This window comes from Seriola aureovittata, chromosome 23, assembly GCF_021018895.1.
Source record: "Seriola aureovittata isolate HTS-2021-v1 ecotype China chromosome 23, ASM2101889v1, whole genome shotgun sequence".
NCBI classification, from domain to species: Eukaryota; Metazoa; Chordata; class Actinopteri; order Carangiformes; family Carangidae; genus Seriola; species Seriola aureovittata.
The window spans coordinates 6295716-6367804 of record NC_079386.1 but is presented as its reverse complement, the minus strand read 5'-3'; the positions used below and the strand labels follow the sequence as shown (position 1 = coordinate 6367804).

Sequence of the window (72089 nt, the reverse complement as noted above, 5' to 3'; positions counted from 1 at the left end):
AATTAATATTTTACTCTCTTTAAACAAAATGAAGCAGGAAGTGATGCACCACCCACCTTCAGCTAGTTTCTTGCAGAAACCAGCAAAGTGTGACTTCCGGAAGTTTCTGTAGAGGTGCGGCAGCATGCCCATCAGATCTGACACCTGGGGTGAATGCCAGGTTTGTGAATGTGCTTCCCTCAGCGCCTCCCTACTCTAACTTGATTTTATATTATTTCATAAATGGAAACATTTTTTAATAAGAGCAGTAAAGTGATTGATTCAGTGACTTCTGTTGCAATCTGACCTGGAAGTATTCCTCCATGGCTTTTCTGACATGGGTGATGTCATGAGGGGGAGTGACCAGGTTGTCTTTGGCATCAAACACCGTCTTCACCGCCAAATGAGCGATCCAGAACCCTGAAAGACACAACACCAATAAAACTGTACATTCTCCAATTTTAAATGCGCAGTGTGTCTGTGTTTGCGTGTTGCCATGGTTACCTGATCCTTCGTCACCCATCATGTGACCCCAGCCTCCACAGCCGATGTGTGAGCCATCAGGATTGACTAACTTGCAGTTAGAGCCGGTCCCTGATATCACTACTACACCTCCTACAAAGGAAAAAAACAAGATGGTCTGAGCTGAGCCGATTTATATCACATGAAAATAACGATGACTGCCTGGATCTCATTAAGCCATAAATGATATCACTTTTCTACAGCCACACCTTAAGAGGGTAAAATATCAACCCTTGCCCTGTTGTGACATGGTTAGGTCATGGTTTCTACTGTATCTTTCAAATGTAAATTTACATCTACAGTAAAATTAGGTGCTAAACAAAACCTGATGTACATATTTACATGGTAAAATTTGTTGAAAATAAAAATATGAGACTGAGATTCAATTTTGTGTAAACACAGCTAACACACACGTCTTTAGCACTTTTTAGTTGAAGTTTTGTGCTGTGGCTTAATTACAATATAAAGCCACAACAGAAAATGGCTAGTTACCATGATCGCTGGCGGTTGCCACGGCGCCAATGGCATCAGTAGTGATGAAGTAGTGCTGGCTGAGACTGGGGAAGCGTTCCTTCATGAGAGCGATAATTCCGTCAATGGCATCCTTTTGCTCCCCTCCACTCAGAGACATACCCTACACACACACACACACACATACACACACACACACACACAGAAAATCAATGTTTATTTCTTTATAAATTACTTTCATTAGAGGTCAATAAAAGCATTTGTGTGTCACGAGTGCAGCTGACCAGTGAGTATAGTGGTGTGTTTGGATCCAGTCCTGCCTCCACCTTGGCTTTCTGGACCATGTCATTGATGGTTTCAATGCATTTATCCACCCCCACCAACTGTATACACACAGACACACACAAAAAATCTTTATGCAATCGGTTTAGTTTATGGGCATTTGAATTGACTACTACCTACTTCTGCTCACCCAGTGGTTGGAGGATGGTCCCTCTGTCTCTGCCAGGACCTTCCCATCTCCTGACACTAAAATGGCCTTGGAGTGGCTCCCTCCACTAGAGACGGGGGGGCAGAGGACAGAGGGGATGAGAAAAACAGAAATCCATGCATCCTGTTCATACCATGGAGGCAATAAGAAAACGTGAAGGAAAACAGATATACATTTGCTGTGATATATAAACTCATATGTGAGAGAACAAGGACACAGAAACTCTTTGTTTTGAAGTGCAAAGAAAAAAGCTTTAAAAAGACAAAATTTCACATCTACATGAAAGAAATGCTGCTAAGTTTATAGTATAGTGATCACGAGACACACAGGCGCACATAACAAAAAGAAGCTTCCTGGTGTCCCAGTCAGAGGGCTGTCAAAGAATCAAACTCCACTACTGGCTCAGCTAATACTCTACATTTCTGTATGGCAACCGCGAGAATACGAATAAAAGCATGCAGCATGCACTAGCATTAACTTATAACTAAACTGAAACAAATGTGAGAAAGTTTTATAGTATATTTTAACTCATTATCACCCTTCTACTCCGCCGAACACTGATGCCATGTCTCGGTTCCTGTTTAGGTCCAGTCAGTCCGGTCAGTGCGAAAACATCGCGAGAACACGCAAATTAGGTTTCCACCTGCAATGCAGACTGATAACCAGTAGATGGCAGTCGTGTTTTGATTTGTATTTTCCTCACGGGTGCAGATATGTTGAAATCACATACAATCTGATGCATCAGCAGAAGTGGTCACAAACGAAAAAGATTAGGAACCACAATTTAATCTTCACAATGTATTCTATTAGTGTATCATATGTTTTTGAATGAAAATATTAAACCTAATAGTAACCAGTAGCTACAGGAGTCAAAGAAAATGTAGAGTAATAAGCATAATTTTCTTTTGAAATGCAGTGTAGTGTAGAAGAAGACTGCAGTCAAAAATGGACATACTCAAGTAAAGTACAAGTAACACTAAACTGCACAAGTGAACAGTACTTGAGTAAATGCACCAAGTTACTTTCCACAATTGTATGTTAGTCACCAATGTTTTTTTATGATGCTATCATGTGACAAAAATTAATAACAGGACAAGAACAGACATTTTTAGTGTTGTGGCCAATTACAAACCCATTGTGAGTCTTGTCTCATTGTCTAAAAATCCATACTCACTGTCAAGGACAACGCTGTTAGAGATCTAGCACCATCGGGTTCTGGGCTGAAAACAGGAACAACATTTTTAAGTGAACTGCCAGCAGGAGGCATCTGCAACACATTAATTTGGGGGCCAGCTTCTCTTGCCAACACAGGCTGCTTACAAAATACTATCATTCCTTGGCAACTCAAAAGTATTTTTGTAGTTGAAGTGGGCCTATATAGAACTACAAATAGTGAGTTCACAGAAATCTGTTGACATAAAGAATTATAACACTCTTCTACGAAGTTTTGAGTCCTGCTGTAAAGACCTACAGTTTATTTAGACTACCAATATACTGTAATCATCACCTGTTGTTCCGTCCATATATTAAGCATATATTTTACTAAAGTGCGTGTGTCAGAGGTGAAACCATCAGAGAAGTTATACAAGAGTGAGGAGGTGGGAGGAGAGGAGCGGTTCGGTGCGCTCACCACGCGCTGCTCACTTCTCCTGCAGCGACTGAGCTGCATCAAGCTCCGTACAGTTACTACAATAACAGATGTACTCATATCAAAATAAAAGTACATAATAGGCCACATTATATCAATATCTTTCTTTTACAACATATCCATCCTTAATTTGATGTTATGTATTTTTACTTTAGAACACTGAAAAGTAAAAGAAATATGATTTCCTGATAATTTACCTTCCAATAGGCATTTTAGGGTGTCTTTTTAGATCAATACCACCCTAACCCTCAAATTTAATCCCACTGAGCCTGGACCTTTATCAGGGGAGGGCCTCTATTTGGGATTTGGGGTTGCCTACTATGCACAGTTGGTTATTTGGGCATCTGCAAGGCTGGATGTCCAACAAGGCAACATGGGGAACTGGCCCAGGGCCTCAGACCCTCAAGGGCCCCAAAGGTTTCAGGTTTTTGTGGTAATTTGATTAACTGTAAATAGGTTTGGCAATACATTTTACACTTTATCTGCTAAAAGTACAATGTAAACTGAAATGGCAGGGGCTTTAAGGTACCTGTGAGTTAAAATATAACTAATACAACAAAATAATTATGTCTATTAATTACTAATACTAACATGTAATGCAAAGACTGTGTCTAAAACAGATATCATTAAAGACACACAGTTAAGTTTTTTTTCCACTGGGGCACCATGGGTTAAGTTGGCCTTCACTAATTCTATTAATATATATTCTCTAACTTTAATTTAGTGTCCATGTCATTATTCTTACCAGTTAGAGTAAGTACACACATGTGAAGCACTGCTGAGCTTTGCACCTAAACTGATATTGGTTAATGAGGCCTTTATTGTGGAAAGCTGTAACCGGAAGCTTCATGTTATGTATGAATTGTGACTTTGCACCGGTCCAGCCCTACAGGAGGAGTGAGAAGCGACAGATAGGCGTCCCGCCGACTACATTTAGACATTATTTAACTTTGTCGGGACCACCCAGCCGCTGTTTGGACCTGTTTTATTTCCACCATGACACCGTTAACTGTCCGCCATCGTCACCGTGAACGCATTTTAACGGCTGGGGAGCGGAAGTGAGAGAAGGGGAAGTTGTTTGGGGATAGAGGAAAAATAAACCCCTCAAAGAAGAGATTTTCTTCTGTCAAGTTCAAACCAAATTTCGCCTTTCTGGAGGACGGGGGACCCTGGAGTGTTTGTGGGCATGGACACCCACGTCAAGGAGGGACAACTTTATGTGCAGCATCAAAAGTTTGGAAAGGTAAGTCCAGGGAAAAAAACTGATATTTTGGTGTTACGGTTGTGGCGTTGACAGAAATGACCCTTACAAAAAATAACTGTAGTCAGTGACTCCATAATAAATGTTTTGTGGATGCTATAGTTATAAAAGTAAAACTATAAGACATCATAGAATTATAACAGCAATTTCTTAAACCAGTAGTATACGAGGAACTGAAATATTCCACGAAGCTCTGTAAGGTCAATAAAAACTAGTTAAAATAGGTCTCAGACATACAAAAGCTCTCTGTAGGAGAATTAGAGAACTACTACAGGAAACTATCTACAGCAAGTACATAAAGTCATTTAAAAGTCACTGATGTCCATCATAAACTGTTTAAATCCTTGTAGTAAAGTGTAAAAGTGATGTACAAGGTGGCAGAATTAAAGCATATCATCAGTAACATTATAGAAATGTTTAAGTACCATATGAGACAAATTAAACATGTTAATGTCAGTTTAGGTAAAGATACAAATCCCCATAATAGTATTATCCGTAGGTATTTTATGAAATGTTTTATTCAGAGAGATGGAAGTGTCACATTAAGTGTTGAAAACATATTGAAGTCACGAACAATCTCCTACTCCCAGTTGTAAGCCAGAGAAGAGCATTTAACGTCACTCACAACAATTAAATAGAGCACATATTGGTGCAATTACAGACCAGTCACTATGCCAAGTGTCTTCAAAGGAAAACTTAATGTAGATGTAGATGTAATGAGAGGAAGTTATCGGAGTGTTTCACTGATCTGCCCTTGTTTTGATGTGGTGGTTTGGAGTAAACCTGTAGTGCTTCTGTATGTGTGTGTGTGTGTGTGTGTGTGTGTGTGTGTGTGTGTGTGTGTTAGTGAGTGTGCATGTGAATGTGCTCATGAGCTGGTAAAACCCTGGTGAGCTGGTAAACTTCAGTATATGTAAAAAAAAATTCAAAACCAAAGTGGACTAAAGCGTTTTTTGAGAGTAAATGGTTTGAGAGTGATTGTTGATTGTGTGTGTGCGTGTGTGTGTGTGAGCTAGTGACACTTCACTTCATCAGAGTAGCTAACAGAGCTGCATGATGAAAGCTGTAATATTTTTATCACTGTTGCAAGATGACTTTCCATAACAAACACAACAAAAGGCTGCAAAATCAGACCAGCAGAGACTCGTAGAGCTGGAAAGTTGAGACAGATCTTTCACATAGGTGACAGACATGTTTCCACTTCATCTCAGCTGCATATGCTACTTTTCATCATTGCAAACGCTGTCAACAAGCCACCTTTATGTCATCTCTGACTCTATGTGATCACTCATTTGAGTGTATTTATCACATGGGCAGGACTGGACACTGGTAGATGACAGTGATAACACCTGTGTGTGTGTTTTATGTCAGTCCTTAGCCTCCATGCAACCTTGCCTTTAGTTTCAGAGCACTGCGCAATAAGAACTCATTTACTCCTTCAGATTTGTAAAGGGGGTCTTTGTCTCTCCGCCTCTATCTGGTCATATGACATCGACCAACAAAACTTTCTGGCCCTACTTCCTGCCCTGAAATCACCACTCCACAATAGATATTCATACTCCCAAAACCCACTTTCAATGCCTTTTATAAACTGTTTACAATAGAAAAAGAACAAACAAAACCTCCACATTTGTAAAAATAACGTTATCTTTGCACAAGGGAAATAAAGGCGCCCAGACGTGGATGAAAACATATCAGAGTAGAAAATGAATAGAACAGGAAGCTGAGTGTTGGCTGATCTGTAGTGTTGAAACTGGTGTGAGGTTAGCATGGTGAATTATGCAATCGTTAGCGCTGTCAGTGGACATACACATTCACACATTAAACTCGTTCCCATGTGCATGTTCGGAAAATGTGACTCAAGAGCGCAGCAGCAACATCCGACCAAGGATTCTGTTTCTGTTTGTAGCTGCTGTTTTACAACATGTCAAGTACTGGCCATTACAGAGTTATTACAACAGGCTGTGAAGAAGTAAACCACCAAGCTGCATCTGTGTCTACAGTCCATACAAGAAGTTATTAAACTATCTCTATGAGAGCTGACATGATTAATAAATTAAATTTAGTTTAAATTTAGTTCATCATCAATTGTGTTAACTTTTTTTTTTATGCCCCTGTTTGGACGCTCTCAGCCCAGTTTGGGAAACACTGTATGAGGTGATTGACATAAAAATCAACTGACAACAATTTGAAAAATGATTAAAACTGTCCAGCATTTCTATGTTCCAGCTTCTACAATGTGCAGATTTGCAGTATTTTATCTCATATCACTATAAACTGAATCCCTTTGTTTTTTAAAGTCAGTTAAAAAAAAAGCAAGAATTTAGGAGATGATGGTGATAATGAGCAGAGTGGTAACAGGAAATGAAGAGAGAGGTGAGAGATCTCAGACCTTTAGGCAACCAGTGCAACCCAAACATCCACAGTAGCCATTAGATGCAGCCGTAGCCTGTATCTGCACTAAGTAATCACACTATAATCACAGTTTGCACACTAATATATTCATTGCAAATAGTCATTAATTAAAAAATAGATTAAAGTCTATGCAGCAGAGAGAGACATCCTGACTGCCTCTTGTATGGGTCAAAAAGCACTGGATCCCACATTTCCCATAATGCAACTCCACATCGTCTTCGGTCAGACTAAATGTCCACTTCTCTCAAACTCCACGCGTTAATTTTCTATCGCAGGTTTTCTGTTGAAAATGAAAATGAAAATGACGACAACCCTGATGATGCCGTCTTAAAAACACAGTCAGAGCCGTGTTAGACGTCATAAACCTGCTCGAACAGGCTGTGAGCGATTCTCCTCGTCACACGTAAACTGAACTTCATGTGCCAAACTGGTGAGGTGCCCCTTTAATCTGAGAAAGTTGAAAAGTTAGAAGCAGTTTCACCAAGGTGTCCCAGACTCCTCTCAAACACTCCTGCAGGACACAGACCAAAACATATTTGCTTCCTCCTGCGATTTTTGACGCACACTACATTTCAAAGGTATTCACAACATCCGAAAGCATGACTGTCTCAATCGCAATCACATCTGAACATTGTTGATGTGTAAAGCATGACAAATATTTGGGCTGATGTGGATGCTGGGCTGCTTTCTAAACTGCAGTGGAGATGTTTAAGAAAACATTAGACGTGGTGATATACTGTGATAAAGCTAGAAGAAAGAGTCCTACACTTTCTGCTGGTGTAATTAGTTTTGACATCTGCAGCTACCGTTTGATTTCATCTTGTGGCTAAAACATGTGCAGCAGAGAGATTGTGCGAGATTTAGAGCAAAAACATCTGTCTGTATGTGCATGTGCGTGCCTGCCACACATATTCAGATGCAAGATGCTTGAACCTGCAGTTTACAGTTCACCTGCACCCTGCAGAAACAAAAAGCCTCTAGCCAGGTGTTGATGTTTTCACTGGCTCTGTGTGGGGAAGGTACTGCAGACGATCCCTCATCAGCACTTAAGACACCTTCAGCCGGGACTTAACCAGACGGGGTGTGTCAGGATAAAGTAGTATTACACTCCCTGAGGCTGCTAGATTTACACCACAGTGTTTCATGTCTAAATTAATAATTGCCTAATGGATTAATGGGATTGGGTGTCAGAGCTTCTTTTCTTTTCATCTCTTCAAAACAGACAGTGTCTCAGATGCTAAGTCATATTTCTGAGAAAAGAACTACCATGTCATTTGTAATATGAAGAACTCACTATTTATGAAGAAGATACTACATAGGAAAGTGTCTAATTCTCTATATATACTCTGCAGTCGATGTGTTTCCAGGAAGAATGGTATATTGGATATTATACTACTATAATATTATACTATTACTATAATAACAAGCATTCATTTTCAGTTGTAGTGTTGTGTCCATAGCCACTTATTATTGACCTTTTCCCCTCATGTGAGTCACTAGTTAATCTAACTTTGCACATTACTTTATTCACAATAATTGCCATCTCCTTGTAATTGCACTAATATGTGATCCGTTAAGACGACATAGTCGCTGTGGTCTGAATACATGGGTAAAGTTTCTGTGGTGTTGGTGATATAATTCCAGAGAAACAAAGAAAAAGAAGTCAACTGGAGAATTGAAGCTGTAACAGAGGCGGTTTTACAGTAAGACTAGTGGTGCACACAGAGAACAATCGATCCTATTGTGAGCATGTCTTTATAGACCATAGGGTGATTTTCTGCTGTTGCGTGATCAACGGATAATGAAGCATTTAATATTTTCACAAGCGAGTCTGTCTGATCTCAGTGCAGGGTTGGTCCCTCTCCTCTAAGTCAGTGCAGACATTAGAACATTTCAATACTGTTGGTTATCATTTAGATTCTATTGATTGTGTTTCCTATACTGCTTATCATTTCCTGTTCTTATCAAGCCTGATTTCCATTTTCCATTATTCAAGCGAGAAAAGAAACAAACATATGTTTTTTTTTTTTACTCAAGTTGGACATGACTTTCTCCATTGCAATTATTTTTAGACAGTGGTTACATTTTGCTGTATGATGACTTGACAAGCTTACCCACATCTATGAGTGCTAGCTGTTGTGAGCAGTACTGTGAACACTACACAGTACGTGTTGACTATTTGCATGTGGAAATGCAGATAACTATGATGTGCGTGAATTAATCCTTCAAACTCAAAGATAACTAAGATGCATTACAATCTATATTTTTAACATAAAGGACAGTAGATCAAGCTCTTTAGTTCAATGAGAACAACTTTCTCTAGCCTTTGTTCCAGGTAGAGCTGAAATGAGTTGATCAACAGAAAACGAGTTGGCAACAAATTTGATGATGATTAATGGTAACTAATCACTGGTTCCTGCTTCTCAGATGTTAATGCTTGTTGTTCACTCCTCTAAACCGAGTATCTGTGGGGTTTCAGACTGTTGGTTAAACAAAATAAACTTTTTCAATATGATAAAATGATCGGGAAATCAATCAAAATCAAATCATCAGTAATCACATATTAGTTGTTTTTAACTGTGTGTGCAGTTTGGGTTAAACTCAGAATGTAACACAGGTTCCAGTCTCATGGACATCATCATCCCTCCGCACTCACTGTATGTGCAACACCTGCACAATAGTACTTTGATTGTATAAAAAATGTGGCATATTTTTAAAGATGATAATCTCAAATTAAGTTAAATGAAGTGGATTTTTCTTTTGATAGACTTGGTAAATTTAAGCCTCATTACTGTAGTTTCAAAGTTGTTTCATTCATATTTAAGCTCAGTCTCAGTTTTGGTTAATTGGTTTCAGTTAGTCAAAAAAAAGTCTAAAAACTACTAAGTGTACATTTTACTTTACTCCACTCTACTACTAGCTTTCTACTGCTGTCCTCGCTGGGAGTCCTGACATGTTTGAAAGTTTTATTTTGTAGACACAGCAGAGGATGGAGGTTAGAGCAGCAGAGCTCTGGTCAAAGCAGCCGTCTACCTCTCTCTCTCTCTCTCTCTCTTTCACACGCCCACTTTTCTCCCTCATTCCTTCTCTCCTCCGCTTAAATACACATTACACACACATACACGGTCATACAGATTCCCTCTGTTTTCCTTTAACACACACTAATGAGAACAGACATGCTCGGATACACATGCACGCACGCACGCACGCACGCACGCACAGATAATCACACATATTACTCCTGCATGTGTCATTGAGGTTTGTCTGTGGCCAGTGGGAACATGGTTGAGTGGTTTAGTTAAATAGCATCATGACAGAGAGGATTCTGTGTTTGAGCAGTGACGATGAATGTGGATAAGTGTGTCCATCCGTCAGACATGCTGCATTCAAACACATAGATACATATTGCTATAATATTATAATATTTAAGTTACAGGTACTATCATGACTTAAGTCCTTACAACAGCAGCCTCCTGCTGCAGTGTCATGGTGCATGTGTTGTGTCAATGCACGGTTACGTATTTGAGCAAACGCATGAACTCGAAGGGAGGAGTCAAATTCTATGGTAATTTAATCTTATTCTGAAATACGTAACAATATCTCAAAATAACACGACGAGAATAGATTGCAAAATGAAAATGTGATGTAAATGCATAAACAAATGAACATGCTGACAATCGTATGAAAAGCAAAACAACTTTGAAGACATGACAGAATCAGTATCGCCATTTTTGTTTGTAGAAAATGAATTCAGAAGAAAGTCAAACCACCACTATGTCACCGTCAGTGTTGAAAGGCAGGAAGAGCAAATGCAGCTAGCCTGAAGGCCTGTAATGTTTTTTCAAAACCCTACTGGATGATGCAAGACGGACGTCATTTTCTTGTATTTGCATTCCTTCGGCATTATATAAAACTTCCAAGTATATAAAAAAATATGCATGGGAGCCATAGTGTGTTACACTTGCTCAAGGGCACTCAAGTCCGATGTCAATGCCTTTAATGTCTGACACTAGACAAATTAGATTACATTAACTTTATTAAACCCACAACTGGGAAATTCATTTGTGGGACACTTAGAGTAAGTCACTAAGAAGCTGTTAAAAAAAAAAAAAAAAAAACTCATAATGAATGTAAAGCAATGTTGAACTGTCTGTCATTCTTTTAGCTTTTTTGCTTTCCTTAATAATGTCTTTTTTTTAGATGCACATATAGTCCAATATGACAGCGACACTGAAGGCTGTGTATTGTTTTAGCAGTGAAAAGGAGAAACACAAGCGCACACACATGCACTTGTATCATTGCCGACTGAACAGGCAGGACATCAGTGAGGAAGTTTCTCTCCCTCTCTTGTCATGATCCTTTTTGCATAATTTCCACTCTGTATTAGTGTATGATAACAGTCTTTTGCCTTATATGGAGCAGCAGGTTCACATGCAGGAACACACACACACACACACACACACACACACACACACACACACACACACACACACACACGTAAGGACCATATTGCAACAGGGGTTAGTGCTTTACACCCTGTAAGTGTACACTGCACAATTACGTTACTCTGTTGACTGAATAGAGTCTGCATGTATGCGTGCATGCACTTGTGCACAGCAACAGATGGTCCAGAACGGACCATGGGAATATTAAAAACAATCCAAACAGTTGCACGTACACATCTGTACATACACGCAAAATACTGAGACACACCTGGACGCAGAAGAAGGAAGCAGAGAAAAATCCCGCGTGATGACAGGCCCACGCATTTCCTGTCCTTTCTGGCAGTTGGTGTGTGTTTAAAATTGATGAAGCTGGCTGTCAGGCATGGATGAGCTTCTGTTCTAGTCTTTTCATGTCATTTCTGCTTTTCTAGTTACTGTGACGTGTAGAAATTATCACACAGCTTTTGCAGTGTATTAACAAATGAGGGTTAGATATATGATTGTGCAGCATATACACCCCATGGCTACAGTTATATCAGGCCCATCATGCAAATACCGTAATTACACCTTCAAATTGAATCACTTGACTCATGTTTTTTGCTGTGGATGATGGTGGTGAGCTAATGTGTTGTTAGAGTTCATCCAGTTCATCAGCGGTGGAAAGTAAAAATATATATTCATTTAAGTACTGTACATATAGGGATAATTCTTGTGTCTTGAGTATTTTTATTTAATGCTAGTTTTTACTTCTACTGCTCTACAGCTCAGAGGGAAATATTCCACTTTTTAGTCTGCTACATTTATTTGACAGCTGCAGACTAAGATTTTACAAACAAAACACAGCACCAGCTCCAAAAAAATGATTTTCATAGATGAAGCAACAGAACTGTATTTCTTTATTCCCCTATTGATTCTTGACGTAAAAGATCTGAATGCCGCCTTTAACACTGACAGGGCCGATGTTTGCTGTTAGAGCTTGACCAATATATTGGCAGGCTGACATAACTGTCCAGTTCAGCCAGTTTATTTTGGCAGATATGCAAATAGGAACTCATCTTTTTATAGGCTGTATGTTTATGGATTTCAGGATTTAGATATGTTTGTTGTGTTAGATTTATTCATACCATTTATAAGAATTGGATTTGGAGTGAAGTTAACTGTTAGAATTTAATCACCATCACACTACAATACTTAATTGTAAAGTTTGTGGGGCCTTTTCACAGAAGATATGTTGACAACAAATATCCATACTGATATCAGCCTGAAAAGTCTCATATCTATTGGGCTGCAGTTCGTTGATTTTACAGTGGACACACAGATCCTATCAGCTGCTTGTAGGTCACTTTCAGACAGACTGGACCAAAAAAGAAAAGCTCACTGATCAGGGAGCATTTGAGGACCTGTAGTTGTTGTTGTTGTTGTTGTTGTTCTTCCGTTAGCTGGATTTTCCCTGCTGCTTCAGGGACTTTCAAACTGCTGACCTTCCTGTCACAGGCTCAGCTCTCTGACCGTCAGGCAGATTCTGCTCCGCTCACTGAATGTAGGGGAAAACACACACACACTGAAGAAATATAGCTGAGATGAGGCATTGTGATGTGGGGCAGCAAAACAACACACACACACACACACACACACACACACGTATGTCCACATGGTACATGGGATGATGGGGACTTACCAAATAAGTTCACTTCTTTTGTCTCATATAGTTTTACCATAATCACATGTAAACTAGTTTCTGTAGTGATTGTACATTGTCTCACATGTGGCGTGTGTGTCATCATGTCCATTGTTAGCACTGAACATCTGGAGTCTAACACACACTTGCTGTGCGACTTATTGTTCAGTATAGTGTGTCATGTTGTTTGGTCATGTCCGTGTTTGTTCCCTGAGGAGGAAGAGCTCATTGTTAGCTCTTCCTCCTCACTGCTATCACCTAGTTTGGAGCAGGTCATATTTTTAACCTGTTAAGGACCAGACGCCTAAAAGAAAAAAATCTCACCTCCATTTTTTTCATTCACAAAACCTCAAACAACACATATGGTTACTTGAAAATAACTCCTTGAGATGCGTTCGACATCCTAAACCAGTGATCTAACAGAATGAGGTGTATGTGATTCAGGTTTATCTGAATCAGATCATTTGAATTTAACCTTTAAAATCCCGAATATAATCTGTAATTGCTCACAGGGGTGTGTATTTTGTGGTTCTGTCTGGTCTTGGGTGCAGATGAGTACCAGGTTTAGTTGTTGCACTAAACTTTCCCTTATTTGGATCAAATTGTAAAAACCAGACCAGTGCGTGTTTTGATTTTGAGGGGAAATGGTTCTTTTCTAGGTGACTAATGCTGTAACCGTGGTCCGCTGCTGCTGATTGAATGTAGAGGAAATGATGGTGTGTGCAACAGATCTGAGTCAAACTGCAGTAGATTTATCACCACATGCCTCCTACGTGAAGCCTCAGTCAGCAGAGTAGAGGCAGGAGAAAGACCCGGAAGTATCGTTTTGACTCATATCTTCTGCTGACTTCAAACGTTACCATTTTCTTTTCTCTCCTCATCAAGATTTGATTATTTGTGGCCAACTCTACATTTTAACTTTTCCTTGTTGCTCTCTGACAAACCACATGCAAAATGTCAGGGTAGAGAATCACATTTTCTGTTTCATGTTTCTGTTTTCAGCCTCCTCTTTTTCCTGTCCTCCTCTTCCAGCCTTCGCTCGCAGTTTTTTCTACTTTCAGTTTTAGTTTAAATTCAGAAATACCATTGTGACCATTTGCAAATGGGTGTGAAACCTCTCGTTTTTGATTTCTAATGGCCGTTATCAACGCTCGCAGACCAAATCGCTCTGGACGCAATTGGATAGATCTATAACCAATCAAACGTGACATAGCGCAGAGTAGTAGTTTAACTGACCTCTCCACATCAGCGCCAGCCATCTTGGTTGTTAATGAAAATGCCTCAGCGACGCTGCTCTGTCAGTCATCATATCAAACCCGGCCCAGTTTAGATAAATGTTTGTGACCTGTCTCCGGACAGCTGGACATCTGTCTGAACAGGACGGGGGGCCAGACCGATCTGTGGGAGTGAATAAACATAAATGTACTTATTGAGCTGGTTTCCAGGCTCTTAACACATCTGTAGGTGGAACAAAAATGCTTGTTGCTATTCACACAACAGAAATGAATACATAAGAATAAAAGATAGAAAAGTTCAAAAGGAAGTAAAAATAGGAAAACATTACAGATTATGCTCTTGATATCTGAAAATTAAAAACTTAAAAAAATCATTTTGACAAAGACAGATTTTCATACATTATAATATCTTACATGCATTTTTTTTCTATATCACAAACTGAAAAAAATTAATTAAGTTTTAACTAAGTTAAATATTGATCAGTATGATCACCTTATAAAGTTGATTGGGTCAACCTGTTGCCTATTTACACATTATGCAGTGCAACATTAGCATTCATTCATAGTTGTGTGTCTGCCCACCTGTATTTACCCTTCTTTTAGCTCCGCTTTTGGTCTCCACCAACTGAAAAATCTGTGTCTTTAGCTGCTAAATTCACCAGCTAGTTGAGAACCAGTGTTGTTTGGGCAGCTGCCTGCAACACATAAATGAGTAATGACACTGAACCACAACATTACGACTGTAGGCTGTAAAACCAAAACAATAGGCTGAAAGATGCTAAAATGCTCCATAGAGATGAGGGTAACTGACACCTTTCACATTACACATATTCTGTACTAGTATGAAAAATGTTAGCCATTGTAACATTTATTTATTTTTCCCCTGTTAGAAATGGAAGAAGAACTGGTTTGTCCTGTACCCCGCCAGCCAAAATGGCATCGCCCGCCTCGAATTCTACGACTCACCTTCGGGCGGAGGTGGCGGAGTCGGTGGAGGCACGGGAAGCGGGTCCAATGAGAAAACCAGGAAGCTGGACAAGAAGATCATACGCTTGTCTGAGTGCATTTCCATCCTGCCGGCGATGACGGAGAGCTGTCCCAAAGACAACATGTCAGCGTTCTGCGTGGAAACCAATGACAAGACCCACGTGTTTGCTGCAGAGAAGAACGCCACCAAAGACTGGATGGATATCATGTGTGACATCGCTTTTCAGGTATCTCCACACTTTTCCTCTCTTTAAACTTTCAGGTATGAGGATAGTGTGTCACACCAAACACGGTGGCCAATGCCACAGTGTGTACAGTGTGTTTGCTTTATGATTCAGTGACTAAAACATGGGTGGATGTTTGAGGTTTCTTAAGTGCAAGCTTTCATTGGGTGTGTGTGTTTTTTGGTCTATCTACAAAGTATTTTTCGTGCTCTCACTCTCTCTGCTCTGTGGTCTTTTTGTCTATTGAAACAAAGAAATACAATAATCTTATTTTGGTAAGAAAAAAACTGAAGAACTGCTGCTTTCAATGAAGTTTTCAGCTGGGATTGACGTTTAATTCTCTGTGTTCGCATGTGTGTATCTGTCCTCAAAAATTTTCCCACATGTCCCTGGAGTCTCAATGCAGGCCATAACTTCTATTGCGTGCACTTACACACATTCACATGAACATAACACACATTTGCAGAGAGGAAGCCAGAGGGAGTTTCCAGGAGGAGGACTCCATCCGCTTCACTCTCTGTGGCACAGAGACACAACTCTTTATTTCACTCACTATCTCTCTTTGGGTCTACTCTGTCCTTTTAGTGGTAATACTGGAGGGAGCAAACTCCTTCATGTAATGTGAAGAATACAAATTATTTACTACTAATACTGATTCTGTCTCAGATGGTTGATTGTCAGTTTCTCTGTGTGTCTGTGTCCAAAGGGAGGGGGTGGCAGCAGCTGTACTGCTGCAGACTCAAATGGAGGAGCCCAGGACCTGAAGATGTCTGAAAACCTCATCTACTACTCCAGAGAGGAAGGTAAGGACACAGAACAGTCTAGTCTTACATCATTTTAAGATCTCAAGAAAATGTTGCAGTGCAGAAGATAATTTTGATTATCTTCCCCTTGCAAGTGAACGAGTTCTGGGTGAGCATTCAGCGTACTGAGGCGTCGGAGCGCTGCGGACTGGTGGGCAACTACTGGCTGAAAGCTGAAAATGATGTCTTGATCTTGAAGGAGCCAAAGACCAAGAGGAATATCCTGGTGTGGCCCTACAAGCTGCTGAGGAGATATGGGAGAGACCGGGTGGGTGTCTGATGCACTGGTAAACCCTGTGCTGATGGGAAATGACAATGTCTCTTCTTCAGGGATCAGAAATGACTGATGAGACCTGAAAACAAATTCAGGCAGGGGAAGTGCGGTGTGTTAAATTTAAGCCCAGACTGCAACGGTTGATGATACTTAGGAAGTGCAGAAATTACTTTTTAATAATGGTGCGTGCGTGTGGTCAGAGCCTCAGTGTCAGAGATATTTCGTTTTACAGTCTGTGGTTTTTTTGTCGCTTGAAAGCTTGAGTCGAGGATCTAAAAATGACTGATGACCTTTAAAGAGGATGTTGAGTTTATCTACATGTGATGTTTATTTATGCATTTGTCAAGACTGATACTAACTTGATCATATGCACAGGCAAGAAGATATAACTTCTTTCATCTGTGTATGTGTATTGAATTGAAATGAACGGAAATGGAAAGCAGTGAAGCAATACAATATATATATATTGTATTGCTTCACTGCTTTCCATTTCCATATATATATATATATATACACTGACAAAACTGAAAAGTTCAGTGGAAAAAAGAAGCAAGCGTTTCTTTAACGCCAAGAAAAATGATAAATGAGCGATGACTGGGAAAGAGTGGAGGAACTTCTGCGACTAGCTTCCATTACTTCAGCCCCATTTTGGCCTTTCAGACACCTCTGTATATATTTATTTAGTCACACGGACTTGGACACGTATCCAGCACTGTTAACTTTTCCTTATTTTGTCCCTCACTCCGTTTCTAACCATTTCCTTTTTCCTTCTTTGCGTCTTTCTTCAGGTGATGTTTTCTTTCGAGGCGGGTCGGCGCTGCGACTCGGGCCCCGGCAACTTCACCTTTGAGACCAAGCAAGGCAACGAGATCTTCATGCTGGTGGACCAGGCCATCCAGTCGCAGAAGGCTCTGGTTGAGGAGCGCCACCTCAGCTGCCCCTTCAACTTCGACGCCGACTGCCCTGCGTCGCTGCAGCACATACGCAACCCTGGCGGCATGACGGCAAGTGGTGACAGCAGCAGCAGCAGCAGTCGGGAGGCAGATGGCGATTCAGGCGGCAGCAAACCGGGGTCTGCTGATGGGGTGCTTGGGAAGAGAGAGGGCGGAGACGGAGGAGGAGGAGGAGGAGGAGGAGGAGGAGGAGGAGGAGGAGGAAGAGGGCAAGTAGGTGGAACAGCAGGAGGACTTAAAGGCAGGAGTTTACCAGAGCCACCAGCCATGTTGGCGGTTTTGGTAGGAGGAGGGTCTCCAAGAGGGCAGGCATCAGCAAAAGGTCTTTCCTCAGCTGATGAACAAGCAGGTCTTTATTCTGAACCAGCTGACTCGGTCCGCCTGCCTCTGCACAGCGCTGACTGCCTCTACTCCGACCCGGTGGACAGCATCAAGGGCCAGAACCAATCCAGCAACCCATCCAGCCCTCCAGTGCCCACCCCACGCCTCCGACCAGTAGGAGATGAGTCCTCAACAGGTGGTGTCCAAGGGGATCAGCACCACGCAGGCACCAATCACAGGAAGCCACCAGACCTGTACTCGCATGTGTACGACCGGATCAGCCTGGAGCTGAACCAGAAAACAAGCGCTCTGAGTCTCAACGGGGCTGCAGGGGGAGGAAGAGGGGGAGGAAGAGGAGTGAACAATAACAGGCGGCCCCCAGGAGGCCAAGCAGAGGGGGCTTCATCACCTCCTGGTCCTCCTCCAGAGCACATATATGATGAACCAGAGGGTTGCGCCAAAGGAAGCACAAGCTTGCCTGCTAGTTTAGGGATGACCATTTACGACGAGGCCCGTTTGGAGGTGGGGGCCCCGTCAGGACTGGAGGGGAATTACAGCACCCCTTCCCACGGGAAGCCTGCGGAGTCCCACAGACACTCTCCTCCGCAGCTCGGACCAATCCGTGGCACTCTGTATCCTCCAGCTCCAAGGGGGCCCAAACCGGTTACTGCTCCCAAACCGGGCAGGGGCATTTTTGGTCGGAAGGAGCCGGTGCCACTGCCCCCTGGGAAACATGGAGGTCCTGGCAGTAATGTGAACAACAACAACAACATTTGGGGTGGAGGAGGAGGAGAAGGAGAGGAGAGGGAGCTGTACAGCAAAGTGTCTAAACAGAAGCCCCTGCCCACTAATTTGTGGTATAGCCAACACCACCAGCAGCTGAGATCACCAGATATCATCTATGACAACTTGGGAGATATTTGACGTTTTAATTCTACATGGACTGGAATGAAACGTTTACTGCCTTTTTTAAAAAGAGGAGAGAAAGATGAAGCTGATAAGCAAACCTTTGGTCGACGCCTTTATTCTTGGAGTTTTTGTGAGGACTGAACACATTTTCTCTTTTCCATCTGTGGACTGGAATAATTATTTGAGACAGTGGATTCATTTGGAGTGGATTAGCTCACAGCTATGAGAAAACCACATTATGACTGAGTTTTGTGCAACTATTGTAGGGCCACCCTCTGTGTGTGTGTGTGTGTGTGTGTGGATTTGAGAAAGAGAGAGTGAGTGTTTGCATGGTCAAACCCATAATTGGTGTACCAAGCCACAGTGTGGTTGGAGCCAGGCACTTCACTTGAACACACACACACACACACACACACACAGAAACGGTATGGATTTGCCAAAAGGAGCTGGGCCTACAGGCTTCACTTTAACAAGCTGAGAGAGCGGCTTGGCTCCTCTTTTCTAAAAGTCTGCCATGCTTATGAAGTGACTGGGAAACATGTCTTTGCACTGCTGCTTTTCAGTTTCTCTGCAATATGAGACAATGTGACAATGAGGAGTTATTGTTTGACTGGTGTGGAGTATCTTTGGTTTCTAGGAGTTTACCAAAACAAACTGGAATTTTTCTGTTTATGTTTTCTGGACTGATTGATTATCTTTATCCAAGCAAAACAGGGAGATATACATTTTCAGCCCAGGACACTAATATGCAACATGGTTGCATTTTAGGATCCACTAAATGGAAAAACATTGTTGCTACTGTTTTGATGTAAGCATGAAAAGTGGGACTTAAAGACCCCATCTGGGTCTTGGAAACAGACATACGTGGCTCATGAAGGGGCTATAGGGTCACAAGGTCCTCATGGGGCCACTGAATTACCTGCACAAGATAATATTATTGAATCCTTTGTCTCTATGTACAGATAAACTAAATATCAAACTAATCAATCCCCTTCAATGTGTCAAGACTGTATGTGTGTGTATGTGTCACAAACAGCTGTGCTGTCTGTAATTATAACTAATAATAAATATGGCTCAGAAAACAAAACAAAGATTTCTCAATAGTGGATCTGTAAAGAGGAGAACTCTGCTAAATGCTGCATCACTACTTCCTCTCTGTGTGTTTGTCTCATCATGACCCAATCAGACACAGTTTTTTGCGTTTAAAAGACTTCTGTTCTGTTCTGTTCTGGACTAAATGGGACAGTAAAACAGTCTGACCTCATCCTCCACCTCCCTCCCTCTGCCACGCTCTGTTTTTGTTGTTTCAGTCGGTTTCCAACCACTTAATCACACCGTTAAAGTTGAGCTGCGAAAACGAAACAAAGACTTTCTTTCTTACTTTCTTACTTCCTTTCTCCCTCTCTGCATTAATTCTGTTGTTCGGTTGCTGTGGCGACAGTTAATGGCGACTGGTTTGTGTCGGACACGCTGTGCATTTTAACTGCAGAGAGATACCGTTAGACGAGGGAGGGAATACAGGATGGAAAGAGGAGGGAAAAAAGGGGAGATAGAAGGAAAAGCTAATTGACATGTTGGAGAACGCAGCAGAGAAAAAGGGGAACATGTGGGTGATTATCCTGAGCTGAGGATGAGGAAGGAGAAAAGAAAGGGACTTAAAGAAGGAGAAAACAGATGAAAAAGATGCTGACATGATGAGTGCTGGCTAGATGGACCTGTCTGTGTCTGGTTGGCTTACAAACAGGTACAGACTGTTCCTTCACTGCTGCTGCTCTTTATCCCCGTCATCCCTATTTATCCCTCTCTTTTTCTGTCTTTATTTCCCCACCTGCTGCTGGAGAACTTTCTGCACAGGAAACTTCTCCAGAAGTGACTGAATTGCAGTTTGAGGGTAAATTTCCTAACTCTGCCCCCCCCACCCCCCACCCTGTTCTTTCAGACAGAGTAGGGGAAGAAAAACAGAGAGAAAAAGAGCGACGACAAACTTCTGTCTTTCTCATTAAACTCCGGATGAACTTATTGAAAAAAAAAAACAAAACATAGGAACAGTGGGGAAAGGGCACGCACACACGCACACACGCACACACGCACACACGCACACACACACACACACACACACAGTAGATGGTACTGTTTTCATGCTCTCAACATTTGCTTCTTGTTATGGTTCAACACTTCCCTGTTGGAATATCCAAAACAAGTTGTTTACACATTTACAGTCAGCCTGTGTGTGTGTGTTTGTGTGTGTGTGTGTGTGTGTGTGTTTGTGTGAGCTGAAGACTTTGACCAAATTCTGGTCATAAAGTGAACTGCATGTTGCTGTGAGAGTGAAACCTTGACTCTAAGTGCTTCTTCTGTGACTAACCTGAAATGACTTCTGCTCCTAGAAACAATGTTTTTTTTGTTTTTTTAACTGTTTGTGCTTCATTTGAGAGTTTTGTGTCTCATTATGTTTAAAAGCTTTCAGTAGAGTTTCTATTTTAAATACCACTTGAATCATTCATTGGCATAACATACTGACTGATTGGAACCTCATTAAACCAAACTTGCCTTTCAAACTCTTAATGGTTCAGATCTTATTCCTGTTACCAAAAGCTGCTCTTTGCTTTCTGTCACCTCTTTCCTTCCTCACATTTCTCTCCTCAGCTGCTTTGACCTTTTATGTATATGCAGAACATTTCAACTGACTGCCTGATAAAAGTGTTTGTGTGTGTGTGTGTGTGTGTGTGTTTGACAGCTATAGACGATATCTATGTGTGAAAATGTACCAGCGGGCCTGTTGCTGTCAAGTTTGTTCTGCTTATGGTATCAGGGTGTCAGTTTGTGAAATGTATGAATGTGTTGCACCATATCTCCTGGCATGCATTCCTGTGTGATTGTGTGTGTGGTAGCCTCATACTGAAAGCATATCAGGGACCTCACTTCATAGTTTCAGATCAACCTTTGAGTTTTCTCAGGTTTTGGAGAAATGTCACATCAGTAGGAAGTCCTTTAATGTTCTGCTGCAGAACACACACACACACACACACACACACACACACACACACACACACACACACACACGGTATCAACAGTGGATTAAAACAAGAGGAGACATCTTGATTAATTTAAAAAAAGGAGACAAAAGCCACTTCCTGACTGATAGATGCAATGACTTTAATGTGTCAGACACAACTCAACTTGCATGTTTGTTTGTGTGTGTGTGTGTGTGTGTGTGTGTGTGTGTGTGTGTGTGTGTGTGCACGCTGTTTCTAGCCACATGACTCTATCTTTAGCCAAACAGTTTTATCTGCAGGTTTGAGGTCTCTGAAGGTTTGAGGTCTCTGAAGGTTTGAGGTCTCTACATGCAGTTATCACACACACACACAATCTTTGACTATTAATATATCAGTCACAGTCTTCCTGCCGTCTACTCTGCCTATCCTCAACTTTTTGTAACTGTCTTCTTCTCGTCAAGGTCTCATGTTTGGTCTTTTTTAAAAGGTCACGTCAGACTTACTGAAAGAGAACAGGATCAGCCCAACAACAAGAGGCACTGAAACTAGGCATTACACAAGCAGGTGCTTCACGGGGAGGCACAGTTGGTGCATCTGTTGCTATCTGGCCTATAGCTAATTTCTGTACAGTTGATACATATTGTACATGATGTTTGGGTCAAATAAACACAAACAGTCCAGTGGTAAAATTTGCCTGAATGACTCAAGGCGAAAAGGCACTTCACTCTTTGTCTAAGAATGCACCGTCAGACCTGCATAAGTTCATTTTGAACCAGAACCAAAACAACAACCTGTTAATGCATTAGAATAATAAAAACAATCTTTAAGAGCTGCTATGTTGAAAGAAAACCTTTGTTTTTTTTAACAGCAAATATCAAAAAAATCTAATGATATTTGTCAGTGCAATTACTTAAAATTTCCAATCATGCAGACATGCTGAGAGCACTTCACATCTGACAGCTGCACATTTACATACATATATATAAAAAAAGGTGGGACCCAGTTGCATTTCCTCAATCTGTTGTAAGCTGGTACATGAAACATGACAGACCTTTCTCTTGAGCACATTGGATAAGGACTCGTGTGTTCTGCCTTCAGACACACCTGAAACTCTTGTCTTTGACTCAACAGACCATCAGCTTTTATTTTTAGCTCTGCGTGGGCAAACCCATTCAGTCTTGTGTCTGAGAGAGAGAGTTTCATTCACTCCGTCAGAGCTCCCAGTGCTGTCTAAAGGAAATGAGAGTTTCTCATTCAGTTTCTTGCTGTAGCCTAGAAAATAAAAGGGATGCCTGTGCAAAGGCCTGTGTGTGTAAAGGTTAGGTGTGACGATGAGGTGATTATTCATTTTCAGCATGTTTCGGTGGCTTTAAAAAAGAAGAAAAAAAAGCAAATTGTGCTCTGCAAAATGGGCACAATGGTTCTCTCAGATCAAACCAAGTTTATAATTCCATACTTTTTAGTCCTTAATCTCTTGACCAGATTTGGTGACAGCAGCTGGTCTTCAGTGTGATTTATGTTAGCGCTTTTGTCTCAAAGACATGCAAATAAGAAAATCAGATTTCTAGTCATTCTCGGCCTGTGTAGGAGCAGAGACCTTTCAGATTTGTGTCAGTAGGATTATAACTCAGGTCCTGCAGCCTCCTGACTTCACCTCCTCGCTTCCTCCTCCAAAAGATGCACTTCCTCTTTCTGCTCTTACCCAGAGCAGCTTGTGAGAGAGGTATTCTCTGCCTGTAACCTGTACATGAATTGTGACTCTTGCACTGTTGTGTTCCTGCTAATCTGTGTGTATAGTATTAGAGTGTGCATGTGGCCAGTGACGACAATTACAGGAAAGAGACAGTCCATTAGTTTGTGAGACAGAGAACCTGACCAAGTTTTTTTTCTGTGCTAATGATTGCAGCAAAGAAGGAAATGGAACATTGCGAATAGAGCAGGAAGTCACAGCACTAATATTATCCTGACTCAGATATAGACACTGATGAGACACTGAAGAAATGTTATTGCACTTTTTAGACAGGCGCAGACCACTAAAGATCTTTTTTTGAGTTCAGAATGGAAAAAATGCAAAAAACTTTCAGAAATAGCAAAAATATTTTAGTAAACTGCATCAAATGCTTGAAGTTTCGAGAAAGAGGAAACCAAGAAATCGATGTATAAGAATACACAGAGCTTATCAGCCAATGTGTCCTTTCCATTCTGACTGAGATACATAAACACAGTGTGTTCACTGTCTGCAGAATCAGACAAAATGGTTCAGTGAAAGGTCATTTCTACACCCTCAGGAAATTATGAATCTAAACTTAAAAAGTAGGAGACAAACTGTCTCCTGCACAAAAAATAGATACTTTGAAAAAAAAAATCTTCCTTGGTTAGAAATGCTGAAGTCTTTGGGTGTAACATACTGGCAGAGAAAAGGAAACATTGGTCGGTGATTTTTCAGGAACCTCTGTTTAATAAAGGACAAAAGTGATGAGGGATTTCATTCAGCGGAAGCGAAAGCAATGGCTTTTAAACTCACTTATCTCTTTCGCCCTTTGTCACAGTGAAATAGCTACTGAGTTTGTTTGTGCTGTGGTATTTTTGTGTAACATTTGTCCTAGTGCAACCAGAGATATCTAATGTTTGCAGTACGGCTACAATTAATATTTAGCAGATTGGTGATATTCATGTTAAAGCTGATGATAATAATGATGGTGGTTCTGCTAACCAGCTGCTGTTAGGAAGTTCAGCAAAGATAACATCAACATAGTTCAGGCCTCCACCTCTGTTGTGAAAGAAATTCTGTTGCCTTTTTGCCCACAACTGACATGTGAACACAAGTGTTAACAATGTGTTTTGTGATGGTGGGGACAGATTGAAGCACATTTCAAGCTTCAAGTGGAAAGATATCTCTGCTCACCACCCTCCTCTGTACCAAGTGTGTGTGTTTTTAGTGAAGTCACAGGCGGAAAACTGAACTGGGGGCACTGAGGAGTTACTGGGGACAGGGACTCAGAGAGAATGGTGCAAAGGCGGTAAAAGGTTAAAGGTGACAGATGTCATGATAATCCTCCCACCAACACCACAGGTTTAAATAAAGGTGAGCTTGCTGTGTGCATTTTCCTGAGAGGATTTTTGTGTTGAAAATGATGTGGGTTTAAAGATGTCTGCCTGAATGAAAACAAATAACCTTCATTTGATGATTAGACCTTAGCCATGTATAAGATGCTAGTCTCATCTATCAATAAATACATTATACATTCATTTCCATGTAGCTTTTCACCGTGCTACCAGTCTGACAGTTGTACACAGTGCCTCTGTGCTGTTGGTAGCATTGTGTAGATGAGAGATGGTGGTTAGATTCTAGTAGAGGTACCACAGGCTACTTCCCTTACAGGAAAGCCACCATAAAAACTGAGAACAGAAATGTTACTTTATTTAGTAACAGGTAATGAACAGTGTTAAATACAAATCAGATGGTTAATAAATATATATATAAATAAATGAGTAGAACAAGATCCTGCATTCAAACAGCTGCTGAAATACCAACTGGTATAAATTCACAGTGGGAACAAAAGACCCCGATTCATGTCATTTTCCTTTCTAGATTAATAACATTCCACACACACAACATGAAAGCTGAACACTAATGAGTCAACAATATGAGACAAGGATGTTTGTCATAAAAACAATGAACAAAGAACTTTCTTAGAAAGAAAAACGGCTGTAATGGGCGGCAAACTTGCCAAAACCTATAAAATGTTCTGAGTAATGCAACACTCTCTGTCAGATTCAACTCTGAATGAATTTGCAAACACAAACAATTACACCCCTGTTACTGCAGGTCACGTCGCATTAATCTCTTACAGTTGTGACATTTAATGAGGAGTGTGTCCGATAGCGTTTAGGTCAAACAGGGGAACTTTGACTTTGACCTTTTTTTGGGGACAGAGAAGCTGCTGTTGTTCTATTTGAACAAGTGTATGAAATTCAAACACGTTGACTCAGCTTGAGCTCGTGAGGATTAAAAAGAAAGCACTGAGCGAGAGAGAAAGGGGGAAAGGACGGAGTCGGAGAAGTGGGTAAAATGTCAGTGGGTAGTTTTGGATGTCCAGTTGAATTCTCTCCAGGGACAAAAGCATCGTTGTGGTTGTAATTTGTGAATGCGGAAGTCCTATAACATCACAACGTCATGAAGTCATTTGCCATAGGGTTCTCCCTAATGTTATAAGGTTCAACAAGGGGGTGGAATGGCGGGAGACTGATTAAGTGTGAGTGTGTGTAAGAGTGTGAGAGTGTGTGTGGATGACAGAGCTCCTCGACGAAGAACACATGAATAATAGTGAATGTGTGTAATGACCAATATCTGCGTATGAGCACATGACTTTATGTTTGTAAATGTTGTGCAGAATTCAACCAGTGTCAATGACAGTGCATGAACTCGAAGTGACCCCTAAACACACACACACGCGCGCACACACACACACACACACACACACACACACGCATGCACACACTCACACACACACACACACACAAACACACACACACACTCACACACTCACACACACACACACACACACACACACAACACACACACACACACACACACTCACGCACACACTCAATGGAAACTTTTCTTCCTTGCAGAGTTGTGAGAGACTATTTTACAGAACATACTGGAGATTTTTCTTATTATCAGTTTTGTCTTGTCTCTGTTCTCCGTCCGTCCACCCCCCTTCTCGTTGCCTTTCAACCCCCAGAGAGGGAACAGGCTGTGGGGGTGAAAGAGAGCAGAGAGGCCCCTCTGTCTGCTACTTTATTCTCTGTCTCATTACAACAGTGAAGCTGTGTTCGGAGCGGGACTTAAGGGCAAAATGGAGAAGGAATGTGCATATGTGTGTGTTTGTCTTCAAGTCACTATAGTATTAATGCTGCAGTGGGGTCTGCTTCATTATGCCTCAGTTGTATTTTGGTAACTGCTTTCTTTCTGTTTTGAGTCTTTCTGTTATACTGTGTGTGCCCATGTTAGTGGGTGTGCTGTAACATGCACACAATGCTTTTTACACACCCATCAGCTTCTAATCTCCCTCTGATCTCCCTCGTCACCCGCCTTTTGTCTTTTTCTGTTGTTTCTCCTTACTTTCCGCTCCTTCCCTCTGTTGTTTGACACTTCCAGGCTTCCATTGTCCCGCTGTTTCCCTTCTTTTCATCTTCTCTCTTTCTTTTTCATTGTTTATGGTGTGTGAATTTTAAGTTTTGCTGCCTCAGCGATCTAAGATGGAAGTGAGTTGAAACTTTCCTTTCTCTCTCTCTTTCTCTCTCACACACACACACACACACACAACACACACACACACACACACACACACACACACACACACACACACACCGAGGCTTGTTAAATTCACATCTAGCAAATGCTGTTCGTGTGGTGACAATAAATAGAGATGAAAGTATGAAGAGAAGCTGTAACCACCCAGGGTGCAGCACAAATGAGGTGTGTGTTCGCAGTGTGTTCACAGTATGTGACTGTGTGTGTTGTGTACATTTACGTGTAAATTAGTGTGTGTCATTAAAGCCTTTGTGAGCTGTCTGATTACTCACAAACTTTACGATGGAGACCGATTAGCCAAACGTGTGTGTGAGTGTGTTTGTGTGCGCGCTGACTTAGCTACACTGTTTCTCACTGGAAAGCCCTTTGAAGTGACAGGTTGGGATTTCAAAGTGTGTGTGTGTGTGTGTGTGTGTGTGTGTGTGTGTGTGTGTGTGTGTTAAATGACTTGTTAAGAATGTACTTCACTGCTTCTCTCTCTCTCTCTCTCTCTCTCTGTCTCTCTCTCTCTCTCTCTCTCGTCACTGTATTGCTCTCTCGGCACACTTTCTTCGACTCACCCTACAGTTGTTCTGACTATAAAACCATGGAGTCATCGTCGTCTTCCTTGTGACGAGAAGGGGCCGGGGCCCGGCGGCTTCCACTGCTGCTGCCGAGGAGCGTCAGAGCCGGACGCAAGGCCTTGGCAGGAGGAGGTCCCAGAGAGGAGGAAGAGGAGGAGGGGTGGGAGGAGGAAGAGGGCATCGGAGCCACCGTGGCCCTGACCTTGCTGTGTGTTCCCAGATGGCGACCCTGGCTTTGTGGCTGAACAGAGATGACACACACTTTACATTTCAAAATCAAGTGTATTTATAGGTTTTGAAAGCACTTATCTACTGCTACTTAGAATAAAATTTAAACACAGAAAAAAATGTATTTTAACTTTGACAGAATGATAAAGTAGAGAAGAGGAGTCTGGCTTTTTGATTCCTAAGAAACAAGAAAAGAAAGAGTGAGATAAAAGAGCGGAGGAGGCGGAGGCTCTGTAGGAGGTGGAAAAAAGAGAGATACAGAATTACAGAAAGAAAAAAAAAAGAGGAAGAAGACATTAACAGATATAGAGTGCTTGTATAGACAAATCCAAACATGAGGCTAAGGGTTACCACAGTGGATAAAGAATAGAACAAAGAACAGAACAAAACACAAGCAGAGCAGAAGAACGTTTTCTCTGTGTTTGGCCACTGTAGTGAACTATTTGCATGTCAGCAGCCTTATCAACCCTAATGAGTCATACTGCCGACAGCTAAATACTCTCAGGGCACAGCAGGTTTCAGTTGGTGTTAACGAAACGACATGGACGGATGAAATGTTAAAGTAAGACATTCTCCATGTGTGAAAAATGGGACGCTTACTCGCTCCCAAAAAATTATTATGAAAACACTGCAAGGTATATTCACTGACATATTTTCAGTGGTTGAATTATTACAGACTTCTGGAGTGAAACTTCTTATTTTAACAATTTTGGTAATGAATCACGTAACAAGTGCAAGTCAGTGTAAAACCTCTGGGATTTTGTGATTGCAAAAACTGTTTGAAAAAAAAACTCATGAGATCAGAAAGTACAGTTCTGACAAGACAGATAAATGTATCACTATTTATGACTCACTATGAAAACGCTAAGATAAAAGAAATGAATGAAGATTATCTGTTTCAGGTTAAATACATTCACTAATTGTTTGACTCAGTGAGACAAACATCTTCCTCTATTAACACTTTAATACCAAGTTCCCCTCAAACCATTCATTTTCCACATACATCTTCATATAGCATGATAGTTCTTGTGTTATAATCTTTATTCCACTGCATTTATTTGACTGAACTGATTCCATGTTACTTCTCAGATTAAAATTGGACAATAAAAAAAAAGTTTATAAAACATAAAACACGGTTAAGGCTTAACCACTTGTTTCTGACCTTTTCAGCTTTTGACCAACATCAAATCAGTCTGTGGCGCCTTGTCAGGTTTCAGGTGTCTATATGTCTGTTGTCAGCACTTCAACTGAAGAGACATTTCCCGCTAAACCTCGCACATGGTTTCATTTAAATAACCTTAAATAACCTTTCAATTGATCCAATGTGTCACGGAAAACAAAGACTTGAGAAAAGTCCACCAAATTGGTAATTATATGTAGCAGAACTTTCTTTGTTTCTTCTTTCCCTTCCTATTAATCATCTCATGATGTGATCCGTTGGAGGGGCTCGACCCCTATTTGTAGAACCACTGGTTTTTTTATAAAATTTTTTATATAAAGTAATTAAAACTAGCTCCACCTCAACCAACTACAACCACACAGAATTTATTATGACAGTCACAGGCAAACAAATATTTTTACTTTTAATACTTTAAGTGAGTTTAGCTTATTATACTTCTGTATCTTTACTGGAGTGTGATTTTAAATGCAAGATTTTTTTTACTTGTGATAGTATTTGAGTATTTATTACTTTTATTTAAGTAAAGAATCTGGTTATAATGTGCCAACACTGCATGTTGAGGTCATGTCTGATTATCTAAACTACACCAGAGGACACACAGAGAGAACAGTTGCTGTGAATGTTGTGGCTGTTTAGAGGTAAACTGAGATAAGATGACCTCAGACATATCAACAACTACCTTCAATTGCATGAAAATTAAGATTCAGAGAATAAACTTTTATATTAAGAACAAGTTTGTGCTTGTGTTTTTATGTATTTACAGTAGCATTAAACTGCATGTAGAGAGTGCTGCCATCTAGTGAGCAGGGACGTGAGAGGCGACGAGGAAACTGCAACCTCTCTGTACACAACTTCAAAGAGGTTTATGATATAAAATGAAATATTCTTCCTGCTTTCGGCTGTCACATTGGTCTTTACTCATGTTATAATCATTTTGATCATGTATATAATCAGCACATCATGACCTTTACGCTGTGATAAAGCCATTGTGTTTACCTGCCCACGCTGTCTGCTGCCTGTTGTTTTAGTGCCCTCTGGTGGTTGAGGATGGTCTCTGACGACAGCTGCTGGCTGGAGCCTGGGATCAATCATCATCATCATCATCACCATTGTTGCCATCGCCATTGTTATCATAGTCATCATTGTGTCCTTATCATTAAATCTTTATAAACTCTATCTATAATCATACATCATCACAAACATCATACTGTCATCCTCACATGTTACACTATCATTATTATCACCAGAGATTTTATCATAATCATCCACCATTAAGTCATCATCATCACTTGTTCAGTTACAGCATCATCGGTCTTCTTTTACGTCTACATCCATAAATATAGTCCACTGTTCTAAAATGATCATACGGGGTGCTCAGATTTCTTTGCATTATATTGGTTATCATCCTCGTCCTCATTGACCTGAAGCCCGGCGCGTGCTCACCTGTAAGGGTATCGTGGCTGAGAGAACAGGCCTCTGCTCCTGAGGTGCCGGTACAGGTTACTGCACAGAGAGAGAGGGTTGAACACAAACTCCTCGTCCAGCTGAGTGAGACAACCCTGAGAGACGGAGAACACACAGTCATCGACCAAACCAGCGCATTTTAATGTCTGCACTGCACTGCGAAATGTGTGTTCACTGTTTACACTTTGTTAACATGCAAATACACCAGCTATAAACACACACACTGATGTATAATAGCATCTCAACAACTAAAATGGAAAGTAATTAAGAGTAATTCCTGTTTTTCATTGCAACATAAAAGGTGATCTCATGCCCCTCGTATGACAGAGTACTGTATCTATATCTATGAATATATATCTTCAGATGAGATTTTTTTTTTTGTAATTGGTTTGAACTCTGATTCAGATGAGTTGGTGTAGATAGCATCCATAATCCAAACACTACTTCACAGGAACACCTTCTTTATCTAAGCACTTATACAATCTTTAACTGTCTGAGTTTCTTCAGTTTCATCTTGCAAAACTGATTTTTGGAAACGATAATTTCACTAGAGAAGAAGGGAGAATCACCTGACTCAGTAGACTGATAAGGAATTGTTTTTAAGTGGTTTTTATAGTTTTGGATGATCCTCATACTCAGTTCCTGGTATCAGTGCACACAAAGGTGATTAAAACTGATCTGTTTCCGCTTCTGAGTTCTGGATGCCTCTGTCTACTTCTGCATTTTGTTTATAACAAACAAAGGTTACCTAACCTGTACAGTCTGCACGGCGTCAGGTGCAGGGTCCTGAGTTGAGATGGGCAGCGAGCAGGGCAGCAGCAACTCTCTAGAGACCACAGGCTTCAGAAGGAGGGAGAGAGACGGGGACGGCTGGAGGACGTAGTGGGAATACACACCTGTGTCGTGCACAAACACACAGGGAATATGAGTGCACACACTCATATGTCCGTGCGCCCACACGCGCGCGCGCACACACACACACACACACACAAATACACACACACACACACACACACACACACACACACACACACACACACACACACACACACAGACCTGAGCCTCCAGCTGTGGACCTCTGGGCAGGCTCCACCTGCAGCAGCAGGAACAAGTCACGACTCTGAAAGTGGGAGAAACAAATCTCAAATCAAACGCTGTCGTTCATTTGTGCTGCAGAGAGTCAGTCAGAGAGAGAGGAAGATGAAGAGCGTGATTAAAATCTTTATTTTATCAAACCTGATTTACATTTAACAAAATGAACGTAAAGTTGCTTGATTTTTTGATTATGAGTGCTATAGCATAAATGTTTTTACAATAAATAATTTGATTTGTTTTATTCTACTCTGAAAGGAGCTATCTGTATGTTTTTCTATTCCTACAAAGCTAACGTTAGCATTAACAGCTGTTTATTTAACAGTCAAGAAAAAACGAGTGAGTTCAGCATCAAACTTCATTCCTTCTATTTCTATCACTTCTTTCCTTCTACTGAAGTTAACATGCTAATCAGCTAGGTCTGGCCCGGTCAGCCTGTCTTGTTACTTTCCGATACAGAGTCACTGTATGTGTATATGAAGATGTAGCGCAGCTCAGAGGTCGTATTATAACCTCTTGTCTTGACAACGCAACGACTACTGAAGGTTTTGCCAAGACTAGTGAGTAAACAGCTGTTAATGCTAATGTTGGCCATGCAGCAATAGCAAAACTTACAAATGGCTCCTTTAACACAAATGTGACTAATACTATCCTAGTAGCTATTTTGTTAAATGGTAAAAAAAAAAAACTGATTTACATTAAACAAACACACATAGGTTGGCAGAATGAAAATCTTATCCAGGAATAATCAAAAGGCAGCAACAGTCTGATCTACACTGTGACAGTGATATGAATTTTTCAGAAGTTGATGCAATAGTTTTGTTGTTGTCAGATGTTGTTTCAAAAGTTATTTACTTTTTGCTAAAATCTGAAATGACAATTGACACATGCAACACACCCTGAGAATGTGACAGAGCGCGTGGAACAAGTTGTGGTTGGCCTCCATTTCATCCCAGTCCAGCTGCCAGCAGGTGGTGGGGCGGATGACCAACGGCAGGCCGTACAACACACTCTCACACACTCCATCTGCGTGCAGAACCCTGTAACACACACACACATGGACACACACACACACAACCTTGGTTAGCATGCAGTCTAAGAATGAAGGACAGATGTGTCTACGATGTAAGAAAAATGTTTTCTGGCCTTTGTTACATCATTACTGAAAACTGCTGTGTAAAAAAAGTTTATGTCAGAGTCAAAGAAAAACACGTCCGTCTTCTTCTTCTGTCGGTGTGCAAGCACGAAGCACAGAAACGCAGAATGACATTATCCCTGCTGAGGCGAATTTGTCCTCCAGCTTCATTTAAATGTCACTGCTATAAATCATGATCATCAGTATGGAAAGCATGCACACGTACACACACACACACACAGAGCATAATAACTTCTGTACTGAGTCGTATGCAAAACACACACTCACAGTCACACACAGAGAGACACAACATCTCACTGCAGCTCCTGAAAATGTAAAACCAATGCAAATCAGGGAGGAGGAAGGAACTGTTCAGCCAGGTTAGGCCTGAGTGTCTGCTTTCTATTATCAGTGGACTGTATATATGACGCTTTGTGTGTGTACGTGTATGTGTGTGTGTGTATTTTAGAAAGAATTACATCAGTGTTTGAACAACAGACATCTCCCTCTGATAACCCCAAATTATCCAAAACTTAATGCAAAAATACTGGAATAAACACAGTATGTACAGTTGCTCAGCACTTTGATCTGAGTGCACGCATGGATTTCCTGGTTGTGAACTTCTTTGTGTTTACACAGAACATGAGAAACCTGGTCATTCAGGTTTCTGATTACCTGTGTGCAGGTGTGTCATGATTCCTCAGCATCTCGACTGCTAATGTCTGACACAGTTTGGTTTCTGTGACTGGTCTGTGCTGCATTCAATGTTTACATCTGATCGCTGATTATGAAAAACATGGTCATAACAATGATACTAGTGCACAGGTACTATCTGGAATAAATATCACTTCATTGTTTTCAAATTATTCACTGTATGTTTTTGTGTAGGCTGTATCACTGTCTGTTGACCATGTCCCATCAAGTAAAGGAAAATTCTGCACTGGAGCTTTTAGAGCTATTTTCCCATTTTTTCAATTTTTCTGCTCAACTCTGGATGTTTTGCGTGTTTTCCAGCATCAGAGCAGACGACTCCAGCTGAACAAAGCAGACTCTGATTCGATGGTGATGAGTTTCATCTGAGAAATATTTCACTACTTGCTGCTATCAGAATGGCACCATTCATTGACAGACAGGGTTTCACACACACACGCATCCTCCCTTCCTCCAATAATCAAAAATACAAGGAAGGATGGATGGTTATTTAACCAAGAGCAATTTATCAAAAACCATAAAATACCAACCACCTATATGTATGGTTACATTATGATTTCATTTTAACATATGCAAAGGATGTGAAAAAGTATAAAGTTTCATATTATTTATTCACTAAGTGACACATTTCCTGGCGTCACAGTCTTTGAATTAAGTCACGTAATTGAGTAGTTAAGTGAAAAAAAAAAGAATGAAAAAATGTAAATTACAACACTAGTATTGCATTAAATATTGTATTAAATTTTTGCAAAGTTTCATTAGATGGTCAGTTTAAAATAATAAAAGTTGGGTGTCTGAATGCAGTAAGAAGCTGCACCTCTGCAGCCTGCTGTCTTACTTGATCACTTTCAGTCTCTGTGGTGCTGGGCTCTGATTGGCTGAGACCTTAGTGACAGGCAGGAAGTCCAGGGCGCTCTCAGTCTTCACTCCCAGGTTAGGGGTCAGGGGAAGGAGGGCGGGGCTTATTAGACGCTCCTGCATGTCACACTTCACACACACTACACAGGGGACAAGTATCATAAGTATCAGATATATTATACTTCTTTAGTCGCTGTCTTACCTTTTTCCAATAACTCACTGATTTCCCAAATCATCAGTATGATTTTGATATTCTTTGCTCACCTATAGAATCATATTAAAGTGTATACGTAAATTATAAGTTCTCATAGCGCGAGGCCCAAAACTTCTCTCCAGTCACGGAGTGCTGTGTGCAAGTGGATATGTGACTGTGTATATTGGTCCATGCTTGCAGTAGCTTTGTCATCCGCTGAGATTACATTTATACATGGTGCTAATGAAGTAATGAAGTAATGGATTCACGAGTGTGTGTGTGTGTGTGTGTGTGTGTGTGTCAGTGTGTGTGTGAGTGCCATATTTAACCTGGAATGAGACTGTCTGTGGGGCTCGGCAGCAGCAGGTGGAGGTGCTCTCTGTCTCCTCCCTGCTCTTGAAGCCATGCCTTTAACACCGTTTCCATGGCAGCCACACTGTTTTCCACCCGCTGCAGGTCGACCTCTGTCCCCAACATCAGACACTCTACAGACAGACACATGGAGGCAATAATATCTGGATACAGGAAAACCAGACTGACTTAGACAAGACTGACAGAATTCGTCACAGATGAGCTTTTATGTTCCCTTGGTCCAAATAATCCATTTCTTACTCTAACATTTGTTGTTTTACAGTAAAACAATCAAGACAAACCAGCACTCCTACTCCATTAATCCATTAATATTGGCGGTTAGCTACTGTTTTAACATTTCAACAAATTAATTTAGGGAAAGTTTAACATGTTTACAATTCTATATTTCAGACAGATCTTGGTTGCTACATTCCTGGGGAAAATTAACTTTTCAACAATTTCCCTCTTTGACCACTAGATGGAAGCAACATTCAATACACTCAATAGACAGTATGGCCTCAGTGACTAAAGGCTCTTTGAACCTGTTGACATCTGAAGGCTTCAGTGTCTCTAGATCATCCAAAAACCTCCTGAAGCTTGTCTGGATGGGACGACCTGGCGCTGATTTCCCGGAGGAAAAAAGCATGACTGCATTTCGGATGTTATGTCACTCACAGGAGAAGCCGCCTGACTGTTGCTCTGCTTTGGTTTATTTTAGTAATTTAATTTAAATCTCTGTCGATCTCCTCCAGTTTTCTGTGCCAATACTTTATCCCAGAGAACAGAATGAACTGACCCTGCCCTCTTCTGTTTTCCCACTGATTTCCACTTATCATTACAGAGCAGAAAATGAGACCCTGTGGACCTGCCCCACCCTCCTCTCCTGTTCTCATCCCTAGTGTCCATTTACCATGCACACTAGACACGAACCTTATAGAATGCCCCTCTCCTCCTTTTCCCTCTATCTGGTGTTTAATAGTTAATGACCCATCAGGAGATAGCTAATGGGACTAAAGGGAGAGGAGAGGATCAGGAGGCTGACAGAAAGGCGGAAGAAAAAGCAGAGAAGATGGACGGAGAATAGGCAAAGTATTTAAACTTCCACAGGCAGGAACTTCTAGGGAGAAAATGAGAAACTTTAAATTCCTAGAATAAAATATGTCATTGCTTCTTTTCATCTGTCAGAGGCAGCTACAGTACGGAAGCTATATTTGGGCCAAAGTTTCCAAAAGTGCTTCATCTAGAAATAAGTACTTCATCTGAGGGGAAAGAATTATGTTTGCTACTTTTTTTTGCTGATGGACGTTTGTGGTCTTATCCCTGCTGGATGAAGATGAGAAGGATGAAGGCTGAGAGAGAACGAGAGAAGATTAAGAGGCTAACAAAACATATCCTAATGGCACTTTTGCTATACAAGTTCTTCTTTTTTGTGTAGAAAAAAGTTGCTGTAGTGTCATCACATCACATAGCTCTTGCTCTTTCAGTAATATGGATTAAAGAACTGGTGGAAATTCTTTGACATTTAGGATCAGTACTATAAAAAGACCTGTATCCGTCTGTAGACCAGTATCAGCACTGCTGTGATCCTGAGAATATACGGCGTGACGGCAGAGAAGGGAGGGAAGGGAAAAACTAAAGGAAGTCAATGAAGGAAGAGATTGCCTAGATCAATTCACATTAACCCAAAAATAAATAGAAATAGGGGGACAACAGTAAAAGCTGAGGTAAGGGATGTCACAAAGACATGTAGAGTCAATTAGGAGAAAAGGAAGAGAGAGAGAGAGATGTGCTTTATGTAAATGATAATGGGGTGATAAAAGTAAAATCCTTGAGATGGACAAAGATGGAGGAAAAACGTTGAGGCAAATCGATAGCCATTCCCTCCTATAATGTCTGTCTGGGGAATAGGAACGGAGAGAGCAGGAAACAGAGTGAGGGAGGGAGAATTGTGGAAGTTGGTGTGCACAGAGAGGAAGGGGAAGAAAGTATAAATCAGAGAGAGAAAGACCAGGAGAGGGAGTGGAAGATAAGAAGAGGAGATGGATGGGAGTGGTAGGTGAAGGATGATGATGGACCACACTGTCGGAAATGCTTGTAATTAGACTTTGGGGTATGTATCTGCGTGTGTGTGTGTGTGTGTGTTTGTTGATATGTGTGTGTAAGAGAGGAAGGGAGGGAGAAAAAAGGAAAGAGCGAAAGCTTCTCAAAGCAGCATGAATAACTCAGGGCAGTCCATCTCGTGTGTTCGTGTGTGTGTGCCATAATGCTTTCCACAGAGGAATACATTACCCACTGACAGGGCTAGGTGAGAGTAGTTACCCCTGATGTGTGTGTTCAGTGAGACATTAAGGAACTGAAGTCTCTGTGTCTCTCCAGAAGGCTTATCTGCGTTCATGGAGGATTTGTTTACCCTGCTCAATCCTCCTACAGATGTCTCTCCCTCTCATTCTCTGCCGAATTCATTAAGTGTGTGTTTACTATATACAAAAAAATCAATTATGTGTTATCATTCTTCCCTCCCAACTCTATCTCTCCATGCTTCCTGCTTTTTTGCTGTTTCCTTTATCTCTGCTGTGTCAGTGGGAAAGATTAAGAATCTATTCAATTATGAGTCAGACTGAGTGACCCATCCCTCTGATCTACAAGTCTAGCTGTGCTCCTGAATCTCATTAGCATGTCCTCTGCGCGTGTGTGTGTGTGTGTGTGTGTGTGAGTGAACAGGAGAGAAGATGAAGTGTGACACACATGCTGAGGTAAGGATGCAGGGTCGAATCTCATTAAGTGTGTGTGTTCGCGTACGGTGTGTGTGTGTGTGTGTGTATTTACAATGACACACATGCTCAGGTTGGAGTCAAACATGCAGATCACAGGTTAAATATCCCAATGAACATGCATGAAGGTGTGTGAGTGACTATTCAACTACTGCAGGTTATTTAGTCACAGTCCTTGTAAGACATCATCATACAAGAGGGTGGGGGTGGGATTGGGGGTGGGGCGTCACGAAATTACATTAATTCGCCTCTCACACACACAATCTGAACTAAAAAGTAAACATTTTAAGATGCTAGTTGCAGTCATGTTAACAGTTAGCTCGGAAATTCGCAGATGGGATTTTTTTATTTTATTTTGAAGGGAAAAACCTTGAACTGTAAAATCCGGCATCACATCGTCATTAAATTTAGTATAAGAGAATCTCTGCATCAGAACTGACATCACACTTGTGCCTAGACTATCTTTTTGCCTCATTCATTCATTCACAATTCTCTCTCGCTCTCTCCCCCCACTAGTCGAAATGGGGGTGGGGGAACTCTCACAACTTTGCCTCTCTAAAGGTTTATCCGTTGACTGAATTAAATCTCTCCTGATTGAACTATGACTGCTATGTGCCTTTTCAGTTACACCCTTTCTAACCACAAGGTCACCCAACTGCTCCATCTGTTACTAACGGTTGAGAGAGTTTGGATTTTAACTGCAGGAACTGGGGTTCCACCTGTCTAATGAAACTTAAACCACAATGTCTCAGTTATGTTTCAAGATGATGAGGCGAACCACCCGCAACAATAATTTGCTTCAGCTAAAACTGTGGTGTCAACTGAATCTCTGAGATTTGCAGGAGGGCAAAACATATTTGTGATTCACCTGCACACGCACACACACACACACACACACACACACACAAATAACCTTGAAACACTATTGATTGGATGAAAATGTAATGACTTCACTTTTGGTATAATTTCCCTGGAGACATCTGTTCTTTTTGTTAAATGAATGATGCTTTCAGAGGAGGTTGGGTTAGTTAACTGTGTCCAGAGGGTAAGGATGTTTGTTACCTTTTGTTTGACATTCAAGCTACTCGTGAATATGGAAAAAAACATAATTATGAATTCAAAATGCACAGTGTGTGAGTGCAACAGGCTAATCTGATCTTTTCGTTAGCATAAACTGCAGAAAAGTATTTTGAATATGAAACCATAGAATTAATGTGAAGCCCTTTGCTGTCTTGTAAAAACACAACTGAGTAACAGGTCAGCCTGATAATCAGACTGAGTTTCAGTTTTGTTTCTCTTCTAATCAGTGAACAAATCAGGAGATGTTGGCGATTATTCAGAACCAGCCTAAACTCTAACCTTCTCACTCAAGTGAAGCAGCAGAGGAACCGCAAACAACGTCCATTGTACAATGTACTTTGGGATTAGGCATCATAGTTTGCATTCAAATGAAGCTGAATGCTATATGTGTAATTTTCATACTTTAAAACTACAGCCCTACAAGAGAGAAATCAACTCCATTGGCTATGGCTTCCTATGAGACATCGGGTGATCTCTGTTTGTTTCTGTCTCCATGATGAGATAGGCATCATTTTTACTTTCCAAGTTGGAGACTGGGATAATATAATTATATACAAATGACACTGGAGAGATATAAATTCCTTGATTTCTGTCACTGAAGCTCTATGGATCTGCTACCTCCCTGTCTCTTTTTCTTATTTCTTTTCCTGAGCCTCCACGCTCTCTGTCCTGCCCTGGCCCACGCCCAGTAATGATCCCTTTTCTTTCTGTGCATTAGGAAGAGTGCATCATCCTCATGACCACTGACCAATGGTACATGAGCTCGTATGGGGAAATCAGTGACATGGTGAGCTAATGCACTAAAAGAAAAGGAAGGAGAGCACTACGCTTCCACCCTGTTTTCACTCATTTATTTAGATATGGATCAGCTTTAGCAGGAACAGCTAATGGACACTGTCCTCTGTAATGGTGGGAATCCTCCTGAAAGCTTCTGACCATTACATCGACTGATTTCAGAAAGATCATGCTAATGGAGGACTACTTTGAAGTCACCATCTGCCCCTTGAATGAATCGGAATTTGACCCTTATTTCCTGTTTTACTTTGAAATTACTTTCTTGCACCTGTAATTTACTTCCTGTCTTTGTTTTTTCCTTTCCCTTCTTCTCTCAGCGGATTCTTAAAAGAATTTGAGCTCTCTCAAGGGTAATTCCAGTTTATTACAATTTTTGATCTTATTCTTGTAGGTTTGATCATCAGTGGTTACGATAGCATTGTATCGACCAATTATTGCTTTTTGTTATATTGTTAAAAATAAGTTTGATTTCTTTTAACCCATCTTCCCAGATCTCAACAATTAACTTGTTGCTAAGACCCCAGTTGAAATAAAGCAGAATTATCCTTTAACATTGAGATAAATAATGATGTAATGTAAGTTTTCCATGACGCCTTTCTTATGATTAGAAAATCACTCTCAGTATCTCTGCTTATGTAACACAAACAAAAATATTGCTACTTGGCACCAATGTGTCAATTTAATACTAGGATGAAGCAATACAAATATCAACCTAATGCGTCCCCCTGCCACGAACTTCAAAGCGTACAGAAACATGAAGGAAGCACAGATGAATGTCTGTCTGTGGAATTTCCCTCTGACATCCATATTTCACACACGGAGCGATACTGACAGCACACACTCTGTCCTTGTCTGTCACAGCATTAATGATGAATAGCTCATTGATGTAGTTTTAGACTGTGACAAGTAGGACATTGATCATCTGGTCTGAAACACAGGCACTCGACACACCAGTGGCTGTGTGACCTAATTGCCTTGCAGTCACATCAGCTGGAGCCGCGTGGTCATGGAGACAATTAAAGCAGACAGACACTTTAAAAGGCCGAGGGGGCAACAACAGCGCTGTTATCACTTGGCTGTCATTGCTTAGTAGGAGGAACAAGAAAAAGAGAAAAAAAGAAGAGATATGGTGACAAATAGTTGAGAGAAGGTCAAAAAGGGAAACTTTTATGGCAGCTCATTTGGAACGTTTGACGCTGTACAAAGTGCAGGTGGATGCAAAATTTAAAAAATGTTGGATAATAAATTAATGAACACCAATAAAGTCTCTCCATGCTCCTGCTTTTAAATTATGCTCCTAATAAGATGCTTCCTGCAGCCTACCACAAATCTGTCCCGACACCAAACTGCTATTAAAAAAAAATGTAAATCTGGGGTGTTGGGGAAGATGAGCTGCAAACCATGTTAATGTAAATAAATCATGTTATAATGAGTATGGCCAGCAGATAGAGAGCAAAGTAACATCGGGAGATCAACTGCTTGGTTTCAAGCAGAATGTGGAAATAGGAGAGGGTTAGATGGAGGAGAAGGACACAGAGACTCGAGGATGGCAGCTGGATGACTTCTTTGAAGCACTTGAAAAAGACAAGAGGACACTAGAGGAGCTCTGCAGACTGGATTTTTGGAGGCACATAAGAGAAGGGAGGGTTACAGAGAAGGAATGGAGACAAGGAAAGACAACTACTTTTATAGGAAATATGATCTTTGGAGGACTGAACAGCGATAACAGTTTATCACAGCTGCAATTATAGCTACAAAAATGAAGGAAGCAGTTGAATTTTACTCTCATAGTGGATCCCGCACACATTCAGGCAGTGTTTAATGTCCTGAGACTTCCACAAACCAAAAGGTCCATGAGTACATGTGACTACATGTGAAATAAGACAAGAAACAAAGATGGTAGGTGGCAGAGCAGATTCATAAAAGAGAGTGTAGAGAAGAAATGAGAGCATGGCTGAGACTGCAGAGGTGATAGCAAATAACAAACCTTTCAAAAAAGGGAAGGGAAGAACGACCTTGCTTTGCTAAAGCAGCTTGAAAGCCAAGATGAGAGAGAGAGAGACTCAAGATATAAACTAACCTCAGGCAGAAGAAACAGAAATTAGAAATTTAGAGGATGAGTTTAATTACTGTGTTGTGCTAATAAAACAGTCTTAGCACTTTGTGTTTTGACACACACTGTGTCTTTTTGAAGTGAAAGCAATGAAATAAAAAAAAAACATTTAGTATATTTCTATATTAAGATATATGTTAGGATATGCAGATATGTGTTTCAATAATGCTAATATATTTTATCACATAATGAGAGTTTATATTGCCATTCTTGAAAAGATGATCAGAGGTGAGAGTCAGCTACAGAACAGAAGCCATGGCCTTGCTCAACAACACTGTGACAATGTAGATGTTACAAGGGGTTGAATCTCCTACCCGATCCCTGGGCCTTCATGCAAACTGACAAAGGACAGGACAAAAATAAAACATCCTTGATTTCAATTTTCCACCACAACACTCTCACAATACTTCTGACTGTCAGATCTAGAAATGCAATTTTCAACTTTTCATCCTTTTACTTTGGAGAGAGAGGTGGTGAAGGCAGAGGAGGGATATGATTGACGGAGCAGCATTAGTGTCAGACAGAGGCAGGTGGACAGAGAGTGGAGAGGAGCCAGTGTAACAACACTCACTGGGTGTTTAATAGCCGTGAACCACTCTCAGCCTGAAGAGTTTTCTTTTACTACTCTCACCGCCTTGCTCTTTCTTTTACCAACCATCTATTATTCTTAAAAAGACAAAAAAAAAAAGAAAAAAGGAAGGCATCACTAAAGATCGAAGATATTTTTTTTCTGGTTAAACAGTAAAACAGAAAAAATAAAAAGATGTATTGACTGACATATAAAGAAGATGTTAGGAGGGGTTAGGTGACGGAAATTGCGCACATGATGCGAGAGCATCCAGCCATTTCTCAGTGTGAGACTAATAGGTTCCATATCCTGGTGTGAAGAGTGATGCTGGTCTCCATCTGTATGATCACCTGCTGCTCTGTGAACGTCACACAGACGTGTGAACAGCCTGACCTTGGCAGCATGTGTGTGGGTGGCAAGATGAAAAATATGCACTCCTCATTTTCATGCATCTCCACGTTGTCAGTCTTGTTAAACCATATTTATCGACAAATAAATAAAACAATGAGATGGGAAACTCACCCATGCACGTTGTAAGGCCAAATTATCTGAGTGTGTGTTCAGGGTTCTTCCGCTCTGTGTGAAGTAGCTGTGGTTGGGTGTGTGCTCATGTGTCAGCAGGTCTAGGTGGGGTTTCCTCCTGACCACCTCTGTGCACTTTTACTAACCACACACCAAACTGATCTAGTTGACTGTGACGGAAAATAAACTAGATGAAAGAGAGAGAGTGAAAGAGACAGAGATGGAAAGGGCGACCCCGGGTTGAGTGACTGTAGGTGTGCGGTTGTAATCGTAGCTAAGAAGGAAAAGTCTGGTGGAAAGTTGTTTTTACACAGAACCAATTACACAAAAATGTAGGAATGGTGTTTATTAACATCCTATGGGAGTTGAGTTCACAATGGAGTTTGCTCCACAAGACTGCTACACTGAGCAGATCACAAATACCATCAAAACCATCTCTTATTACTTCTAGGGTCACATTCAATACAATTTATCATGCTGTCTTTACAAACTTATTATAATCTTTCAATCTTCTGAAGGGAATACTGAAAGAAAACAGCAATTCTGAATCACTACAATGAAATAAAACCACACAGTGCTTCTCTGTGGAGCTGTAGTGGAAGAATAGTACCAAAAAGTAAGAAATTTATACTGAAAGGACAGTAACTTTGAAAGAAAGCCACTTGATTTGTCTAACTCTGACAGCTGAAGCCTCAATTTAACTTTGGATAAACGTCTGAATGCATTTTCCATGGTAGGGCGACTGTGGATTTTTGTCATTAGATGAGAAGATCAATGCCACTCTCATATTTTATCAGTTAAATATAAGGCTAAGGCCAGTATCCTATTAGCTTAGCTTAGCATAAAGACAGGAAACAATGGGAAACAGCTGGAGACCCTTGCAGATGGCCCAGAACGGTCTTTGATCAGACAGACGTCACCCTGCTACTCATTGACCTACAATGGCTACCCACGTCCTCTCGAATCAAATACAAGTCACTAATGCTGCCTTCAGAGTGACTTCTGGATCTGCACCCTCAGTCAATGAGCCTTATGCTACTTCCACGGTGTTCCTCCAAGGAACGTCGTCTGGCATTGCCTCCCTGCACACAAGGCCATTGTAGTCTAGACTGTTCTGGTCTCTGGTTCCAGGATGGTCGAACGAGCTACTCAATACCATCAGAGCAGGAGCGTCCCTCTACCTTCAAAAATCTCTTAATGACTCATCTCTTCCGAGAGCACATCCTCTCCTAACACCTTTAATGTTACACCCTAACACGCCTAACTAGCACTTACTATGCACTTTCGGTGCTGTTCTTTTCTTTACTTGAGCTCCTTGCACTTATTAAATAAATCTTCACAGACAAATAACCTAGTCCAGCTGTTTTCGATTTAAAAAACTCCTTTAGGATATTAAATAGATGTTGTACCTATCACTTTATGCCAAGGTCTCCTACTGCACTGAAGCTTTAGTGATGGCCCTCACTTATACGTCGCTTTGAATAAAAGCGTCTGCCAAATGAGTAAAAGTAAATGTACATGTAATATGTCATTAGGTGAAATGATATTTGGAGCCAGGTGTGTATGGGTGTGAATCCTTTTTGATCATTTTGAGGCTTTAGTCTCATTTTGGGGTCAGGGTGCAGGGACACTATCCTTCACCTTCCACATGACCGCAGTTAATAAAACCACATTTGCAAACATTCGCTCTGCCAAACCATCTTTGAAAAAGCTGAAAAGTTTCTGCTCTGTAAGTTTTAACACCCATTGTGGGGAGGGAGGACAAGTGAGTAGAGAAGCTGCCTCTGGGCATCGATGAAGTTTTACATTATTACTGTAACGTAGAATTAAGGCTCATTGTGAAACCTCAGGGTGAAGACTTGATTTACCCTTTTATAATTCTTGGCGGTAGGCCAGTGGATTATAATCCTCCTCTAAAGGGGCCACACATTTTCAGAGTCCCTTTTCTTGCAATTCAAAACGGGTTTGTGAGACGTGAGCTGATCCAAGTGTGTGGGGTGTGAGAATGGCTTAAGTGTTCTGACGGAGGCAAATAAGGAGAGGGAAAACACTTTTAAACAAAAAGAGCATTACGTGTTCAAAGTGGCAGTCACACTGATGAAAAGGCATACAGTACACACTGCAGGCAATATAACAGTTAATATGATTACACAATACAGAACACCCACAATCTTGGCAACATGTAAACATTCAATTGTGGAGTGTAAAGACTGAAAACAGGCTCCCTTCAGTGTATACAGTACGTGTTGTATAGCCCTGTTTTAGACTGCTAAACATAACTTGATTCCATATGTAAAGTGTATGTTTTAAAGACTTTGTAAACTCTGAAACAAATTTCCTTGAAGCCTGCCTTTCACTGCTATGAAAGGAGCATTTTATTGAATGGAGCCTAATTTTAATCTAGGCAGACTCACTTTTTGAAAAATCAAAAGTGGTTAAGGCAGAGGAGTACAATAAATCTGGGTTAATACATCATAAATCTATGGTAATACAAAGGAGTTACAGCGAGAACAAGATGAAAGCAGAGAGGAAATGGGATACTTCACAGGACGCCTGCAAAGTACGAGGGAGGAGAGAGAAAGTTGGAGCCAAAGACATGGCAGAGAGTTTCTTTACTTTCTCCTCCAAAAAAGAGAGTAGGAAAAGAGGGAAAGGGAGGCGGAGGAGGAGGAGAAAGTAATTAAGGAGCTTGAGAGAGAAGAGAAAGAGAGGAGGAGAAAGTCCTCTCATCTCTCTGTTACGCTTTGATGGAGCACGGCAGATCCTGTGAAGCAGGGTATGATTAAAAGAGAAGTGAAAATTATATGGGAAAATTATGTTGGTAAGGACCACACACACATACACACAAAAAGAAAAGGTGCAAATGGAGATACTGATGAGTCATAACAAATTTGTAAGCAAACAAAATTGAATAAGCAAGAACGAGACCTATAAAAACAGACACATGCACTGTGAATCAGTCTGGAGGATCTGTTTGTCACAGCTCTGCTTTCAGACTGAGACCTAGAGCTCAGAGGTCCCAGGCAAAACAAATGTAACACGAGCGATGAGCTCTTTTCACCAGTAATGTTGATTTATGTTTTTGTTTTAATTTCAGTCATAATGTTACTTTGCCAATCAAACATACATTGGTAATATTCTTATTATATTCATAAAATTAGAATTATTTTGAACCACTGTAACATCCTCTAATTTATTTTCCTCATGATCAGTCACCCTCCCACACAGATCTAAAACAACAAATCAGTCTGTGGTAAACAGTCAAGGTGAAACGATTTCCGCTTGTAATTATTGCACTAGTAATTATATAAAAATAGCAACATTAAATTGAATCATAGACAACACTGATGCAGCATTAACATTTAGATGATCTCGCCATAAATCAAAGCAAATCCTGTTTGAATCATGAGTAATAATCGCTTATTAATTTCCTCTCTTTTTTTTCCCAGACTCATGTAGCCTAGTTCAACGGGAATCACAGATTTCGTATTCCTCAGTTTGTCAGTTTAAGTACATTCAAGCACAGTTCAATACTGCTACCTCATGTGAATTACTATAGTGACATGTCTGACAGTAACTTTGGGTGGATTTTTTTTGCCAGCCCTTGAAAAAGATGTGTAAGTTTTAATTTTGAGTATAAATATAATTTACAACCATTTATACTGACGTTATGACTTTTTTAACAACTATGAATTTAACATGAATGTAGCTCAATAAAATTCGCTAACAAGTAGAGAACAGACAGATGTGGGCCTGTTGCATGTGCACAGTCACATACTGAATACATTGCATTTATGTTTTGTATTTTGAAAATGGAGCAGAGGTTAGGTAGTGCACAACATAAATATTAACAATAGGAGTATAAGTTTTGGGAAGAACACTTCTCGAATGCTGCTGTAGTTTGAATAGTCTGAAAGAAACCAGGATCTCCAGGCCTCACTTCAGCCATCTATTAGTTTAAAGTTGAAACGTAGTTGTAGGCTGACAGAGGGGATGTAGCTCAGTGGTAGAGCGCATGCTTCGCATGTATGAGGTCCTGGGATCAATCCCCAGCATCTCCAGCTTTAGTTCTAACCTCAAGCTTCTTTAGCATTTATTAGCTGAGGAAAATAAAATAAGTGTGTGCCAAAGATGAAAATGAAGACATATGGATGTGGTTCAGCGCTATCGAGTAAGTGGTCCTGGCTACAGCACACTCCCTTGCTGACGGTAGCACACTGTCTGAGGAACCAGGATATGCGTGTGTGAGGAAATGTTTACCTTCAAGCTCAGAGCTAAACTAGAAAGGCAATAAAGGAGGTTATTGATGTGAGGCAGATGGGAGGATGGATGGAGGAGAGATCAATGAAGGAATAATACGCAACCTCCACAAGCAATCTCAATAACAGGTCTGGTGTTTATGGTGTTTAAACAGAATAAAGACTGTCATTTGAAAGCTGGATTTAGGGGCTAAATATATGTGGATGGAATGACGGTGTTGTCACTTAGAGAGGGATTTGCAACTAGGTATTTAAATGAAATAAATGCTTTGACAAAGCAGAGAAGTGACGTGAAAAAGACTAAAAGTATTTGAATGAGTATTTGTCAGAATATGATGAGGGGGAAACAGATTGTGGCAGCCGCCTGAAGGGATTTTTGAGAAGCATGCGTCACATGGATTTTCATAATACTGCAATTCTGACAGGACAGCAAAGGGTTAAAACACACACAAATACACAAGCACACTTGTTTGGATATAGATTTAAATAGTCTGTGAAAAAAACTAATATACACAGAAGCACGCAAAAGGAATGCAGAGTCACGTACTGTACTGAACATTTACCTATTATATGAGTTGTTTACCATGGTTTGTGGATCAGGGATGTGGAGAATGCACTTTTGTAGAACTTTACATTTGAAGGTGAAGTGAAAAGACACAGTGAGGAGAAAGCTGTGGATTAAATAGAATATAAACAGACTATATTGCATTTATGCATATCTTGCATTTACAAGTAACACAGGTAGCAACATCGCCCCCCCGACTGGGAGGGTTCAATTCAAAGATTTGACATGGAGGTGAAGGAAGAGTCATGCTATCAACACATATATGTTATGGTTCATCATTTTTTTGTCACACACCTCCTCTCTGGAAGTACACCATCTCTCTTTGTTGCCAGCGCGGAGGCGGTTGGTGTGACTGAGCAGTGAAACACGGTGTGTAAAAAAAAAAGCACATCTGGCCAATCCCTGCCAAAGTGTGGCTGTGGGAAATTACAAAAGTTTTATGTTGAAAAAAAAAAAAGGATCTATCTTCTGAGAGAGGCCGGTGCCATTTATCTCTTGGTCGTAATTTCAAAAAAGTTCTTGCACAAGATGAGTGACAGGTGTGTAAGATCAAAAACTCATCACTTGAAAAGAAAAGCAATGAATCCTATACACTGTCCATCACTTGAACTGACCATATGAAGATGATGGTTTGGCCCTCAGACCTTCATCAGTCAAAATTCTTATGTTCATACATAATTCAAGTGAATTTTGCTGAAAAGTGACGGACAGTGTGTGGGCCACTTGCCTTTTTCACTTTTGTAGTGTGCGCAGTTCAGTATTTCAGCTTATATTTCTGACACTTACAAATGTAACTAGGATCCAGATAAACAGGGGATGTAGCTCAGTGGTAGAGCGCATGCTTCGCATGTATGAGGTACTGGGTTCAATCCCCAGCATCTCCACTTCTTATGACCATTTGACCAAAAACATGCATGAGGGTGTGTGACTATGCTGAACTGAGGACAACACCTGGGGACACTCTAAATCGACTTACTGATCTGAACTCCCCAGGGAAACGCATAAATAGTCTCTGTGACTTTGCCAGCCATTAGTGAGAGGGAAGTACTTTCAATTGCAACATTCAGAAAATAAAAGTCTTTTTCAGAATATCCCATAATATATCTGAAGGTAATGGCTGACTTAAGCCTAGCTGAAAACAGTTCGCAGGGTGCCTTCTCCACAGTTACTTTATGATGCAACTTCTTAATTTAACTTTCAACAGAATCTTCTTCACCATGCTGCTCATATGGCGTCAGAGTTACAAAATATTTTGAAGTTGTCTCCGCTGAAAAACACTGAAAAAACATCAGCAGAAGGGGAACTTTTCTGAATCACAGCCTGACACAGGCACCGCTATCATCAATAAGATATTGAACAATGACATTTTCTGTGGAGTAATGCTTTAACTTCCCGTTACATGAGTTCAAAAGCAATATGTCAAGTCTGTGCCAGCCAGTGACAACAGTATGAATTTTGAAAGATGATTTAGCAATTGTAAAAAAAAAAAATACATGTATCACTTTCATTCAGCAGACATGTGTATGACACTTCTTGCGGCTCCACGCCGGCAACAGCCAGGGCCAGAGGCACTATGTTTTTTGGTTTTCCGGCCACTTGTCTCTTGCAGTTTTGAAGTTTGCACATTTTCAGTATTTCAGCTTGTATTTTTGACCATTTAAAATGTAATTATGTTGCACACAAATAGGGAATGTAGCTCAGTGGTAGAGTGCATGCTTCGCATGTATGCGGTCCTGGGTTCAATCCCCAGCATCTCCACTTCTGATCATTAGGATAAAAACCTGTTACAGGATTGTGTGACCGGAACACCTGGGGACACTTTAAATTGCTTTACTGATCATACCACCACTGTGACCTCACAACATGTTCTTGGACTCTTGAATTTGGTATCTCAAGACCACCTTGGGGAATTTATCAGGTTTGACACAAATATTCACCTGGACTCAAGGACGAACTGATTAGAATTTAGCGGTCAAGGTCACTGTGACCTCACAAACACAAATTCAACTCACGAATTCATACGCTAATTATGACACAATTTGACACAAATGTCTAATAGGATAAAACTATGAAAAACTATGAAATTATTATTATCTTATATCCAAATGGTTTATTTATTCAACATTATAACTCAAGGACAGGGAGATTGTGACCATGTTTCCTGCAACTTGGCTGGTTGGTGGAGGCATACAACAGCGAGGCAGTAATTCTAGTTTTGCCTTTATTCAGTAGTGGTAGTAGAGAAACAGGGAGAAAATGTGGGGGGGGGGGGGGAGAGAGAGAAGTGTGACATGCAAGAAGGAGTCAAACTATGAAGGTTGCTCGACACTCAATTGACCAAACTGTCATTACTGGGGTGCCCTTGTTCATTCTTTTTCTGTTGTCTTTCTTTCTTCCTCTGTCTCTCTCTCTTTTCAGAGACTCAAGTAAATGAAGCTTGAATGCAATGCAATAGTGTTGAAATTGACTTTATGCAAATCAAAGCACTGTCATATATGATAGTACGAGCAAATACAACATTGCCACCATAACTTTGCATGACAGAGCTCTGGACCTGAGGTTGGAGTTTGCAGTCAGATTTTTACTGTGGGATAGTGAAGCTGTATCTTTTTCAAAAAATGAGGGATATCAAAATGTCTTCCAGTTCACTGTCAAGATGTTTGGGTTAATGCAGGTTCAGGGAGACGGAGAGAGAGAGAGAGAGAGATGCAGCTCAGGGGACAAGGCCCAGGTGTTTATAGGAGACAGTCAGACAGTAGTAATCTATCACTGTAGCTGCTCCAGACTGTTTGTGTGCATGTGTGTGTGTGTGTGTACGAGCACAGCTGTCCATCACAGTGGGTGTCTCTAGTGCTGACGATGACTTTGCAAAAATAACACCTTTCCTTACACCCAAAAAAGATGCTTCTTTTTGAAACTGATGGTTCTGTCTTGAGAGTAAATATAAGTTTTGTCTGTATTTGCATGAATGTATGTACATAGTCTACCTGTGTGACGCCAAATCAGTGTGATGCATGTTTAGAGGTGTAACGAGACTTTAAAAAATGATTTTGAAATCAAGCCTGAATGGAAGCGGGTGAATTAGCATGTCTGCATGCGACAGATTGCATATGCACATGAACACCAGAACCACAATATGGACACAGAGATACATGCTCTGTCTCTTTGTAATTGTTATGACCGCGGTCATTATTGTAGGTGGTTTATTGTATATATGTGTGTGTGCCCTGTGTTCCTGTTTTTTTCCATTTGTATGCAAATAGGTGTGTGCCGCAGCCGCGCCGTCATTGGGGGAAAGGCTCTGCACCCTGGTTGGTGATTGGCTGCATCCCCGGTCACCTGGTATATAAGGAGCCAAGATGGCCGCCGGCGCAGTCTCGTTTTCCTCTTCTCCCAACTGGCCACACCGTGCAGCAATTCAGGTTTGTGTAGTTTCTTTGTTTCATTGAATAGTAAGGGTGGGCTGCCAGTTTTGTTTCTATGGTGTTTTTTCCTGTTTATTTAGTTAGGGAGGTGAGTTGATTGTTATTTGTTTTCCCTTGGTGAGCTTAGTTGTTTATTTTCAAGACAGAGCGATTATGTTTATTATGTTGGCCTTAGTCCACCCTGAAGCCTAACCTAAATATTTATTTTCTATATGTTCAAAAGAAACTTTTATGTTAATAAATCATTTTCTTTATATTCAACGAATCTTTGTGGTGGCTACTTGGGACTTGGGGAAGATGGGGCTAATTCATGTTGTGTCCTAGGGCCCCCCTAGACTGGGGCATAACAGTAATGAACACACACACACGCACACGCACACACACGCAGCAGCAGCAGACGGGGGGACTTGGACATATTTCTCTAGTGTGAAGGGAGGAAATTATTGCACTGCTAAGACTGGCAGGGACTTCCTTTGGCCTGCAGAATGCATGATGGATCCAATTCATCCCTCGTATTGTCTGCTCCTTACTCGCAGTAAGCAGACCCCAATTTTCTGTCTCTTGGATTTTCCATGTTACAGTGTTTGAGTCCTTCAGCAACAAACACTAAGTGGCTAGCTCACTAGCTGCTAAAAACAAAAGTGTAGTATGTAACCTCTAAGATAATTAGGAATTTTAGGAAGTGTCAGGGGCATATACATTCATTAGTTCTCATTACAAAGCTAAGGACAGAGGTTTACTACAAGGAAGGGATAATTAACTAACTCCCTAAAAGTAGAAACAAACAGAAACATGTGGGCAAGTGAGAATAAGCTTGTGGTATATGGACAGAGAGGGAGGAGTGAAATTAGAAATGTGCTTTCAGTGTAATTCTATGTACTGTGATTTGCATTGACTGGAGTCTAATCTTATTATGGCAACCTCTGAACGCTGTTTCATGTGTATGGGTCCTGTGTGGGGTGAACATGCCTTCAGTAGACTCATTTCATCATGTATCTGCTCTCTGAAAGGGGCGGTACACGATGCATCCTGGGGTCTGCCCCAGTGGTAGAGTGCAGGCCTTGCATGTATGGGTTCAAACATCTCCAGATAAAGATGCAATCTGTGGTTTCTCTTAACAAAATAACTATTTGTACTAAAGACACAGACCTTTTTTAAAACAGAATACAGGATTTGTGGGTATATTCATCCCAGATTGGACCGATTCATATGAAACATTTTTCACAGTTTCGCCTCATGTCACTGATAAACCGGAGACTGGAGAGTACGCTGAATCCTGCATCCTCTTGGCTACTTTGGATCTTTGCAAGTGTGACTGAGTGTTTAGGTGGTAACTTTCCAGCCAACTCTCCTGGGGCAAAGTTACAGCACAGATGGGGCAATAATTCATGAAGGAGCTAAGGAGGAGAGACACACTCCAGCAAAAAAATACAGCAGGTCTGGCAACCGGAAAGCTCTTTGGGTTAGTGCCAGCACCACAGTCAGCCTCAAGCGATGCCACCTCCTCTCCTTGGCCTCAATCAGGCAAAGGGCCAGAGGACACCTGCCCACCTACTGGTACTGTTACCGATGACTGTCTGTCACTGTTCTGTCTGATCATCTTTCTTTCTGTTTTCCTCTCTTTGTCAACATCTTTTTGTATTTGTCTGTATCCTTCTGTCTCTCCCTGTGCTTCAACACGGTTCTTTACTTCCCCCTCTCCTCTGCCTCTATTCCTTCATTCCTCTACTTTGTCATTGAGATGTGGATGTGTTTGAAAATTGCGACTGTAAACTCAACAGCTGTAAAGTGACTAGTTTGAATTAATTAGATCAACAGGTCAACAGGAAATAAATACACTATAAATATGTACACCCCCCTAGAACAATCAGTAATAACTTTATTTTGACTGATCAGCCCCTTTTGACTGGTCAGTGTTATTTTAAAATGTTGAAATACTTCATTTCCTATACTTTCATCAAACTCTGACCTCAGTTTCACCATGGGGGATAATAAAAGTAAGGCTCTTCTACAATGTCTATTAGTGTGCAGGAGCCACATCTCTGTGGGGAATGCCTAATGCAAAAAAAAAGGAAGCACTTATAGACCTTATGTTTTGTCTGCAACAGCTGTTGCAGCACAGTATCCTATACATCTACCATGAGGAAAAAAGAAGTTGCAATGACTGGTTTTTGCAGAAAATGTAAATCTGAATATTGAGATTATGAGAATAATCATAATGAGAAAAATTTGAACAGGATGTTTTTTGAAAATATATGGTACTCTTGAGATATAGTAATCATGTTTTAAAATATTCTGTTGCTAAGGAAAAACAATGCGATTTCAATTCTCTGTGATCAATCTAAACAATGGAAATAAACTGCTTTTGGCAGTGACTATGCCTAATCCCTAGTGTGTTATAACTTGTTGACTCTGATTCAGTCAACAACTTGTCTGCTCAGCTGTGAGGAGAAAAACCAAAACCACTGGAGCCATAATCATTCTCGTCTCAGTCTCACTCTGCTCCTCTCGCTCTGTGACCCATTTCTGGATCTTCTCCCTGCTGCTCAAATGTACAATTACGGAACAGACCTGGGACTCAAGGATACACTGGTTGAGTTTCAACAAAAACAGGATGCTTATCAAGGCGTTGGCCTTCAGACACACACACTTGCACATTTTTACTGACATATGCACCCCCAAGCTACCTAACCTTAACCATTGCAACTGCTTCACCTCAACCCTTATCCTAGCCTTTGACCTAAACCTACACCTTTTAAAAAGCTCTTTGCAAAAAGTGAAGGCCAAACAAAATGCACACTTTACAATAATATCTGCAATCTTAAAGTGTGAAATTGAGCATACAAACACAGATCTCACAGTTGCGCTGCCAGTAAAAAAAAAAAAAGAAAAAAAGACAAAATATTTGGCATCTCAATCACACACTTTTGCACAATTTGCACGATTGTCCTCTCACTAATGTTTCCATCAAGCAGCCACACTGCACTGTGTGTTAACTTGTTTGTTTTAACTTGACACAGACACACACACACACACACACACACACACACACACACACACACACACAATTGTGCAATACACTTTCTTCTAGATAAGAGCTGTGACCCCTCTTCCTGCCGTGAGATAAGACAATGACTGATGATCATGATACAGAGAGAGACAGAGAGACTGAAAAGATTAGTTATGACTTTTGTTCTCAGATTAGTACAGAACGAAAAATGGATACCCCACCCACTTCCTATAATATATGGTACTCCATGGACTAACTGACACACAGCTAAAATAAATAGTCTGGTGTTAAGTAAGACATATTTGCTGCGATCTCTCCCTCTCACAGAACATTCCCACCCATCATCCTACACACACGCACATGATTAAGATTCCACAAGGCGTCCAGATGCCAGAGTACTCCCAGACTCAACACTGCTTCCTAAATGTTAGCGTATTAGGATTGATTTATTAAGTTACATGTCCCTTTTCACAGCCAAAATTACAAAGTGCTGTACAAATTGAAAGCAAAATTGTACAATGAGTCATTCAGCCATTCAGAGCGTTTGTCACATCCCACGGCTGATGAGCAAAGTTTTGCTGCACGGTCCCTCAAGGCCATGAAAATGATATTAACCCAGATGAATAACAAAAGAAATTCGAAACAGAAGTGTCTTTCTGTGCAGTCATTTATGAACGTCTCTGCATCCTCCCTTGTTGGTTATACTCTAACGGCAGGTGTTTTTTCTACCACAGTAAACAACCCAGTTGAACTTTCACTCGGGTTTCAGTAGAAGTGCCTGAACTACTTTTAAACACAATTTAGAACCTTTCTTGAACATCCAGTAAGTCTGAGTAGAATCCATATTGGCTAGACAGTTAAACTTCTTATCTTTGATTTAAGCCTGCTTCACTTTTACTGCCAGATGAACTCTGAGGTCACTGTAGCTCTTGGATGCAGTTCTGACCCCATTCCCTTTCCTGTGTTTGCTGATTCTTATAGAGCCTCATCAGAAATGTTGGGGGCTTTACTGTGAATAATGTCACAGACTGAAATATCATACAAAGTACATTCAGGACACTGGTTTTCATACAAAATGACTCTGTGGGCCCATATTTATGGAGGTATCTGAAGGTACCTTTTTCAAACAAGTGATTTCTACAGCAAATTGGTATCACATTAAACAAAAGAAGAAGAAGAAACAGGAAAAGCTGTTATATTATCTGTCGTGTATCGAAGTCTCTCAGTTGTAACATTTTGTATTTATGAGAAAACTGATGGTGACAGAAAACTCAGAAAGATTCACATTCAGACTGACAATTCTGTTACACAGCAGGTATGAAAACATCCATCATTTTTGAACGCCAACACAGTAGAGAAGATCTGAGCTTAAGCAACACAAACACTAGTAGAATCAATAGCACTCTGTGTAGAGATGTTATGGCAGCAACAATCCAGTTTTCTCCACGGTGGAAAGACATTTTAATAAAACAGCTTTATGTGGGACATAGATGGTGTATTCAACCACGAGTGTTGACATAATTAAGAGGGTGTAGGCCGTAGTATCAAAGCGTTAGAGTGATGATTGTGTTTCAAGCACTGAAACTATAAACACTTCTGAGAAAACAACTCTGTGGAAGAAAGCAGAGATCTGGTCCCACTGGCATCACAGCAGCTAAAATGGTGTCAATCTCACTATCGTCAAACTGCGGTCACTATAAAACCATGTCGCCAAGGCTCCATTCCAAACATCGCTTTGTTGAACGACTGCTTTTATATTAAACACCGGAGAGAGACGGGAATAAACACCACTCATACTGATCGATGAATATAATATATACAAAGGACTTGGACTACTTGTCCTAGAGTCACTGCTGCACAGACACATACTTTGTAATTCCTGTAGAGTTCACGCTAGATACATTTTTACTGTCAGACTGTACACACACACACACACACACACACACACACACACCACACACACACACACACACACACACACACACACACACACACACACACACACACACAGCATGCTCACGCCTCATGGGCATCAAGGGCTACCCATTTGGTGAAACAAGTTTTTCCAGTTTGAACATGAATGCCCGAATAACAACATATCGCCTGCCATTATGTAGCGTACAGTAGCTAGCAAAACACAAAAAAATAGAGGTTTGTGTGTTTTATGAGTACAGTTGGAGCTGCAGCAGCTGAGAGGCGGGTGGAGATAGAAGTGGGATTATTTTGCATATTCCTTTTGTGGAACAAAGATTTTTTCCTTTCTTATTCCTTTAATCTGGTGACCGATTAGATTTGCCTCGGGACTCCTTAAGGTGTCATGTGACATTAAATTGAATATCCTTTGTTTTAAACAATACAAAAAGGTCCTCCGCTCATTCTTTATCTATCGCCTCTGCTTTAGTTTAGTTTAGTTTATTTGACCATAGAAAACAGGATAGCACTACAATGGCAAGGTCTTATTTCCATTGTGGTCACTGATAGCTCTGCGGCTAGCGTGGACTGATATTTGATACTGATAATTCACAAGCGGCAACCCATTTTATAGCACATTTATTTTACCACGACCGAGTAGCTCTGTTTTTGAAAGGCCACTATAAACCAAGAAATATTCCCAAAGTGAAACAGGGCCTCCGTTTACTGAGGACAACAGGGAGAAATCTCACATTTCACCTTAGATATGATGTAGAAATAACAAAGGGGGGGGGGGGGTTATGACAATAAACAAGGTTGCAGGAAGGATTATATATCTGACATAATCTTGTCAAGTGAGTTAAAACTCGCAACATCATTAGCATCGTGTTTCCAAGGTCTCAAACGCTTGTGAGAAAACAAGTCATCTTCTCCACTGATACAGTAACTATTAATCACCATGGAATAAATATTTTAGATGGAGCATAAATATTTTTATGAGCGAGACTTTACTGCTTGAGTTTACCACACCCCTCTCTCTTAAACTTGTTTTTTTCTTCTCTCTCCTCCCTGTATGTTTGTCTTAGTTTCTTTCTCACTTTCCATTTCTCTCTTTTAACTCCCCTTCATTTCTATCCAATCCACACTGCACTCTCTACTTACCCAGGCAACACCACTTGAACCTTCATGTAATGACATATCATTTTGAAATGAGGCTCTCTGAGGGGATTGGCAAATGTTTGGATTAGAGCCAAGTTCTATAAATTGTGACATGTCTCCAGTGTTGAGCGTTGAGTGCAGATATGTGGCAAACAGAAAAAACACAGTGTAATAAATGGGTCAACGCTACACAACTCAACTGAAGATGATTAAGAAAACACAGAGGAGGGGGGAGGAAAGTCTGCTCAGGAAATAGATAACAGACCTCCTTCAAGTTGTTTGACTGTGTGCATTAATCCTCCTGTACTGACAGCAGCGTGGGTGTGTTTATGTCCCAGGCTTACATGAACAGTAACTGTGCTAACTGTGTATGTTTGTGTCTGCATGTTATGTATGTCTGTCTCCTACCTTCAGTCTCAGCGTATGTGGCTTCAGGTGAGGGAGTGTCCTGGCCCCAGTCTCCTGCAGTGCCGATCTGTACAACCAGGAGCCGCTTTAGTGGCACCAGGTCAGCATCTTTGAGACCTGTCTCTAAATGATGGACAATGCCCTTCCCTGGCTGGCTGGTCACCACAGTAACCTGGGAATATAGTGAGGAAATGCAAAAATGCCCCAGTAAACAGGAAACAAAAAGGACTAGAATACAAATAGTTTACAGTGACATCCCCGTGCAGAATGGATGAATCCATCTAGAGGAGCACAAGGTTCAATGTAAGTGGAGCTTCCACACAGGGAAATCTTGACCGCCCTGAGGCAGTAGAAGCTGTGAAACTTCAGCATTTAGGCCGGTAGCTGTAAAGGTGGCTTGTGTTTTATCGACTGACTGATTGATCGCTTTCATTAGGCCCTAAGATTACTGCAACACAGCTTAATGTTTCACTGGGGCCACACCAACATTCATATTCCACTATCTTAAGTGTTCTCCATCCCACTACTTTGACGCAAACCAACACTGCTGCTCTTCCACAACCACACTTAACAACCTCTGTCACTTTTAATTGTATTGTTATCAGGCCACATTGATGTCCCTCCCCACAACTATTCCCCAGAAGCGTACTTTTGAATTGTTCCAGCTGGCGTCATGAAAGTTTGTTTTACAAGTTGTCACATCTACAGAAGTGCAGAACACAAAATCACCACAACAAAGCATTCCTGGGCTCTGACTGTAATGTTTCTGAGTTTGGGGCCATGACATACAGTGAATTACAGTCACTAAATTAAGTAGACAGTGCCAGAAATGTTGTCTTAGTCGCAGTAAAGCAAACTCCCACCCTAACAGAAAAGTGGCACGCACATATGTAACAATGACACAAATCTACACTGACCCACTTAATGAGAAAAAACTCGGCTTTAACTGCCCTTTTGCTGTATGATCTGTAATTTTAAAGCTTTCTGTATCTGGAGCCATCGTCATCATCGTCATCTCACTGTCATGACACAAATGAACAACACAGCTGGTTATGGACTGCAAAATGTTATTTTTAGTAATCCATTAATTTTCTGATAATTAAGATTTCTGCAGAACATTTACACAAAAGACAACATCTTCCTGATGATGAGAGATGAAAATAGTTTGCATAGGAAACAGATAAACTAATGTTAGGCTGATGTTAAGCACCCGACTGAATCACATTAACAGTAGCAGTAAATGATGATTATAATGTGATTATTGATGGGATCTGCTCTCTGCTTCCTGCTGTTTAGCCAAAAGTAGAATCTGTTGCTGACGCCTGATGCACATCATCAAGGAGGACACACACACACACACACATACACACACACACACACACACGTGAACTTTCGAAAACGTCCATGAATGAAAATGTGTACTGTACAAGTGGATCAGCAACACACACACACACAGACACACAGACACACACACAGTGTCATGTCTCTGCTTAATGTCGCTCTGCCTCCTAATAGTGCTATTCATATCTGCTGCTGTCGGAAACAGTGGGTCTTAGTGTAATCATCTGTCCAGAGCTCCCCAATAAAGCTGGCTGGATTTGAGAAATCCTCATCAACGACCCAGAGCCTTGTATCCAGAGGACAAGTTGTTCAAATTCAACAAGAAGGGCAGTGACTGGCTCCTGTCTCAACTGGCTCCCCATATGTCCAACACTTAAATTTAACAAATGAGACACTTTCAATAATGTCAGCTAATATTCCTCTTCCTCTTAACTGTAATTTGCTGACATCAAAAATGTTGTATCTGAGTCTCAGGTTTTGAGCCCGGAACTGGAGTATTAGCCTAAAGCTGGCTTTGAGTTACATAACATGAATAAGAATTAATAGTTCCATAAAATGTGCTGCATCCAAGTTGCAGCTATGATCTTTTATTGATATCAACAATTCTATCCACTTCAATCATAATGAAGCGATGTGCATAAGTGAGTGGAGACAGATTACACTAGGATTTGCAATTGTTTAAAAATTTTGTACACTCAATGGATTTGCGTGTTAGAAGTGATAGCTGAATGGATATTCTAGCAGGAAGGCACTAAGAACTTCTGAAGCTTATCTCATGTCAGTTTTGCAGCTCTTTCTAAACAGGTGGCTCCGCAGCAGATGAGAAAGACACATTTGAAAATGTACATGAACTGGTTTTAATTGGACTGTCTGATATGTGAAGAGTTGTCAGCCACTATAATGGACTGTTAAAGCTTTTAACAACATGCTAATGAGATTCATAATTCACTATGTTTTTTGTAGTTGCTAAATACAGTAAATTGTACCTGAAGAGAGCTATTTAACAGGTATAAGTGGAGCCTCTTCACTACATTAGCATGAAGTACAAAGCTTGAATATTAAAAGGGATCTATTCAGTCTGAGCATGCTGCAGCTGAAGAGGTGGATATAAAGAGATAAAAAACAGCCAGATATTTGGAGGAAATTACTTCATAATCAATAAAGATGTGCAAAACTGACAAAGCGGTTTCTGTACTGTGAGCTATTGTTATCTAATTCCATGTTCAGGCCGATGCAGTTTTACTGTCCTAGAGACAGACATGCCTCTGTTGTTTCAGGACAGTTTGGAGCTCAGTGCGATTACTGTTCTGTAATGTTATGACCTCACATACTGTGGATGAGGAAAACTGAGCTTTTGTTTATGTACATTAGTAAACTTACGGAAACAACTTTTTTTGCCTAATCCTTTCAGGGATCTAACATTTTCAATTTCAATATAGCCAATCACACAGCATTCAACTGTATTTATGTTATTCACAGCCCAGGAGGTACTGTTTGCTTTGTTAACATGTTAACTGTATTTCCATGTAGCAACTGATCAAGCAGCACTTTAACACTTTAACATTAAGTAAAGCTTTGTGACAATAAATGACCAGACATTGAGTCACAGTGAGTGAATGACAATTACTCTCAGTACTCTAATGAACAATGGTTTAAAAGCCTCCTAAAACACACCAGCTTTAATTTTGTTTGAAGAATTATGCCAGCCTATGATAGACTAACTTTCACAACCGTTTATAGTCAACCTGAGACGCATGTCTTTAAAAAACTCATCAGCATCATTCACAAGACTGTACTTCTGTGCTTGAGTTGTAGCATGTGCTGTTGCTTCTATAAGCACCAGCACAATTAAAAGCCACACAGCAAATAACTCACCAAGACAAATATCTTTCTTTTAGCCATGATTTTAATGAGAATAACATTGGAACTGAATGTTTTCATTGTGCTATTTGTGCACAAACAAGGTCAATCTATGCTCACCTCCACAGATGTGTTGTTGCTGTTGGCCTGGTTTCCAGTGCTGGTATGCCTGATGTACTGTTTAAACTGTTGTAGACTGTCCAGCACTGCCTGACGCAGCAGCTCGCCTCCTCTGGCTGCTCCCCTGACACAGCCTTCACCTGGAATAGACCTCAGCTCCTCCACGCAGGAGTGCAGCCTGGCCAAGTTACCACGAACCTGCTAAAAATAGAGAGGGGAAGAAGAGAAAAAAGGGATAAAAGTGAGAGATAATGTGGGTGACGGAAAACAACAAAAGGAAGAGGGGTGAGAGAGAAGGTGCAAGAAAAAACACTAATAGAAAAGACAAATTCCTTTTTAGAAATACTTCATCTATCTTACCGCAAATGGCAGTAGGCATTCCTGCTGCCGGCTGATGGCGTACAGACTGAGTAGCGGTATCCTACATGGTCCATCCAGGCTACAGGCCAGGGACAAGAAGTTATCCAGAGCATCACAGATCACCGTGCAGGTCTCTGACCAACATGGAGGCAGTGCCTCCACGATCAGGACCCTGGCTGGTTGACGCCGGAATGACGAGGAACAGAAAGCAAAGTTCCCAGAGTTGGAGGAAGCCGCTGGCCTCTTTCTGTTGTCCATGGACATCTGAAAACAGGAAATAGAAAATACTATGGTACTCAGTGACAAAGAAAATGGTGAAAGGTATAATGAAAACATCTGAAGCCAGATTTTACCCCGGATGTTAGAGGTAAACAAGCACAAAAATATTCTCAGATGTTTACAAAATATCAAATCGAGGTGAATATGTAATGATTATCCATTGCCCTGTAATGATAATCACATCATGCAGTCAACGATATTTATTAAAAGTATATTAGCTAAAGTCCTGATCATCTCCAGTAACCTCTACCATAAATAGAATATGAATAAATAGGGTTTGATGAACATGGAAAATTATGTAATAATCTGGGTTATAAGTAGTTTGGTTTTAACATAAATTTTCCTAACATCTGAGGCTGTTACCAGTAAAGTAGGTTTTGTGCAATAATGACTTAAAGATAGGGTTGGCTGAGAGATGTAGAGAAACCATCTGCAGACCAGAAAGTTCTAAGGCCAGGGACAAGAAGTTATCCAGAGCATCACAGAGCACTGTACAGTACTGTCCTCTCTGCATATTGGCTAATGCATATGCAGAGAGGACAACATATTTTATCCTGGGGTGAACATTCTCCCTCAAGTGGTCAAGTTCCCTGAGAGTTTAATACACAGAGCTGACTCTCACTTTGTGCTAAACGAGCTGAGTTATATGTGATAATTACATAATAACATGTTATTATAATAATTTGAAATATTGATGACATTGTAGATACAGGATAAACACAGAGAATCAGTGTTGTCAAAAGTAATATGGATAAAATGGAGCATATACAGAGAGCTGGGTTTACTAACAGTGCTGTATCAATACTAATATTAGGACTGCAACTTGTGATTATTTCTATGAATCTGAATCTTTTCAATTAACACATCAATCAATTGTCCTAAAGCATGAGGGGACATCTTCAAATTGCCAATTACTCCATCTAGACACTATCATCATCATTACTGAAGGGAAACTCCCTATTTAGCAACATCATTGACGCCCTACTTTAGTCATTTCATTCCACCTGAATGGATGAGAACAAGGCAACAGACTACGCTTCAGTTTCCGCAAGACTATGACACATGTTTTGGTGGCTTTTTGTCATTTCATTAAAGTTGCTTTGAGGAACAATTCATAGCTGTAGACCAGTATACTAATGTACAGATAACAGACTGAAATGCTAAGTTGATTAAGCAATCAGTAATAATTTTTGAACCACATATTCGCTAATCACTGCTTCTCAAATATGATAATACAATTTTTTATATCACTGTAAATGGAATATCTTTGGATTTTGGATTATTGGACAAATATGCAATTTGAAGATGTCACACTGGGCTTGTGGAAACTTCAAACAGCATCTTTCACTATCTTTAAAAAAAAATTATAGAATAAGTTATTGGGACATAAAAATGAAAAAAATATTACTTACAGCCCTTAACTTAATAACCATGAAGCATAATACCTCAGATCTCTAATCCAATACCTAAACATAACTATTTATGTGTATTTACTTCTAACCCAACTACTTTGGAGCAGGGACGCTTCTTCACAGTGGTTGGTTGGAACTAGACTGGCAATAGTATAAACACAAGCAAAAAGCTTTAATCTGCCTGTGTCCATGGTCTGGGTAGTGCATTTCTAATTTTGTTTACAAATTCCCTTTCATATTTGAGTGATGAATTAATTTAAAGGCGGATGGAGTATTTCAGCTTTCTGTCATCATGTTGCCATGAATCTGCCACCGGGCCTGCTTCACATGATTTGTCTGTGACAGGGTTTAAACACACACACACACACACACACACACAGGCACAAACACTATCATATTGGCCTGCTGATGCCCGCAACTAAACGTCGACCAAGGTACCAAGTCTCATAAGACACACCTGAAAGCCTGGACTCAAAGAACTGACAGAACTAATCCTGTACTATTGAAATCTGAGCTCTGAGCACTCTTTATCATCCAGGCTCTGAAATCCACTGTCCTGAAGCCGTGCTCTGTTCCGATCTTCACAGAGAAGAGCTATTTTACTAGTAAGACCCAATATAAAGGGCATACTGTGTGAAAGTGTGTGTTTGTCGTTTGATCTTGTGCCCTCCTCATCTGTCTCTGACTCAGTCCCCACTTTCTGAGCAGAACTCTATCCTTCTCACCACCAAGATCACACGTCTTTCACATTCACTACTTTGATCTTGCATCATCTCTTAGACCACCCTCTGTGTAAACATAAATACATTCAATAGGATTTAGCCCCATAGAAAAATAATACAGCCTCTGTTTGCAGGGCAACACCTGTATTGGGTTGGTGCCAGCTCAGCTCAATTCCTTCGCTTCAACATCATACATACTATGACGAAAACGGTATAAACTGTGTGAATTAAAAACTTTCCTGTACTATGCAGCTCTACATTAGAGTAAAACGTGGGTGTCATCATACATACAGTATGCACACACATGGGTGTCTATGTGTGTGTATACTAAATGTGTGATGAGCCATGTTGGCCATATCATCAAGCATCAACATAAGTTATATAAATGTTGGAAAAGCTTAGGAGAATAACAGATTAAATGTTGAGCAGCTTGATAAAATGAAGGTAAATCTTGTAGAATTTAACTCTTTTAACAAAACATTAATTGGTAAAGGAATATATGTGTAAAAGCTAAAAACTATACAGAATGGATTCGTGTCAGCTCTGTTGCTTTTATATTTATAACTGACTTTTGCTAGCTTAACTGACATTTAAGCAAATTACCTTAGCTAGGTTAAGTTCCTCCAGCTGTAGTTGTCCTCTGCTGGAACAGTAAATGGGGTAAATATACAATATTTTGGAAAGTATCAGAACGATATGACAAGGAAAACAACAACCACGAACTTTTAACTAAATATGTAGTAAGCTAACAGTTTCCTAGCTAAGCAGGCTAACGCTAGCTGGAGGCAACAGGTAAATACGTTTGGTTGCGCAGCGTTTGTCCGTCGAAGATTGTCTATTGCTAGATGTATCACTCAATACCTTTAAGTACTTACCATGCAGAAATTTTAACTTAAAGCTAAATTCACTGTCAAATCCATGTTCCTTTGATGAATTAGTTAGAAAGAGTGTGGAATAAATAGGGCTGCAAGTTTTTTTTCTCTCTCACTATTTTATGATGTCATCAACCAAACCCATAGCATCTTGAAATAATTTAGACTTCATTGGAAAGCAGTTCACCCAGAATGCCACAAAGTTCACATGTTCAATAACAGTATTTATAGAACTTAGTAGTGTTCACAAAAAGTATTGAGCATCTGCTACATCTGAGAAATCAGTAAGATAAACACACATAAAACAAATAAACACCACAACTCAAAGTAACCTACTGCCTCTCTCTTATGTCAGATAGAAAAAAAAAAATCCCAAAAGTTTTTGCCAAGTTTATTTCAAAATTTTTGCATCCTGTCCTGCCCTCCCTCCATGTGTTTATTTCGATTCATTATTTATAGATGAATCGAGAAAAAGATAAATGAGAGGCCAGGGTGCAGGGACATAGTGAAAGAGTGATATGGAAATTTGCTCCCGGTTGTTGGCCTTTTCAATTCAAGTGCTTTCCAATGGCCAGTGTGTGTGTGTGTGTGTGTGTGTGTGTGTGTGTGTGTGTGTGTGTGTGTGTGTGTGAGAGAGAGGGAAAAGGAAAGAGGGACTTTCAAAGCAAGCCATCATGAAGGTACAATCAAGATATGAAAGGTTGATGAGATGGGGTTTTGATGTGTGTGTGTGTGTGTGTGTGTGAGTGTTGTGTATGAAGGGGCTTTGTAAAGTGCTGTGGTCTATGTAAGAGGCTTTGGTGAATGCTGGGTTGTGAAATGAGAGCTGATTGATGCACAGTCACATGTACCCCCCCACACACACACACACTGTGCAAACATATTGCTTTCTCAATGTGCATGAGATTGACATGAAGAAATGTGTAACATGCACATCTGCTTATGGGAGATAAGATGAGGCGTGTGTGTGTGTGTGTGTGTATGTGTGTGTGTGTGTGTGTGTGTGTGTATGTGTATTTGTGACAGGAAAACTAACTTCTGCCAACTCTCTGTACCTGGCAAAACCACTTCCAGTTAAATTTTCCCAGTGGAAGTCCTGATTTAAAAGCACATTATGTGTTTGTGTGTGTGACCACATGATCGAGGATTAATGTCGCTGGTTGGGCAGTGGCTTCGTGAAGGCTCTGGCAATCCTCCACCCTGCTCTCCTTCCTTTCTTTACTTCCTTCCTAGTTACACTGTTAAACAAACATGTCCACACACTCCTCACACTCTCTACTCCCCATTCACTCAGTGCCTCCTCACTCCTCCTCTTCTACGTCCCACCTGCCTGTCAGTACTCAAAGCTCTAATTTTATCCATTATGTATATGCTGTGAATAAGGCGAACACTGGGATGCATAGATTTCACTATGAGGATCTTCCACTGAGACGGATGTTGAGTTTTCCGTCTCAAATATGAAGGCCCCATGTAAGGGGATTAGGTGTACCGATATGACTGCAGCTTAATCGCTCTTTCGCACAGACGCACAACTACAAATGCGTACACACAGGTCATAAAATACACACATGTGCCTCCTAATTTAGTTGTGATAAACACACACACACTTCTAGGTCAATAGGAGCTTTGCGACAGTGCACTAATCCGCTGTGCCTTTTTGATTTACTGAGGGGGATTGGGGAAAAGTTTGCCTGGTAGTTTTAGCTCTTACTTTGCACACTAGTTGCTTTTTCAGTCTAGCGTGTTTCTTGCGCTATTTCAACTTTTACTTTTGGGTTTAGTTTTATTCACTGTGTGACTGAGGTTAAATTAATGTTAAGTCAGTTGTACTGAGTTGTTTGCTGGCTTGAGAAGTTTCCGTTTAATTCCCTCAGATGGGAACAGGGGCATGAAATTAGAAAATCCCCTCAGTGCGCTCTGGCAGTTTTAGTTAGAGACGGTCAGATTGAAGTAGATAACAAGCACAAACATAGTTTCACAACTTGAGTTTTTAATGAACTATTTTATTTGTGATACTCACTTTATCTGCTTTGGCTCTGCACTCACTAATAAACACATTATATCTTGTTTGTTTAACAACTTGGGGTTTTTCATTGGGTTAAACACGAAAAATATAATGTGCCAATTAGTGACATGTGGAGATGCTGGTGGGTTGATTGTGTTACCTTTGAACATAGCCAGCTGTTTCCCCTTTGTTTCCAGTTTTTGTGCTGAGCGGAGCTAAACAGCTGCTGGCATTAGCTTTGTGTTTGCTGCACAGACATGAAAGTGATATTGATCTTTTCTGCTTAACTCTTGGCAGGGAAGTGAATAGGTGAATTCACCAAAACTGTTGGACCATTCTATTCACAAGAATGGCGTGTTCAGAGTCGCTTGTATAAACGACATATGGTTAGAGCAGAAAACAAGAATACCTACATCCACCCTGGTTATTACATGTTGACTATAACCATTACAGTAAATCTGTGCAGGAATTCAGCGTAAAACCACAGGCTTGTTTCCACATTGTAGCAACAGTCTGTAGTGATATGTGTAATAAGCTGGTGTAGACGCAGACATGATTGTGAAAGCTGCTTGTTTACAGTGTTAGCACAGCATACCTGTCACGCACCCGTCTTTACACAAGAGCTCTGACTTCCACTCAGCCACTGCAGATATTGGCTTGGTTCTGTAGAAAGGAGGGACTTTTTTTTCCTTTTTTTTTTTAATGTTGAAACTAGATTGTTGAGGACATGGAAGATGAGCGAGGGAAGCGATCAGAGTTCTGAATCATTTCATGGAGCAGCAGCAGCAGCAGCTCTCATCATGTAGAGCGGGGATGCTGTTCTGCCTGACATGTAAAAATGCTCTCCAGTCTACACTGCTGTTTGAAATTCTTACATTTAAGTTCGACTACTAAAGTTCATAAATGTCACTTTACATTATCGTCCTGACTCTGTCGCTCTATCAGAGCATTCAAAGCTTTATACCAAGTGGCAACTGTGAAACCCTCAGGGCAGGTGAAGTTTTGGTCTCTGTGGAGGTGTGTCCACTGAAAAAATGACAATATTCAATCAAAGTGATTTTAAATCTGCTTGAGCACAGGAAAACAAATAAGGACAAACCACTCTGTTGTTTTATCCCCATGAAGCCTCAGAGCCAATCCTGTCTTATTGTCACAAGGATGTTTGGGTCATAGTGTAATGATGACTATTATGAGAATTGTTGCTCTAGGAAGTGTGTGTGTGTTTGTGTGTGTGTGTGTGTGTGTGTGTGTGTGTGTGTGTGTGTGTGTGTGTGTGTGTTTTGAGATTAGTAATGGTAAGCATTAGTACTTTAAGTGTTTATACTAATCCGGGTGGGAAAACAACTTTATTGGAATGCTTTTTGGACGAAAGTGCGTGTGTGTGTGTGTGTGTGTGAGGCAAATGCTTTGTACATCAGAGCACAGAGCCAAACCAGTTTAGTGTGTTTTTTGTGTTTACAGGGTATAATAGAGGAGAATAGGGCAGAGAATGGGGAGGTGACTGTCCTGGTGTACTTTACAGTAAAAGCATGGGTGCAGAACCTTTTATGGCTTAATGGTCTAATGGTCAGTGCTGATATAATTCAGCTCAGATGTTTCCCAGACAACAGACAGAGCTATCTCCATCTTGAACCAGAGTTCATGTAACAAATAGGCCGTGCTCGTTCATCAGAGGCCATTAAAGTCTTTCTGAGTGCTCCTGGGTGGTGCTTTCATGTCTGTACAACAGCACATTTCCTAGAGATTTACATAACGAAATGGTTTAAAGAGTAATGACAGCATGACGAGGTTCTGCAGTGAGGTCAGAAACGCGAGGTTCCCTTAAGGCTGCCATCATCAACATTTTTATATTAGCAATGAATCAAATGACTCACTGTGCGATGTGAAAAGGGTCGATTGAGGTGACAAACTCCCAGGAAATTATCACCAGACTCTCCAGTTCCCCACAGAGCTCGATAGCATCTTCCAATCATGTTTTGGTTTTATGTCATTCACCCACACTGCTCTAATCAGCTCAGTTTCCAGCTGTTTTCACCGAAAAAATGACTGTACACTCACTGCCCAGCACCATTTAGCATTTAGCAGATAAAGAACCAGATATTTCCCTCAAGAATTGGAGGAAACCAAACACAGAGCTAAGAGCTAATTTAAACCATAAATCATTTTTTCATAATTGCCTGTTTGAGCCTATGTTTCTCACTCTTGTGCAGGCCTTTCTTTCGTTCTTGGGTACGATGAATTTTGGCTGGTGAAAGACTCCTGCAAGAGCAATTAATTCTGCAGCTCTGAACCTGCCATATTCAGTGTGTAACTAATACCATTCAAGCCCTGCTGAATCTAATTATCCATTACATATCAATCGACAATCTAATTTGTTATTGAAAGCCTGGGGCCACTTCCCTCTCTAATGAGATGATGGATGGAGAGTTTTGGCTGGTTTTCTGCCAGGGAGGTTGATGCCACTCCTTTATATTGATGCTCGGCAACAAGCTGAAAGTCTTTCGGCCTGCAGAGCATGACCGTAACATCCTCAAAACGTCTGTTTCCAGTGTTATCTCAGCTTCTCAGCTTGTTTCATCTTATCTGCGAGCTCACTCCGAGCACCTTTGCGTCAAGCCACATGAGAAAAACGGCAGAGGAAACAGATTGTCTACCAAACAACAGAAGCTCCTGATGATCTTGTGACTGCAGCCTCATCAATAAGTCAGTGTTCCTAATGTACCACATGAACAGGAGTGATGTTCTCCTGAGGAAAATTGTGGAGACAGTCCTCATAAACATGGATGACTCATCTCTAACCGAACATCAACATCTCCAGGGATAAAGCTGCGAGTTAGATGACGTTGTTCTGGTCAGGTCATCTCCTGGTCGTCTTATGATCTAATTAACAGTTGTTATATCACCACTGTATCAGCAGATTGGTGATGTGGTGTCTTTTAAGCCCTTTCTCTGTATTTATGAATGAAGAATGGCTGACAAATTCCACCCATATATTGCTTTTATCTACGAGAAATTGATGTAGGATGGACAGAAACATGGGACCATAAAAACAACCCCCAAGGCGTGTGTATGGAAAAAGGCGTTCAATTTTAAACTTGCACCAAGATGTTAATGTTTAGTCAGCTGTCTACGTGGTCTACCCCCTTCTCAGACCACGCGCTGTATGAGTGAATCCAACCCTGCCCCGTGCCAGCATCTGTTACCGCTGTACAAAAACATGACTTCAGCTCAGAAACTATGCGGCTCGAACATGGTGCACTCTTTAGTTGTCGATGAGAGCGAAAGTGGACACTGGCCCTCTTTGTGCTCCCTTGCCATATGTGTGATGTTGAGATGCCAGTAAGCGCTTCCTGCTTATCTCTGCCGGGGGACAGTATGGACAGTATAGCTCAGTACAGTAACAGTTACAGCACGACGTGGTCTCATCCGATCTGTCGGCATGTCACGTGAACCCCTCCAACAGTCCTCGCTGTTGTTCCACATTCAGACAAGGAACAAGCAGCAGCAGAGACTATAGGTGGTGCCATCTGTGGGGGTTTGACGCTAATGACCTTAACACGCCGGGATTCGTTTCCCTCATTTCCTTTAACAGAATAAAAATGGGGGGTCGTTACAGTTAACAATACCAATGACTTGGTGATGATGAGGCTTGTGGTTTACAACAGTCTCTCCCTTGGGTTATAGATTTTCTCTTTATTAGCACATATAATTTCATAGTAGGACATTAATGAGCCATTGGTGGAAACATAATTATAATAATAATATATCTGAAGATGTTTACAGCGGAAGCACTGTAGATCTCACTGATGTTATTACATTTTCTATCAAGGGTAGAGTTGCTGATATACATGCATGAGCATGTGTTAAGCTGTGTGACCAGCCATTGCTCGTCTCACTCCTGTATGTATGAGGTGAAGGGTTGACAGTGGAGCTGTGTACATCGCGGTAACGACGTCACCACTCGCTCTCCCTCTGTGTCAGCTCTCTGTCCTCCGCTGGGACGTATAATGATCAGGTCACTGTCATGTGTCTGTTTATCTATATATAGGCTGTAGTGTCCTGCGGGTGGTCCTCGTTAACATATTCATGAATCTTGGTCCTCCTGTTGATCATAATTTAAAGATTCATGTCATGTCATGTGCGTGTGTGTGTTTGCATGTTGCCTAATTTGCAACACTGCCAAGGAGCTGATATACTGTACTCTGCACGAGTTGTAAAATGTCAATGCACTTCTCATGGGAGCAAAAAGTTTTTTTTTTTATTATAATAATATCTTAACTTGAAGTTAACGTTACAGTACACTGACACCGTTAGCACGGCGTTGCGGCGGAATAAAAAAGCGTCTATTTGTTAGATCCATTTAAAAACAGCAGATGTTTTTGAGATGAACATGAACGGCTGCTAACTTTTGTAGGAGCTCAAGAACAGCTAATTGGAGGGAGGCTGCATCCACCCGTGCAAACATTGTTCCAAGCCGATCAACATAGAAGACACTGTGCTGAATGACAAGCGGCATGTCTGCTAAATTTGCAGGCGGTTTGCAGATTTGTGCGTAACAAATGAAATCGGTTCTAAGCAGCAGCAAAGCATGTGGATCAGGTTAAGAGAACCTGTCAGATTTTCATGAATATGGAAAAATGAAATTAATACATAAAGGCTTTTGCGCAGCGGTCCCAAAAAATACATAAAGCTAGTTATAAACTTCAGAAAAAGAGAGCGACTGACAGGGTGCAACAGCAGAGGCCACATGCAACACGCTTGTCTCGCTACGCTTTGAAAAGTGAACATGGAATTTGTGGGAGGCAGTCCTTCTGTCACAGGAAGATTAGGTGAAGCAAATAAAACTAGAATTTAAAATGTCAAGGTGTTTCTTTAACCTGCCGCCAGATCCCTCCAGGTGTATGAAGCATCTCTAAAATTACTTCTGCAGCTGAGAATTCTTCATGGTCACGTTATGTTTGGAGGCAGAGTGCCATGTTTTCTTTCCATCTATGGTGCAAGCCGCACGTGTTTCACTCAGATCCATGTTCAAAGTTAAACCAACCAAACACAAAAAATGGCTTCATCATTAATTAATGGTTGGATGATGATCTTATCAAACTAATGTCCCCTATCACTGAAAATGTATTTTGCTTACTGTTACTTCACTGTGCGGAGTCTGTGTCTCTGTGCTCACCTTTAATCTGAGACATGTACTCACAGGTATGATTTTGTAACATCATGGCTGTTTTGGAAACGTGGTGATGTGAAAACTTTAAACCTCCAGGTCATATACACTGAGACTTTTCAGTGAAGTAGAAAACACCTTTTTTCTCCCAGCTATTAAACTTTTGAAATTAAAAATATTTACATATTAATAAAATGAATCTTTCAATAAATTTTATTTATTTTTCTAAATATATCGGAAACGGCTCTTTCAAGCCATTCACTGTAATTGAGGAGGTTTTCATGAGTTTGTATGTTCATGTTTGCTTCCTCCCACAATGCAGGTGTAGGTTAATTGGCGACTCTAAATTGCCGGTAGAGCATAAATGGTGGGGTGCAAGTGTTTTTATTATAAATGATGTAGATTACGGGGAATAGGGCTGGTGATGGCGATGGTGGCAAGAGACTGTAGATAGTATGGCAGATGATGGCGGAGGTTGGGCACGCGGATCAGGAATCCGCTAAAGCTGGGCAGGCGGGTGAGGCAAACAGACAGGAATCCAAACAGGTGAGACTAGGCTGGAGCTGAGCAGGAGGCAGGGTTGTAGATGGAAGGATCTGGAGCACAGGGAAACAAACAGGATTACTGGAAAAGTCCAATAAAAATAAACCAAAACAGACA

General features: G+C 40.8%; 3 protein-coding genes and 3 non-coding genes across 8 annotated transcripts in view; 4 read left to right on the top strand and 2 right to left on the bottom strand.

The window, feature by feature from the left end:
- Positions 1-2130, bottom strand: part of nagk (N-acetylglucosamine kinase) — a 2994-nt gene extending 864 nt beyond the window's left edge. Inside the window, exons 1-7 of the mRNA XM_056369856.1 lie at positions 2001-2130; positions 1445-1529; positions 1257-1355; positions 994-1135; positions 484-594; positions 287-399; positions 57-144 (exon numbers count right to left, since the gene is read on the bottom strand). Coding sequence (XP_056225831.1) covers positions 57-144; positions 287-399; positions 484-594; positions 994-1135; positions 1257-1355; positions 1445-1529; positions 2001-2029 — 667 coding nt within the window. The 5' untranslated portion in view covers positions 2030-2130. The remainder of the gene's footprint in view (positions 1-56; positions 145-286; positions 400-483; positions 595-993; positions 1136-1256; positions 1356-1444; positions 1530-2000) is intronic.
- A 1868-nt stretch (positions 2131-3998) lies between these two features.
- Positions 3999-19702, top strand: dok1b (docking protein 1b). Its single transcript, XM_056369791.1, has 5 exons — positions 3999-4353; positions 15035-15358; positions 16062-16158; positions 16254-16426; positions 17221-19702. Exons 1-5 carry the CDS (start codon positions 4297-4299, stop codon positions 18628-18630), a joined length of 2061 nt encoding a protein of 686 aa, XP_056225766.1. The 5' UTR covers positions 3999-4296; the 3' UTR covers positions 18631-19702.
- A 7246-nt stretch (positions 19703-26948) lies between these two features.
- m1ap (meiosis 1 associated protein) lies at positions 26949-64422 on the bottom strand. 3 transcript variants are annotated; one of them, XM_056369399.1, is made up of 13 exons: positions 64261-64422; positions 63989-64028; positions 60973-61236; positions 60613-60813; positions 57292-57463; positions 34685-34840; positions 34143-34302; positions 32357-32498; positions 31423-31486; positions 31120-31262; positions 30346-30461; positions 29899-29980; positions 26949-27735 (listed from the first exon to the last, which is right to left on the bottom strand). In XM_056369399.1, the coding sequence occupies exons 3-13, from the start codon at positions 61234-61236 to the stop codon at positions 27508-27510; spliced, it is 1728 nt and encodes a 575-aa protein (XP_056225374.1). In that variant the 5' UTR covers positions 63989-64028; positions 64261-64422; the 3' UTR covers positions 26949-27507. The 3 variants fall into 3 exon arrangements, with proteins under 3 accessions (XP_056225374.1, XP_056225372.1, XP_056225373.1); XM_056369397.1 differs by lacking the exon at positions 63989-64028; XM_056369398.1 differs by lacking the exon at positions 64261-64422 and having other exon boundaries at positions 63989-64198.
- On the top strand, positions 46545-46616 carry trnaa-cgc (transfer RNA alanine (anticodon CGC)). Its single transcript has one exon. It is a non-coding gene; the product is annotated as a tRNA-Ala (tRNA).
- Positions 48192-48263, top strand: trnaa-cgc (transfer RNA alanine (anticodon CGC)). Its single transcript has one exon. It is a non-coding gene; the product is annotated as a tRNA-Ala (tRNA).
- Positions 49066-49137, top strand: trnaa-cgc (transfer RNA alanine (anticodon CGC)). Its single transcript has one exon. It is a non-coding gene; the product is annotated as a tRNA-Ala (tRNA).
- Positions 64423-72089: the final 7667 nt, after the last annotated feature.

What these genes read in the sequence shown, in the direction of transcription:
- dok1b (XM_056369791.1), top strand. Translation starts at nt 4,297, where the DNA reads ATGGACACCCACGTCAAGGAGGGACAACTTTATGTGCAGCATCAAAAG. An exon ending in CTACTACTCCAGAGAGGAAG is followed by an intron (nt 16,159 to 16,253) that starts GTAAGGACACAG and finishes TCCCCTTGCAAG; the next exon opens with TGAACGAGTTCTGGGTGAGC. An exon ending in GGAGATATGGGAGAGACCGG is followed by an intron (nt 16,427 to 17,220) that starts GTGGGTGTCTGA and finishes GTCTTTCTTCAG; the next exon opens with GTGATGTTTTCTTTCGAGGC.
- m1ap (XM_056369397.1), bottom strand. An exon ending in CACAGACAGTCTCATTCCAG is followed by an intron (nt 34,303 to 34,684) that starts GTTAAATATGGC and finishes TCCCCTGTGTAG; the next exon opens with TGTGTGTGAAGTGTGACATG. An exon ending in ACGCCGTGCAGACTGTACAG is followed by an intron (nt 30,462 to 31,119) that starts GTTAGGTAACCT and finishes TCCGTCTCTCAG; the next exon opens with GGTTGTCTCACTCAGCTGGA.